This window comes from Sturnus vulgaris, chromosome 1, assembly GCF_052056855.1.
Source record: "Sturnus vulgaris isolate bStuVul1 chromosome 1, bStuVul1.hap1, whole genome shotgun sequence".
Lineage (NCBI taxonomy): Eukaryota > Metazoa > Chordata > Aves > Passeriformes > Sturnidae > Sturnus > Sturnus vulgaris.
The window spans coordinates 9777890-9849978 of NC_142243.1; the positions used below are offsets into that span (position 1 = coordinate 9777890).

The 72089-nt window shown below is 40.3% G+C and overlaps 3 long non-coding RNA genes across 5 annotated transcripts; 2 read left to right on the forward strand and 1 right to left on the reverse strand.

Annotated features, from left to right (window-relative positions):
- Nucleotides 1-8393: 8393 nt before the first annotated feature.
- LOC148225067 (uncharacterized) lies at nucleotides 8394-15079 on the reverse strand. Its single transcript, XR_015798820.1, has 3 exons — nucleotides 14843-15079; nucleotides 14460-14710; nucleotides 8394-9014 (listed from the first exon to the last, which is right to left on the reverse strand). It is a non-coding gene; the product is annotated as an uncharacterized LOC148225067 (long non-coding RNA).
- A 1290-nt stretch (nucleotides 15080-16369) lies between these two features.
- LOC148225068 (uncharacterized) lies at nucleotides 16370-29397 on the forward strand. Of its 3 annotated transcripts, none has more exons than XR_015801285.1 (4): nucleotides 16370-16567; nucleotides 18096-18223; nucleotides 21780-21825; nucleotides 28769-29397. It is a non-coding gene; the product is annotated as an uncharacterized LOC148225068 (long non-coding RNA). The 3 variants fall into 3 exon arrangements; XR_015801286.1 differs by lacking the exon at nucleotides 28769-29397 and adding an exon at nucleotides 22912-23064; XR_015801287.1 differs by lacking the exon at nucleotides 21780-21825.
- A 222-nt stretch (nucleotides 29398-29619) lies between these two features.
- Nucleotides 29620-40541, forward strand: LOC148225069 (uncharacterized). The gene is made up of 3 exons (XR_015801291.1): nucleotides 29620-30026; nucleotides 39633-39768; nucleotides 40284-40541. It is a non-coding gene; the product is annotated as an uncharacterized LOC148225069 (long non-coding RNA).
- The last annotated feature ends 31548 nt before the right edge of the window (nucleotides 40542-72089 follow it).

The window sequence follows — 72089 nt, forward strand, 5'->3', positions numbered from 1 at the left end:
AACATATAATTGAATTTTTTTTGTTATGTTAGAGAAGGAAAGATCATAAATTTTTGCCTTTTTTTCCCCACTGATTGCTTGATTTTATGAGATCTACCAAGAAATAATTATGTTCACTGTGAGTATTTATATCGTTGATATAAATGATATATCAATCCTCAACACACAACAGCAGGAGAGACAATTGTAGAGTGAACTGTTTTCAGGAACAAGCAATTGCCTTCCGTTCAAGAACTAAAAACAGTTACAAGGAACACTGAGATTGCAGCTTATATTATCTGGAGAAGTTGGAAGGAAAAAGTGATGTATTCTTAAACTTCAGGCTTGAGTCTCCAGTTGTCTAATCCATATACTACTCACCAGAGTGCATATTCCTTTGATAGTGAAATAGCTGCAAAAGGATTTTGTCAAGCAGATTATCAGCATTACAAATTAGCAGCATTTGTATTACATTTGTATTTTCATAGCTCCTGTCAGTGCAAGATCATCTTATCATGCTAACTGTACAAACAAGCATTTCTTATCTCTAGAGCTAACCAGCTGAATTCAGACACAGTGAACAAATAAAATAAATGGAGAGACTGGAGAAGAGGACAGAAGGGAAAAAACTATAAGAACACTTAGTTGAATAGACCATGTACATGCATAATTGAGGCTCTATTTATGAACTAGAACTAAGCATGAGATACTAATGAGGTTAGTAATCCCTGCTGGCCAACTGCAGAGCTGTTAAAGGAAGGACAATTTGTCTTTAAGGAAATAGTTCCTCACCCCACTGTGTGGCTGAGTGGTATTTTATAAATACCATAGGGTTTATGCAGTTTCTTAATTCTGCTGGCCTTACCTCCTTGAGTCAGCTACGCCAGGATAAAAGTCTACCTCTTATGGCTATATATACTCCTTTATCTTCTTTAACACTTAGAGCAAATAGGGAAGTCCATTCCTACCACACACTCTACATGGAGACCATTCACCATGTCAGGATAGAGCAAATAAATGAAAGGTTGGGGTTTTTTTTTTACTTACGGGACTTTTCACAATTTCTGCTTTAGCAGTAATTAAAAGCTGTTATAATAAGCAGATATATTACATAAAGTCATAGAACGTTCGGGTTGGAAGGAACCTTAAGGATCAATCACTTCCATCCACTCCTGCTATTGACAGGGACACTTTCCTCTAGACCAGATTGCTCAGAGTTCCATCCAACCTGGCCTTGAAAACCTCCAGGAATGGGGCATCCCCAACCTCTCCACTCTCACAGTAAATTTTTTTCAAAATGTCTAACCTAAACTTTCTTTGTTTTAGTTTGCATGCACTCACCCTTGTCCTGTCACCACATGACTTTTACAAAGTTCCTCTCCAGCTTTCTTGAAGGCTCCCCTCAGGTATTGGAAGGTCACAATGAGGTTACCCCAAAGCCTTGTCTTCTCCAGCCTGAGCAATCCCAATTCTCTCATCCTTTCCTTGTAGAAGAGGTGCTCCATCCCTCTTACCATCTTGGTGGCCTCCTTTGGACTCACTGCAAGAGGTCCATGCCTTTCTTCTTCTGGGCACCCCAGAGCTGGATGCAATATTCCAGTTGGGGTCTCACCAGAGTGGAGAAGAGGAACAGAATCCCCTCCCTTCCCTGCTGCCCACCGGGCTCTGGATGCAGCCCAGGCCATGGGCAGTGTCTGGGCTGGGAGTGCCATGGCTGGGTCATGTCCAGCCTCTCATCACCAGCACCCCCAAGTCCTTCTGGGCAGGGCTGCTCTCAATCTGCTCATCCCATAGCCTGGATTGAAACCAGGGCTGTCCTGACCCAGGTACAGCACCGTGCACTTGCTCTTATTAAACCCTATGAGATTCCTATTGACCACTTCTCCAGCTTGTTCAGTTCCCACTGGATGGATCCCATCCCTCAGGTGTGGTAACTGCATCACTCAGATTGGTGTCATCTGGAAATTTGGTGAGGGTGCAGCTGATCCCTTCATCTGTGTTGCTGTTGAAGACATCAAATAACATCAAATAATATTTCCCAAGTACAGGTCCCTGAGGGACACCTCTTGTGTCATCAGGATATGAGCCATGAACCACTACCCTCTGGTAGTTTATGACTACAGTAATAAACACATTTCAGTAATAAAACTTTGGATTAAGATCAACCAGTCTCCTCCCTTCTTCTTTCTTCATGAAGTTTAATCACTTCTCATGGCATGGGGAGTTGTTAAAACGTTGTTCCATGCAATTTTCCCTTCTCTCTGTGGCCTCTGTACAAGTCACAGGTGCTCAGCCATCCTTGGGCTGTCACTTGCACTGGCAGGGAAGAGTGAGAGGTGACTGTGGGGCTGGGGTGAGCTCTGCTGGCAGGCGTTTTGGGCCAGTGTGTTCACAGGAAACACCTTCATGTGTGCCTGACTGGATACTTTCCTGACAGAAATTCTGCCTTGGATTGCCATAGCTGATCCGTGCTGATCCTGGAAGACATCTCTCCCCTGTGTTAGTTCACACAAGCCAGGACCTGAATACAGTGAGAAAGGAGAGGCTCCAGTAGCAGTGAGTGGCTGGGAGGTTCATCTGTCATCTTTTCCTCTACCCTTCCCTCATTTGCCACAGTAGTTTTTGAATTGTTTTCTATGCTGGTATAAACAAAACAAACCTCTCCCCAATATTCTTTGCTGATAAGATGTTCACACCCTATGAGCTGTCTGCTGTACAGGGAAAGATCAGCTCAGAGCAAGAGTGTTTGTACCTTATGCAGAAAGCTGTTGGCTGGTGGGCAGTGAATTGACAGCTAGAAAGGAGATGTGCAGGAGCTTCAATCCCTCTGCATCCCATGGGAAGGGGCTGCAGAGCTCATCTCCTGAGTAAGTACTGCTCAGCACTGGGATGCCCTCAGAAAGCCCTAAAAGATGAGCCAGTGGAAGCAGAGATTAATGTGGGCCTGTCCCGTTCTCATGCTTTTAACTTGGCTTCTGCAGCTGGTCAGACACCAGGCCAGACAAACCTCTGCTCTGAGTAGGGCTGTCCTTGCATTTCTGTGGTCCTGTCAGCTATCATCTTATATTCTTATATTAGGAGAGTCATCTCAAGTCAAAAACCTTCTATCTTCTAAACATCATCTATGTCACTCTGCTCTCCTCCACTTTATTAAATGCACTTCTCTTTTAACTTCAAGCTTTTGGGAAATCTTAAATTTTTTTTCCTTCTTTGTTTTCACACTGGCCCAGGTCCCTTGGGACTAGAATGGGAATAGCCAAAATTCTATGAGAAAGCCTTTTCTCGGGCTATTTACAGCTTATCCAGAAGCAGAAAGAACTTTGTAAAAAATTGTAAAGATCAGTTCTCACGAGACTGTCTAACCAGTTTAGCAGATGAAACAGATTTGAATAGCTCCATAAACTATCCAGACTTTTGGCTGGTTCTCAGTCCTGAACTTTTTCAACAGTTTATGGTTTACTGACCACCATCTGTATTTAGTATTGATGTTATGACATCAAGATTTTTTTCTCTGTTTGGTTGCCTACATGGAAGTGGATTTTACCTTTGTTTTTGAACACTGTGAATTTTACAGTCAATGAAGAGAAGTAGGTATTTAACTTACATGCTTTTTATCTTCTTCTAGAGCCATAACAGAGATAACACTTGACCTTCTGATTTAGGCTGCATGCTTAAGGTTTAGAGTATTGAATATCTCCTTCAGCTTCAAAGGAAAAAAAATCTTGCCCCATAATAGGAGATTTCACAGTGGAAAGTCTTAATATTGCGGTTGCACTCAATAGTAAAACTTGCTTTTCAGGCCATAAACAAAGCTAATTGTGAAAAAAATATATAGTTTTCAAGCTTCCATGTAGTGGCTTTTCAGACAGATGGCTCAGAGGCTGTCCAGAAGGTGAAAAGAATGCTATTTTCATATTTCATGCCTTGCTTAGAAGCTAAAAGGGAATTAGTAATGGAGATAACCCAGTGCTTTTGTTTCTAGGTTTTCCCTAACAAGAAATATATCAGATGTAACAAGAACAGATCCAGCAGGGTTATAAGATATCTCCAGTCCCTGATGTGCAATGTTGGTCTCAGTAAATTCAGTGGAAAATCTCCCATTGACTTTAGCTGGAGTCAGGTTTTTCTCAGAAAAGTTTGTCAAGAAACATCTTTTTCCCTTAGGTTCTTAAGAATTAATTTTACAGGAATTTGAAGCAGTGATGTGATTCTAAGGAGCATCCAAACCTGTCCACTGACCAGACAGTCAACCCAAATTCCCTGAATCCCTTATAAAAATGAACTTTTGCTCCTAAGTTTTGAGCAGAGGAATTGTTGTCTGCTCAGTAATGTTGTGCTGCTCTTAACTGGAGTTACTCTGGTATGAAAACCTTAACAAAGGCTGACTTACCATATTGACAACTCTGCATTGTATTCATACCCACTATTGCAGATGTAGCCATCACCTTTTATTTTACATCTAGAGAGGATTAGGAAGGAGAAATGAATGTTAACCTTATGGGAGCAGACTGTAGTTGTACAACAAAATCACAGAATGAGAAACAGCAGTGAAACTGGTGAATTTGGGGGTTTTCAGGATGAATGACAAGATCCTTGGTGAAGTATTGTTTCCTACATACTAAACTCAGGCTGAAACATCATCTCCTTTAGGCTATAACTCAAATCTTATGTATCTGCAGCAGCATTATAGCTACCAACTATCTCAGCAAGACAAGCACAAGGAGGTTATCACTGGGTTTTTTAACAGCAGGTTTTGGGACCTATTTTCTTCACACAACACTTGTGTGGATAATGTTTATTTTGCGTCTATGGCATAATAAAATGGTTTGCAAAGTTAATTCAAAATCTTTAAACTGTCCCTTTGTATAGATGAACACTGTGAGCAAAATATAATTGGACTCTATGATGATCAAGGGAGCCTGGCAGTGAAAGAGGGAGTAAATAGGCTGGACAAGGTTAAGTCTGCATTTGCAAACATCTTGCATTGCATATAGAGCTAAAAGAGACTAAGCCAGAGACTCGAAGAGAGAGAGATGGGCAGATTCAATGGAAATCCATTGAGAAATAATGACAAATTCCAATTGGCTATTTCTTCCTCTCCTTCTGAGCAATTGGAAATGTCCTGGAGAAACAGCCAGCTATTTCAGGACACAGGCAGGAATTTCCAAAGGGGGAGTGGGGTTTGGGTGCAGTGGTGGGGAGGAGAGCAATGGCAAGGAGCCATTGGCCATTTGGTGGTGAGGAAGGAATGTAAGACCAGTATGGGTGATGTCAATGTGAAAAGCTGGCACAAAAACAAGGGGGTCATGGAAAGCTTTGGTTGCTTGTGCATATCCAATGCCTCATTCAGGAGGTGATTTAATTGTGTTTGCTCTTATGCTGACCCAAGAGAAATCCTTGTCTGAATGATACAAATATCTGCTCTGCTCTGTTTATAGTACTTTCAGTCAAAAATAGCCAGGCCAGGAGGGAGTCATTTAAGGAGAGCAGTTTGCTTATGAAAATGCATTTGCCTGTTTGTATGTCATTTGTATACATACCCACACACTCAACATGTGCAGAGCCACGTCTCACAGACGAGTTTTTGCCTAAAGCTGCTCAGTAGAGAAAATACTCATAATACTTTCTCCCAGCTTTGCTTACTAGCAGTGTTTGGAACAAAGATCCCAGTTCAAAGTCCATTGGAGTCTATGGAAAGATGCCCATTGACTTCACTTGGATCAGGTCCCAGGTCTTTCCCTATTTAGAAGCTGGAAAATAAGCTGCAATTTCTCGGCTGTATATGCTGGACTAACTGGGTCTGAAGCTGAGAGAATAGAAAAGCTTCACATACCCAAGACTGTACCTTGCAAATGAGTCTTTTGTTTCTGTCTGTTCACGGATCATTGAGCTCTTCAAAGTCAGACTAACAAATAATGCTCCCAGCCATTGGGTTTTCTGTCATTACAGGGTTTGGCAGCTCTCAGAGTTGTCATCTGCAAGAGGAACCATCCCTGTGGACACGCCAGAAGATACATATTTGGTCTTCTGCAACAATGAAAAGTAGTCGTGGTTTTTTAAATTTAGGAGTAAGAAATACGCTTTGAAGAAAACTTTTTTCAGATCCTCTCCTGCAGAATAGATATTCTTCACGTACCCAAGAGGCTTGAACAAAAAGAAGCATCCGTGGCTTAGTCTTGGCATTATCAGATAAATTTTTTCCTAATGCACAAATAATTTTATCAAAAATGCTTTTTTAAAAAAAGATTTTAAATTAATGATAAGTGAAAGCTTTTGGACAGTGAGTGATGCATTGGCTGTTTCTGATCCACTTCTTGAAAATTAACTGATTACCCTCACACTTTCTTTTTTTTTTTCCCAGGTTTAATTTCATGTTTTTTACTGCAATAGTAATCCAGAACATTATTTTTTTTTTTTTATTGAGACATTACAATTACTACTCCTGCTCCTGACAGGCGGGATGGAACTAGATGATCTTTAAGGCCCTTTCCAATCCTTCCAATCAAACTTGTTCTATGGACAGACATGAATAAGAATAATAGACTATCTCCTATATTTCATATTTGAAGAGATTTGCATTATTTTAGGGCTTTTTAGCATCACAGAGCGTTTTTCTGTTGATTCCAATGTGAATTTCATTGATCTGGGGCCCAGGAGAGGGGCTGATGGGGGTCAAAGGTAGCTTTAAGCTAAATGTCAGCACTCTCACTTCTGCACCAGAGGAATCCATTCCAAGACTACTGTTTGATGCAGTGATATATTACTAAAGGGACATAATTATGTGTGTGACATAAGAGTTTTGATATCTTTAATTATTCATTTATTTAAGTATTTAGGGATTGCTCTTAATGTGACAGATGTACACACTTGTCAAGGCACCAGCTGAAGTGCCTTTTTCTTTTTTTAATAAGGTTATTTACTTCTGGAAAAAACCCCAGACATAGACTGCTGTCAATTTTTTTCAGTTTAAATTTCATTCAGACTCATAAGAGAGTTTGTTTAATTTTTTCGTCTTCATTATAGTTTGATGACAACCTAATTATTTTAGAAAAATTAATGATTCCTCCACTTCCCTGTGTTAAACATGAGATGAGCATTATGCACTAATTATAAGGAATGAACTACAACTGACGTCAACAGAATTTGTGTGACTGCACATATTATAAATTAAATCAGAATATTATACAACAGCTGGAAGACAGTCTAAGAAATAACTTTTTGAATGCCATGTTAAAGGACATGCTGACTCACACATTCATTTAATTCAAGAATCTCTACACAAATAATGTTCTTGTCTACTAACTTTTGCATAGCCTGGAAAATGTAAATGAAATTATTTCCATGCTAGTTCTGGCCAAATGTAGTGATTCCCATTCAAATGCATCAGTTGTACTCTGATTAGGAATTGGCTTAAACTGCAGTGATGTCTGGCTTAGGCAGAGCCTGAAGAGCTCGGTGGCAGCCACACCTAAGGGCACTGTGTGGAAGGGAACTCATCACCAGCTCCAGGGTTTGGAGAAACAGGTGAAGCTCAGCATCCTTCTTGTGGTGCTCAAGAGCTCATTTTAGTGATCCATGATTGAAAAGGAACACCTCAGCTTTTGATCTTCAGCCACATTTACCCTGCTCCTTCCTGGGTATGGGGGATTTTCTATTTTTGCAGCACTACATGAGCAAAGCCAAGCTGTGCCTTACCAGAGATCGTGCAGACAAGAAGGGCAAGCCTGGAAATAGTGTTTTATGGAGTAAAAGTGCACTCATTTCTAGGACAGGGAATTTCTTAGAGGGGTTGAGAGTGTAACAAAATTTCTCCTTTCACATTCTGATCTCATAAGCAATCTCATAACCACAGACCAGTAGTGTTCATTGCACAGCTCAGTCCTAGAGCAGATATTAATATGTGCAGATATTTGAGACCAGAACTCTCCAAAGCCCCCACCTAAAGCTAAAACAAGAATCACCACCAGCATCTGTTCAAAGCATATATGGTAACCAGAAATATAACCAGTCTTCCTTGTGCAAAGTCTTTATTGTCACTAGCACACTGACATTCAGGATTCTGTGGAATAGTTTGTTGGGAAGAGAGTGGCAGAGCCAAGTGAATGTCAGTTCACTTGTGAGGATCAGTCCCTGCCAGGCTCATTCCAGAAAATAGAACAGAAATTGTCCATTAGCCAAACACCATTTGTACAAATCATTGGCATCATTGACAAGATTATATTGGAAGCTTATTTTAGCAGGTAGTTATTAATTATATTTAAGTAACATCAAGGACCCTTATTTTCTCAGGCTTTTTTAGGGGGAAAGCTTTTTTTTTTGTTTGTTGCTGTTGCTCTTCATCTTTCATTTGTGCCTGGAGAGAATTTACTTTGGTAGACTGTAAAGTTGCTTATGAATTTGATATGGCAATTCAGTCTATAAAAATTGATCCTTTATTCCAAAACAACTTGAGTTTTACATGTGGTATACTTTTTTAGATTAAATGATCAGTGAAGACTATCTTAATACTCTGCAAACCTATTGAATATTAGATACCAGAAATTGTGGTTCATTCCTGCTGCTGGTACAGTGATTTTTGGCTGCAGGTGTGCAGACTGGGTTGTGTAACTGAGAATCTAGAGCTGTGTGCTTGGCGTTGCATCTTCATGTCCTGGGTCAGAGTGAGGGTAAAAAGAAATCATCTCTAAACACAGAGCCTGCCTTCAGGGCTGAGAGGTGTCACTGCAGCCCCCCAGCATGGGCAACTCCTACGAAACAGAAAATGTGAATGGAAAAATTGTAATCCTTCTTGGAGAGTGGCAATCCTCTTGAACACACCTTGAGAGAGTAGAGTGTCAAAGCAGTAGGTTTTTTTCCTGAGTTTATAGGTAATTCCTGTTCTCTGCATTTACCTGCCAATAATACACAGCAAATGCTGGGACAATGGTCTTCTTTTAATATTTTCTCTGATCCTTTGATAAGCTTCAAGCCCACAACGGAAAGGGAGGGAAAATGGTATTTATCTTCACTTTTCACTGTGAAAATAAGGAAGTTTCCTGGTAAGGAAAGAGATAAAATCACTTGGCACAAGGACTTCTAATTCACACTGGACAAATTCAGGACAGTGTTATATATATCAACAAGTAATGACTGAGGAATTTCCTTATCATCTGACAATATTTTCCCAGACTTCTAATAAAAAAATATTGGTTAAAGATTCATTTAATGGGATGCAGAGTTTGCCAGGACTCCAGAACGGTAACCTAACAGAAGTTTAGGTGCTGATATATTTTACTTATATAGTTTGAAATTAAATATCTTACATATCTATAGCTTATCAACCTTTATCTTTTAATACATGCACACTCCTGACAGGCAGGGCAGGATCACACACATCACCCCTGTGGTTACAGAGCTGTTTCTATACAATTTGTAGCTCAAATTACTTTGCCTCAAAACACTTTTATGAGTGTATTCAAGATATCAAGGGCAAGGTTCCAGAGCAGAAGTAGGTGTCTTTCACGAGAAAATTTAATTTCGGAGGGAACACAGACAAATTTGGGGAAAAGGTTTCTTGTTAACAAAAAGGGCGAGACAATACAAAGTTACTAAACTGTGGCAAAACAAGTGAAATTTAAGTGTGCTTAATCTCACTGTAACTACTGGGCTATTTCCTCTCTTGGTAACTTTGGTGAAGCCAGCTGGAACACCAAAGTTTGTCATTTTCCCCAGGTATATAATTTGAGCAAATGGAAGTATATAATAGTTTCTAATTACCTACTCTTGGAGCAGATTCAGCTGGAGCAGCTTGCACCACTGCTCCAGGCAGCTCCCAGCTTTGCAAGGAGGACATTTCCCCAAAAGATGGGTGCAGAACTGCTGAGACGAAAACATGCTCAGATTTCTTTCTCTCTTTTAGGGCTGTGTGTCCTGTAGTACAAAGGTGTAAAAATAGGGACTGTTCCCATGTTTTGAGAAGCAAAAAAAGTTTTACTCGGGAAGTAAAAGGAAGAAAGAGTGACCTACACCTGCTTCTTCAAAGAATGGTTATAGACTACAGAACTTGAGTGTATAGAGTGCACAGCCCTGTGAAACGTGCTGAGGGTGGGCTGTGTTTCACAGGAAACCTCAGAGCTTAGTTCTGGTCTGCTCAAAGGGTGTCCATGGGGAGTGTGACAAGAGCTGGGGATTCCTCCTCTGGTGCAGCACGGTGAATGCAGTCAGCTCTGTTCTGGGGTCAGGCTTTAGCATCTCGGAATTAAAGTATCCAGCTACTGAGTTCCTAAATCTTTGGATGTATCTCTAAATCTTTCCAAATATTTTCTTATCCCAGAAGGTGTGAAATAAGGCCAGCCAAGAGTCTAGGTAGTCTAAGGGTTATTTGAGACTGAGGCAAGAATTAAATTGCCTTTTAAGGTTGCAATTATTGCTGTGTGGTGGAAATTAACTTTATCAAAGAACATTCAGAAATTCTCTGGGTCCGAGGGACTCTAGTTTCTATTCACTACTGAAACTTACCCATTGTGTTAACCATATCACTCCTATCCAATTTTTATTATATTTGACTCTTAACTATTTTCCTGTACAATGTTTGTTTCATGTGTTAATACCAACATACAAGTATTTTGTTGTGAGAAAGATTTCCCGTCTCACCAGCACTGACAGTCAGTCCCTATTTATCCTTCCAGCAACATGCAATCTTTGAAAATTCCCATAGCTACCTGATTTTTATAGGCACATTTATTATCCAAACCATAATTTTACTTGTGGGAAGGCACACAAATACACTACATTGCAGAATGCCTGGTTTGGTTTTTTTTTCCGCTTCAGTATTTCTCTGAATTTATTAATCTTAAATGGGATTCACTTCACCTGAGAGGAAAATATTTCAGTGCAACCTTTTGGGTCACCTTTTCCCAGCAATTTATAGAAAGAGACAGTAGGGAAAAAGCAGATCATCTCAACAGTCTGGGGTGTCTGTTTATTTTCAGGAGGTGTCTTTGACCCACCACTGTGATGGGGGGTTCTGAGATATCCTGCCCACCTTGTAAATGGTGTTTATTAAATTAATTGGACTTTGGCTGCTAATTTACAAAAATACTTCATATATTCCAGGTAATATTCTGACTAATCTCAAAATTACATTTCGGTTCTGATTAAAAGGGTTTAACTTTTTTTTTATAAAATATGAAATCTTGGCTCTCAATTTTTGTAAACAAGTATTTTAATATAAGGAAAAAAAGAGTTAATGGTGACTTTAATTTAATTGCACAAATTTACAGAAAGAATATCAAGTGTTTTCTCTTTTTCTCTGTGTTTTGGTTCTGACTTTAATTATGCTCAATTTCCATTCACAGTCCTATCAGAGTACTGTCCTCTATCCCTCTGTTTTTAAATGTGAAAATGCCTATGCCAGTATCGAAGTATTTTCGATAAAAAAGGAATTTTTGTCAATATGGGAGTATTACCCCAAATATGGGACACAGCAAGGACCAGACATGCAAATAAATGAGGCAGAATTTCATTCCAGACAATGGAAAAGAAAATGAAAAGAAAAGAAAATGAAAAATGAAAAGAAAAATAATTCCTCTCAAGGATATCTGGCCCTCTATTTGATCAAACCTTGCTAAGAAAAAGTAAGAGATTTCCTAGCAATGGCAAGAGGACTGGACTCTATCCAGACACAGACCTCAGCACTGACACTCTGGGACCTCAGTTGGTGTTGGAGGAGAGAGGATGTTTTAATTTTCCGTTCTGATGCATACAGGGGATCAAACTTAGTAAATTTAGTAAATCTATCCATGTTTAAATCCCTGAACACCACCAACCTTCTGTAGAAAACAGAGGAAGCAATATCTTATGTTTCTGAGGCTGCAGTAACTAAACTGACTATGATGGACCTTTCCGAAAAGCAGAAAAAATAAGCAAAATAAATACTCAAAACCTTGGCTGAATTTGGCTCTGAGTTACCCTGATGTAAACCAAAGAGCTTTCTTGTACTTAGAGTGGATAAACTTCATTTGGGTGCTATGTTTTGAGATACATAACCAACATTTTTTGGAAGGAAGTTTTTAAGCAGATCACAGATTTTGCCATATTGATGCAAAGGCAGAAAGTCAGAGTTCTGGGATACACAGCAGAAAGAAAAAGTTCCTAAGGCTCTTGATTTCTGCCAGCTGTCCACACTGTCAACAGAATCATGGACAATATAGGACGTAGGAATATATTTCTTTCTCTTAACTTTCCTCTTAACTCTCTTTGAGGGGAACTCAGACACACAGAACAGGAACAAAGTTTCTACTGCCTTTCATCTTTCCACTCCTCAGAAACTGGAAAAGTTTTCAGCCTGCTGCTGCCTATTACTAACTTTAACTTGTTTGGTTCCTTTCTTGTACCCATTTAAGCAATTCATCATGTCAAATGCTCCATGCTGATTCCAGAGCTGGCACATCTGAAAATATTTACTTCCCCTGTATTTTTAGTTATTTTTTTTTGTCTCATCTATTATTTTCAAAATCATAATACCCAGGAGATGGGCCAGTCTTCCCATCAAAATATGATTGATATGAGAATATTCTTAAAACATCTAGCAATTTAGGAAACAAATAACTGTTATGCTGATATTTTTCCTGAACATTTGTTATTTGCTTGGATATGAGAACTACCCTGGACTGCATCATCTGCTTATTAAGGCTGAGTTCCCTCAGAGAGCTGAACAAGGTCCTGCACCAGCTCATGAGACCCAACCAGCATGGTTTGCATTCTTGCCTAGGATCTGATTTCCTAGGCTAAGTTGATCAGAATTTCTTCAAGATTCTTTTGTCTTATGCATTAAATGATTCTTATCATTTAGACTTTTAAAATTTATTTCTTTAACAATAAAAAAGGGTTTTGCTTTCAGAAAGCCTAGAACATTTGTTGTATGACAAAAATATTTTTGCAGGTTTTTTGCTAAAAAAGGAAGCTCCATAAGATGTACAGTAGAAGCGGCCCAGAACTATGTGATGATATTGCAAAGCAACACAATTTGTTTTCTGGTTTCAGTGAACCTTCAGTTTTGGATCTTGTAGAAAAATTTTAGATGAGACATCATAGTACTGATTGATTGATTGATCCTTTTTTGGTTTTGTTTTTGTTCTTTTTTAAAGAGCTTATTTAAATTCCCTCATGAACATCCAGAATACCTACTCTAACATATTAAAAAAATACATGTCTTTTATTTCCTGGAACAATAATTTAGATCAGCCTAGTAGTAACTTATCTGAATCAAGTTCTCTCCTTCCTCCATCTTCTAATCTATAATATCTGAATTTATACATGAACAAGCAGAAGGAACAGGTTGCAGCTGAGGGAAAAAGATTGAATTGCTTATCTCTAAGAGCCATACCTGAGCCAGGGCATACCTGCCAAGGTCTCAATCTTCAGACAAGCTGATCAGGAAATTATGAACAGATTACAATAAAAATATGATAGATAGTCATGGTACTTCAACAACATTTTGAAAAAAATTTTTTCTGCCTAAACTGACATTTCTTCCTTTTAATTCCTTCTCCCTCACTTCACTTTAAAAAAAAAATCTTAATGGAAGAGACAATAGAAATTACAGAATTCACCAAACTAAAAGTAATTTTTTCACAGAGAAAAAAATCAGAAAAGCTATCAGGAAGAAAGAAAAATTTTTCAAAAGTGCTCTTTATGGTAACCTTAATCATAAAATAAACCATATATCAAGAATGAGAGAATGAATTTTCATTCACTCAGATAAATAAATGCATATCCAGAAATGTCTTTCCAGATTGGAAAAAGGCAGATTGAAAAAGTAATCCTTTCACGTTCAACTCATATAGCAGAAAGTCAGAAAAAGGATGCATCCTGACATATTTATGGTTTAAAAGCACTGAAAACTTCCACATATTTCAAAGCCAATCACGTTCAGAAGGGACTTAGCCTTGGAGCAGGGTATATATATTTATAGTTATTCCATAATTCTTCCAGTACTAAGAAGTGAAACAGTAGACTACTGGGTTTTTTGTTTTTTTTTAGCAAAGCAAGCACTGATGCACTTCACTTAGGGATTGCAGCAGTCATATAGAGACACAGTGCCCCAAAGACAGTGGGAACAAGATCTCTGGTTTTCTAGGCAGCACACTCAAGTGATTCCACCCCAGCTCTGGGCTCAGGGTGTGACACTGGAGTGGCTCCAGGAGAGGCTGTGGTGCCACCTCAGACTTACTCCAACACAGTTAAAAGCAGGATGGTGCTCTTCTACTGTGCTCTGGGAGAAATGTGTACATGGACAGATTGGCTTCATGGAATCACAGAAATCATAGAAACACTTGGATTGGAAGGGTCCTTCGAGATCACCCAAGTCCAAAACTTCCCCAGACAGGAGTGGCACCACTGCACCTGGCTGCTCAGGGCTCCATCCAAGCTGGCCTTGAACTCCTCCAGAGATGGGGCATCCACAGCTCCCCTGGGCACAGGGAGAACTTGTAACTCACCTCACAGCAGATTCCTGGTGTGGATGGAGGTGATTTTCCAAAGTGCTTCTGTTGCTGCTCTGGCCTGATAAAGCTTAGTCCAGGCTGGATCATCTGAGGTCGTGTACATGGTCAGGTCTTGTCTGCAGTGCATTCACAGAAAATTTCAGCTCACAGTTCCATCTCAGGGCCTCTCAGCAGGGCAGACGCTATTTCATTTTAATTTTCCTGCTCCAAGTCTGAGGAAAAAAGGACTCACCTGTTGATTCCTGCTGAAAAGTGAGGGAAGAAAGAATGATAAAGTCAAGGCCAGAGGTCAGGGGCAAACTAAAGAACAGCCCCAAAGAGTTGCCTGCCAGGAAGAGAAGGTGGGAGCATTGGCTCCTGGTGGAAGAAGGGCTTACCAGCACCCCTGCTCCTGACTTGTACCCAGCAGTGTCCTGTCAAGGCAGCAGTGGCTCCAGCTTCTCAGGGCTCAAAGGCAAATCAAACATATTCTCTGTGGTCCCCTCTGTGGTCTGGGGGCTGTAGGGGACTGTGGCTGCACCTGTGCCATTCTGAGCTGCTCTGAGTGTCCTGATGGATCCCATCCTCCAGCCGAGTGTCTCTGCAGGCTCAGCCTCTATCCCTTCACCAGCAAAAGCAACTCTTCTGGGCTCTGCGTGGGGAGAGGGGAGGGAAGGTGTTTTTTGCCATGTTCAAAAATAGTTCTCTATAAAGATGAGCTAACCCTAATGACTTTCAAAAATTAGTACTGCATATCTCCAATAGAAAAAAACTAAGAACTTTCTATAGGCATTCCAAAGTGGCACTTATGACTATAATTCAACTAGCAATTCAATTTTCCAAGGTCTAAATTCAGGATATGATGTGTGAAAACGGCCCAATTCAAAAGACATATGAATTAAATGGAAATGCAAGCCTGGGTGATTCATTCTGTCAGCATCATCAGCTTCACAAATGCAGGTTCACAATACCCAAGGTCAATATTTCTCAGTTATTAAAGTGAAAGGAAACGGCATTCATGAAATCAACAGTAACTTCAGAGCTGTAATGAGGGATCTTGTGAGAAGTAACAGCTTCTTTCTTTCTTTCCTCAAGGCATGAAAGGCAACTATGACTGCAAAGGCCTGGCTGTGAAAATAGTCAAGGGCTTGGCTTTTGTCTGAATCTGGATTCTCCCATACAATCACAAAAGAGATAGGAAAAAAGGAGAAAAAAATTTCTACTCCCCTTCCTTTATCCCATTTTTGTTCCCTAAGTTCCCCCAAATCTTCCTGCAGGTGAAGTTATTTTCTCTGACCCTTTTCCATATTTTCCTGTCAGGCAGTCATGTTCCCCTCTAACTTCATTCCAGGATATGCTGGAATTACAGAATTTTAGGATAACCTATAAATTGAATATAAATTAATCTCTGCTTAATATTTACTATTTTCCATAGCACTTGCTTTTAAACTTATGGAGACATCCAGACATGAATTTGGAAATTATATTTGAAACAAGGATTAGTTTGGTCTTGATTTACTAAATTTGCAGCAACCACATTTCTTTTGATTCAATGAATTATGCAACTCCAGTTCATAACAGCTTTTCCATCTGATCATTTCTCAGATCTACATGAAAGCAAATTGTCTTAATACTCATTGCCCTTAAATACAGTGCCAATATTAGAAAATATTTGGTGCTCTGCACTGTTTTTATGACTGCTTATTAAGCCACCTTTTCTTACAGTGCTATTCACTTTCCTGTTAGCTGATTGACATTAGTAAAACATGAGCGGTGTTCTGGTGTTGGATCACTCTGTTCTCATTTTGTCTGACTTCATCTTAAAAACTTGTATTTTCAGTGCCAAATGCCACACTGAGAGCACCTCTCTGAATCAGTGCTTCTGATGTCGACATAGAATACACTTCATCTCTGTAAGATTTGCCCTGATACAAAACCATCTTATATTCTTCCTGCTTATATAGTGTTCCAAGAAGGAGGCTATCAAGTATTTTCTTATAGTATTTGTTGCTGTTTGATATATCTCTGACATCGATTTTTATGGCTGAAAATGTGCTTGAAGACTGGTGAAGACCAGCCTTGCTCTTGCTGACCTTTTTTTTCATTCTTTTTAAGATGCTTTTGTAAGTAGCATATTTGTCTTACCATTTATGTTGTTGAACTTTTCCTAGGTTGAGCTCCATACATTATTTAGCTCTTATAACTTAATACTGTAGATGTATGTGAGCCTTGTGATTTACTATCACATCTTTTAAGATTTATATCAATTTTCTTACTATCCATGTAAATCCTCTTGGATTTTTCTGTACTGCTTTTATTGATGTGATTTTTATTGATTTTGCTTCACAGTGAGGAGTTGGGAGTTTGTTGGAGTTTTTAAGCTTTTTTTTGAGAAGTGTATTTTGGCTGATTTCCTTTGATTAGTACAGCTCTATATCTACCCATTCTGAAGGACTGCCTCTGTGGAAATTATATTTTATCCTGAATTTATGATACTGTCATAAAGAAAAAGGCTTCAGGATGTGTTGATGGCCTGTGACGAGTATAGATTTCTGCATGTGAAATCTTTAGTTCAGTTTGAAAATGTGCAGTAAAATAGCACTACCCTTAGTCCTCTGTGTTCAAATTATTCTTTTCCAGCATTGGTTTTTGCCTTGTGGTTCATCTGCTTTCTTATCACATATAGTTTGTTATATTTGGTTCTGAGGATTTGGATTGTAGCAAAGCCAGATATTCATGTAAGTTTTTTCCCATACATACATGGTACCTGGTAGCTCTGTTGGGAGAATTCCAAATGACTTCATGTATTTCTTCATGAGGAAATATAATTCATGAGCTTCTGTGCCAGAAACAACTCAGATGTCTGTGCAGCATTCTAGTTTGGAAACTCATGCTGTATTCGTACATTTATTCTGAGTTGTTTTCCCAGCCACTGGATCTGAAGTTCCTCATTAACCTTGCTGGAGATTTATTTAAGTAAACTGGGGTTGGAGTTTATGTGAAAACAGGAAAAGTTCTTGCCTAGATTCTTTGCTTAGTTCAGGTTTCTTTTCCTTTTCTTTTTATTTGTTTGTAAATTCTTTTTTTCCTAATCTAAAACCAAAAGCTCCCTACAGTTAGATTTAGATGCTAATATGGGAATGGAATGAGACACAGTCAGTCAGTAAATATTTCTTTAAATCATTTTCCTTCAATGTCTTTGACAATACATTTTTTTTAAATATAACTTGAAAAAACCACAATGTTTGTAATAAGGAGGTTCTCAAATCACCAGAGTGTGCTAGTCAGAGATGACATGTCCATGTGGGGTTTTTCCAAAAGAGCCTCACTCCATATTCTTGCTCTTCTGAGTCACGCTTAAACCTGGAAAATAAATTTTAACCTCCACTTAGCCAAAGCAACCAATGCTGCCAATTCTTCAACTAAAATGTAATTTTGATATTTTGATTAGACTTTAGAGGTAGATCTCACTCTCTTTGCAGCCTGTGAGCTCTAGGGGATGCAGCCAGTTATAATCAGCAGTAGGCAGGAGGGGTGCCTTTACCATAACCATGTTAGTTTCAAATATTTCATAATTTTTTTTTTTTAGTACAATATTGTTGATATGAACTAGGAGTTGGTAGCACATGTTTTTATTTCTCTTATCTCCAGTGACCAATTTGTATTTCATCTCCTGCCCTACACGACAAGAATATTTTGCCACGCATTCAGAAGAGAGTTAGAGCAGAGCAAGTCAGACTGGAAAGAGGCCTTTGGAATACTGTTACATTCACCATATGGTAAGAATTATTATTATGCAATTTTCATAGGTATTGGTATAAATTAAAACATTTAGAAGGGCCTTCTTAAAACCCTAGATGTTATTAAACAATTCATCCAAATCCCTAATCCCTGAAAGGCCTTTTGGACCATTAATCAAGCCATGCTGGCTTTTGCCCTGCACATTTTTCTTCAGACTAATCCACAGAAACAAGCAAATAAATTACACATTAAAATTTATGAGTACAAATTTTTCCTTCCCTCTAACTAACGTGTACATTTTTCCCTGGAGAAATTCCCTCCTGCATAAGAAATTAAAGCTTTTAAGCAAAGAATACTTCCATTGTCACAAAGAAAAACAGAATCATTGCCATAGACATGATATTTTAAAATACTTAATAATCCTGAATACTGTATTGTTGATGTGAATGAAGGCTTATTAGCATATATAACCATAGTAATATATATCCTGAATGTTCCAGCACTGTAATACAGTAGGAAAAAAAAATTCATTCAATAATTTTTTTTTCTCCTGCCAGGAAGGAGACATTGTAACAGTTTGTTCTTTAAAGAAGCCTCAAAAGGGGGGGAAAAAAACAAACCTCAAAGCAGGAAACCTTTTGGTTCTTTTGATCTCCTGGCAGCTGAAATCAACAACTGCAGAGCCTAGGGACCCTTTGGTTTCCAGCCTAGATGATGGACTGCATTTGCAAAGGTTATTATCTGTTTGTTGGGAACAGACAAACCAGATGTCTGAATTGAGAAGGCTGTCTCGGTTTAGATTAAAATTTTCCCCAGTTTCTGAAGACTCAGCAAAACTCCAGCATAGGTTGTTATTTTAGTCAAGAGTAACACTTTGAGGTCAAAATGGACATTTTAAAATCATAAAAATATGGATGTAGGCATTTTAAATTCCTACTTGATAAATTACCACGGTATTGCCTCTGGAGGTTATTTCAACATACTTATTAACATTATTTTTACATCTGAATGCTTTTGAAAACCAAATTATTTGTGCAGAAAAGTAAGGGCTTTATCTTGGCTTCCAAGAATATACTCAGTGCAGTTATCTGCTACACTATAAATACACATTGTGCAAGAGAGAAAGCATAATTATCTAATGCCATTGAAGCTGATGATAGAAGACAGTTATTTTCTTGGTTCACGTCAAGATGGAGCCTTGATTAGTTCTATATTAAGCAAAATTATTGCATCAAACACTTGAGTCAAGCAGGCCTTGTTTTTAGCATAATGTATGTAAGAATTTTATCAATATATTGCTAATGTGACTTTTCCAGTTGTAGAATGGAAGGACTCGCAAAGGAATAACCAGTCCATGGCTGTTGAATTTTCACCTGGTACTTGTCCAGCATTTGAAACATGTAAATTTGTATGTGGAATGTAAATTTGGTTGTGGGCTCCCAGCAGTACAAGGCCTTGCAAAGCAGAGAGCAGTGGGCTGACAGTCTCTTTGCAGTCAACCTGTTCAATGTAATTATACCTTCCTGTTCTTTGAGGTTTGTTCCTCTAAAAGGCAGAATGAGAGGGACTTAATTTTATTTGAATTACCTCAAAAACAGATTTACTGGGCTCAGCTGAGTATTATACATAAAAACAACAAAAGAAAATAATTATAGAATCCTAATTTTAGAGTCAGACCTGCAATAAACTGGCTAGTGGTCTTTTTCTATACAGCACAAAAGCAGAAAGATTAACTTTTTTTGAGTTCTACGAAGATTAAAATAAAATACTAGAAGTTATTAGAAAGTTTTCCGTTTCTCATTTTATCTTCAAGACAGTTTACTTAGGGGACTTGACTTTTTCAAGCTAGGGGGAATTCTAAGGCTGGATTATTAGATAAATCACGTAGATGTTTACTTAGTAGCCAGACACCAAAGTAGAATTTGGAAGGGAAACACAATCCATTTTTAAGATAACACTCCAGTAAGTCTTAAAACTACAGAATTCATCAAGCAACTCCCTGTTTGATCCTGACTGCTCTGCTCCAGCTTTTCAATTTCAATGTAAAATTGACTTTTCTGTGCAAGGCAGAGGTTTCCCATGTTCTACAGTGCTCAGAGGAGAGCTTGCTGTGCTCCAGAAATGAGTGCTGCCACTTTCCCTGGGACCACCAGGCAGTATTTGTTCTCTGGACATGTTGAAAGAATGAGAACATGAAAGTCTGTCCTGACTTATTCCCGAGTTTTCATCCAGAAAGAGATTTAGTGGACCCAAGAGATAACACAGCTTCATATTTTTTTGGGAGAAAATAGTTCTAAAGAAAGAGGAACATTTGTTTTTAAAATAACTCAGTGGCATTTTGGGGCAACTTGGGAATGGGAAGGTCTTTCACATAAAGATAAAAAAGATAATGAATTGCCAGAGTTAGATGAATGTTTTCGACATGGCCACATTCTCAATTTGATTAGAAAGAGACAGAATTACAGAAAAAAGAAAAGCATTAACACAATAATTTTATTTTAGTTCTTTCCAGATTTGCTTTAAAGATTTAAGAAGCTCAGTGAAGCCACTGAGACTCTGCATGCTTAGTCTAAGACAAAACCAACAGCTAAAATTTTGATACCTAACTCACTACAAGTACTGGAAGCAATCATTATCTTTGACCTAAACTGGTATACTTGTTCTCCTAATTTAGAGGAGGAATTGAGGGGATTGTATTGGGTTTGTTTGTTTGTTTGTTTGAAAACATATATGAAAATTACCAATGGCTGTGGGAATGGGCACTCATAATAGCAGCTTTTCATGCTTCTCTTGATAAGCTTAATCAAAGTATCTGATTATAACACTTCCCTTAGCACTTCATGTATTGTCTCCTTGGGAGCACAATAGATGTAATTTCACTCTTTCAGACTAAATGATTTTCATGGTAATTTCATTGCCATTATCCATCCCACATGTGATGGTTTTGTATATAAATGTGTCTGACCCATGGCTTCTCACAAGTAGTCTGGAAAAAGTAGCTTCCAAACACAAAAAAGGTACAAGTCATAGCAGAGCTAATAACAGTAAGTACAGACAAAAAGACATAACTTTTACACAACAAATTTGCTAAATAGAAGCTGAGTAAGAGGAGCATTATGAGACCATACCTGATTACTCTTTGGTGGAAATAATTATTGTAAATGTATCATAAAAGTTAGCTCTTGCTAGATTATTCTACACCTCAAACCTTTCATTTTCATAACAGGCATCTAAGGGCTCTCTGTGGAAGATAAGATATTTAATGGGATTCACCTTTGGTTTTACTATTCAAGTGTTATAGCTTAAAATTAAAGCTTAATCTTGTGAGGATCCTGATTACAGGGAAATTAAAAATTCAGGATTCCCTTTACAATGCACGAAGTGCTTCTGTTTGGCTGTGCTGTTCCCCAGAATTTTGAAGCATCAGAGCTATTCTGGGGTTCACAGCCAGCACCTTCTCCTGCAGTTAACCAAGTTACCCACCTGTACCTGCTCAGTCCTTTCTTGTAAGAAAAGGACTGAACCCGAGTCCCCCACCTGAGGATGAGGCTGGCACAGCAGCATGGGTAAATGGAGTTATCTGTCTCCCTTCAGGTGGCTGAAACCATGGAACCCTGAAACAATGTCTTCTGCCTCACAGGTGTGTCACATAAAAATTGATGTATTTGGTTTTGTCACACTGAAATGCAAAACACATAAATGATGGACAGAGAGGACTTGAGAATGTGCTGAATTTCCAGAGAGGACCTGAAAGCCCCACAGGGTGATGGCATGTGGGCTAGGAAACAAGGGACTTATGCTTCACGTTAGAAAAATGCATTAAAAAAAGAGTTACCTCACTACTTTTGCCCTCCTGGAATGTTTACCCCTCCAGTTTACAATGCACTGCTCCAAAATATTTAAGAGACTGTACTGGCCTCAAATTTTTTGCTGTTATAATTTGTCTTTCCACCAATCAGGGAAGCCTTCATGTCTACTACCCTGGTAGAGTTGGCTTTCCTGTGTACATGGTGACATATGATCATGAAATACTCAAATTAGGTCAACATTGCACCTAAAATTCCTCTGAAGACTTCAAAAACTTGAAAAAAAATCACTAATATGTAATGATCTATGGTCATATGACTAGAGGTAGGCATTAAGGACCTGTGCTCAAGAGAAAAGCTCATTTGTCTAATGCATGGTAAGAAATATCCCTTCATTCTTCCTTGGGTGAAGTAGCAGGAGATGTTCAAGCTCTTTTAAAGGCATCTTATACTTTATTTATTTATTTATTTATTTATTTATTGTTGTTATTCTTATTTTGAATTTCCCTTGACTATGTGTGTTTGACACTTAGAATGCTGTTGAGAGAGCAGGTAAAAGGAAAACGGAAATTGTTTCAATGAAGGAAAAAAGCAGTTGTTGAAGAACAGATAGTTCATTTTATTTAATCCATTAACACAGAAAGTTTTGACATGCTTCAATACACTCCACACTTTTTGAATGTGTTTTTTACAAATTTTGGTTCCTTTTTAAAAGGAAAGAGAACTTTCTTTGTCAGAAAGAGAGAGATGTGAAACTCAGAAAATATACTAGAATGCAGTTTAAAATTACTTTGCACTAATCTGATAAACACACTTTCCTTTACTATGGAGTGACAACCTGCCATATTTGAGCAATCACGATAGGAAATATACCACAAAAGTATTCATTATTTTTCCCAAATGCATCATATGTCATGAAGCCAAACCTGAATTCCTGGAAAGACCAAGCTGAAATCATCCAGCCTCATCATGCATCCTGGCTCTGGGGTAAGGTTTCAGTTCATCTTGAAGCAAGCACCACATGGGGAGAGCACCTGGGACGGCAGCAGGTCTAACACAGCCTCATTTCTAAGGGCTGTGTGCAGTTCCCAGTGGATCCCTTAGCTCCTGACTGCAGCAATGTGCCTCTGATATTCCCATCCTAACTCTCTCCCTGCTTTCCCCATGTCTGGAGAGAAAGTCTCTTTGTGCCTGCTCCAGTGGAACCATTTACCATCCATTGGGCTGTAGCCAACGATGTTTTTAATTTATTCTTGGTGCTTGTCTTCCAGAGGACTTTGAGAGCAGTCCTTGGGCCACTCTATGGCCTGAGTGGACATCCATGTGAAACTGGGCAATGTCAGTGTCATGAGATGTCCCAGAGCCCCCAATCCCTTGTGATAGATGATGGGCTGTCACCAAACCATATTGGGACTGTTGTCATGGAAACAAAACTCCATCGAAATACTAAAAATAAAGTGGGCCAGACAAACTTGATAGGTTTTAGGCAGAAAACTGAAGTCAGAGAGTGTCATGGATATACTTGGATTTTAGACAGGAATTTGCTAAGGAAGCATATGATAGTCTAGAGAGAAAATTAAATCAGTTTGGCTTAGACAACAAGACAATTACTTCAATCAAAAGCAGGCTTGTGTTCTACTGACAATGAAAAATTATAAATAATCTAAGAAGAGAGAAATTGGCTGGTGATATCCCACAAGAATCAGTACTGAGCTACCTATTTAAAGTTTGGATAAAGAGATCTACAGAATTATATCAAGAATAGTGAGTTATTCAAAATACATTTAGAAGAGAGAGCATTTGGAATGATTCACTAAAGTAGGGAATAACTAATTTGTATCCCAGCACTAACTGCTGTGAGGTAAGTAAGTGGGTGCTTATTAAAATATATGACTGGATTCTCCAGCCTTCCCAATCCAAACACTTTGGGCTTTTATCTGTAGTGGAAGCTTTCTGTAGATAAACCTGATTTTGCACGTCTCCCACCAGCAGAATAAGGATAAAGGCCCAAGAACAGGGCTTCTCCTCGGTGGGATAATCCAAAAATCCTTCAGTCCCAATTTTCTAGCATTTAGACCTACATTTTCTGGCATTTCCTTTAATAGCAACCACACCAAGTAGCAGCATAGCAGATAACCCAGAGCTGTGGATCCCTGGGCTGATATCCAGCAATGCATCGAGGAACACACAGGATCCTTCTCCATGGTCAGACAGCTCAATATATAGTGGGAACTTTATCCAGCTGTGTTAGCATGTGTGAGATCAAATTAGACTCCTGCTAGTAATGTCTATGATAGAAAAGGCTCTTCTACCTTCTTTATAACAAGAATATTGTTACTATCTGGTCTCAGATAGTGCTGACACCTCAGCTGTGGAAAGCAAGGTGCTAATAAGGTAAATGGACTATGCAGAAACATTTGGGATGGCTGCAGCTGTCTCATCCTTGACTTTACTATTAATCATTTAAGTCATCCAACTGTTGCAGACATTAACTTTAAATAACACCAGCAGCTAAACTTATAAATATATCAGTAGTCAAGCCTTGTTCTCATTTGAAAAAGTGGTGAAATAGCCAGAATAACTCTTCCATTATAAATCCTTAAATGGTCCCTGTTTACTGAGACAGCCATTTCACTTAATTTCTGAAGATAGAGAACCTCTGAGTCATCAAAACTATCTTCCTTGTCACTGAACAGGGATTTTCAGATAACTGGTTTTATTTTATATCTCTTCATCAGTCTTCTGACCTATCTATTATTCAAGTAACAGCATTTTCCTCTGCTCTTGAATTATTTAAACTGTTGTGCATGCAGACAAACACACTTCCCCAGCTCTGCAGCAATATTCTAGTATAAGCACATACTTGTGTCTAATCACATGCATTAGTGAACTTAAATACTGAACATATCCAACATTGTGATACTTCTTGGATGCAAACCCCCATCAATATTATTTTAAAAATTCTTAGGGCTTTCACTTTAGATTTTCTATACTAATAGTTTTTTTTGTAAAGGAGCCAGTCTGGCTGTGCTAAGTGCATATTCTCCCAAAAGTTAACACATGGAATCTCAGGCTGAATGCAATTTATATTAGTGATTTAAAACTACCATCTTAATCAGAGTATTATAGCTATTATCATAATACTCATTAATGTGTTTCTCATAGATAATTTAAGTATGAATCAATGCCCAAGAACAACTGATTCCTCTGAGATCAAATAAATTAAAGAACTGAAAGATGTAAATAAAACCTATTTATTTCAAATTAAAGCAGCAGCAGCATGTTTAAAGTTTAATCTGAGACTATTATGCAATGCTAATTCAGGGAGAACTAGCTTAGGAAAACTCACCATGAAGTTGAAGTATGTAATGCAGACTTGAGAGATTCAGTTTTGCCATGTAGAAGAGAGAGAATTTTGGCTGCAAAATGAATGAGAGTGGTTGAGACTATGTCATAAAACCTCTGTGGTGAGAGGAAGAGGGAGGCACCTGGGAGAGTCAAGGTGATTATATTCAAAATTATAATGCAGAATGCCCATTACAGACACTTTAAAAAACCACAGTGGGGTTGAACTCCAAAAGACAGGTTTCAGACACTGTGAAAGTCTCTAAACGACTGGAGAGCCTCCCCCTCTCTCTTTGCCACCAGGAGAGGAGGACAATAACATTCAAATGATGAGGATTTTTTTTTTGGGTACAGTATTTGCCAAACTATTTTTCCTGGAATAGATGTGTTCACTAATACAGAGTCTTCATCCTTTCCCCATTGATGGGACACAATTCACAGGCCCTTTCAAACCCCTCAAAATCTCACTTGTGCTGTTCTTAAATTAGTTTGATGAAGTTTCCATGTGGTTTCAGTGGACCATGGTATTGAGTATACTTGCTCATGTGGAGACCCCAATTTCAACCTCTTTTGTACATTCCATATATCTTCTGGTTAGAAGTATTTTGGCATATAAGTAATAGTTTAAGAAAGTATCAACAGTGATACGCATTTGGCTACTGAGAGTAAAAAGAAGTTTTAGAGGAAAGGATTTATGGGTTGCTCTTAGAAAGTAGTGTTTCATGAAAAGAAAAGTAAAATCTTAGAGACTTCTAGTAACACAGATAATTTCAGAAGTATTTGTTTGGCAAAGGTTTTCCAATTATAAACATTATAAATGTAGAGAGAAATGAGCAACTGTGACAGTGGCTGAACAAATTAACACAGAATGATTATGAATCCTGTGATACTATAAATGTGCAGCCACAGGATTGTACAAAACCTTGCACATTCTGCTATATATTTTATGCTCTTAAGTTATTTAGTTTGTGATAAAATATAGTTTTCTCCTAACCACTGGAAATAACAGGCTTTCTGAGCCAGAGATAAAACAGTGACGTTTCTTCCAACTCAAAAACCTTCAGTAAACATTGTCTGGAATTACAGTTGTGTAGTGGCCTCAACTGACATGTTAAAGATTCAAAACTTTGTATAAAATATCACTTGGAGACCTCAGATTTTATGGCATGATTTTTGAAAAACTGATCAAGATTAAGCCCCCTATGGCTTTTGCTATATTTATTGTACTGGAAAGTTGTTCCAGACCACACTGCTTTGATGGGTAAAGCTAACCCTGACTTCCAGCCCACCTGTAATCCTAGACAGTCTGCATTCATTATTTCCCTTGTTAGTTATATTAAGTTTTTGCATTTTGTTTTCACTCTGTTTTGATATATTTCCAAACCCATGATATTCCCTCTCAGCATTTTCTTCAGGTATTTAAAGAAGATTAATCTCTTGCACTCTATTTTATCCTCTTGGCTTCCTGCATTTTTTCATGGAGACTCAAACATAGGTGATTAAATTTGCATGTAATAATCCATCAGGGTCCAGCCATGCCTTCCACCAGGTCATTAAAACTACTCTTCCTCTAAAGAAAAGACTCGGCCCACAGCAATCCTGCGACTGCATTTCATATCTGATGGCTGCACACAAGAATGGATCAAGATCATTCTGTGACCTAAGTTAGACAGATTTTATTTCAATGCAAAGAGGAAACAAGCAGCTACAGCCAGTGAACCAGTTTGTGTTCTCCATATCATCTATATACAGTGGGTGTTGCATCAGATCCCAAATGTTCTACTTCAGCCTGGAAAAAAAAAACAAAACATTTAAAATCCTGAGGATCACAAGAGTGACTGCAGCCAAGTGATAGAACTCCAGAGCAGACTAATGGGGAAAACTGAGCTCAAGAGGGTAAAACAAGGAATGTTATTGTAGGCAAAGTCACAACATGCACCTTATCATGGTGTTTTATCCTCACACATTATTGTACATAAAATAATGTAATGCATTCATCATTGCACAAAGATATCGTAATGTAGATAAATCACCTGATTAAAAAAAATTACTGTCATAAATCTTAATATTGGAAATCCACAGATTCAAAGGTGTTCAAACATTTTCCTTAGAAACACAAATCACTGAGTGTTATATAATAGTGTGCAGAAAAAATTTGGAGAAAAGTGCTATTGTAATGCAGCAAAATAATCTGTTCCTTTATAATTAGAAAAGCATTTTGAAATTAGCTTCCTTTATAACATGAGCCATCATGAGTATAAAAATAGACGCATTTTGGCTTTTTAGGCAAATTATGCCTTCATTTTAGGACACAAAGTGACGTAAGTCAGTTAGTTCTCATGCACTTGTGTGATACTCTGAGGTATGTGTATCCAGCATGTCAGAAACAGGTTTAATTTAAAAAAATATTATTGTTTTCATTCAGATTTTCAAAAACCTTGGAAGTTTTCCTATCCTGAATAATCTATTTTAGGGGAAAATCTAAAGCTCTGGGTCTTACATTGCCTGAAAACTCTCTTATCATTGTCCATGCTACAGGCAATAATCTAACTAGAGAGGTCACTGGTGAACTAAAGAAGAAAAACGAGTATTTCTATTTTAAGAGACACATGAACCTTGTTGGAATTAAAATACTCTGGAAATGTAACTCCTGAAGTGGCAGAAGCCTTTTAAACAGTTTTCCAGATTTTCAATGGAGCTGTATATGTAAGTGAATTACTGGAATTCCATCAAGCCCCATTCTCCTTAATTCCAAGTTCCATGTATGTTTTTTTGCCAAAAAGTTAGCAGGTGACAATCAACACCTGAAGCAGAGTTTCAAAACTGAAAAATCCCTACAAGTGCCCTGCCAAGTAGGCTTACAGCCAGCTACAGAGTATTTTTAGAAGACAAGAATCAACACAACCCTTGAGTTTTCCCCAAGCTGAGAAGTAATAATTTTCCTCTGGATTCTTCATTCTTGCTATAGTACAAAAGACCATTTACCTGGTACAAACTGAAATAAAATAATTTCATCACTTTGCAATGATGAAGATGCCAGTGTTATGAAATACTAGTGATGTCTGTTAAAAATCAAAGCCCAGCCACCCCAGAAAACTCAGAGACTAATGGATATTGCTTTGAATCAGCAACTGCCATTTCCTCAAAACTTAATCTCAAATTATTAATTATTATACTGAAAATAGAGAATCCTGATTTTTAATCTGTGCTGCCTGCTTCAAGCTGAGCAGTTTAATTTTTCCCACTGGAAAATCTTTCCTCATTGCTTGTGATATCCATGTTGAAGAACCACAGTATACAGGCAACATTTGGCCTGAGCAGTTTTATTCCTGATGTATCTGTAATACCATCCAGCTCATCCTTTGCATGATTTTTTAACTGCATCCAATGAACAGTCCAGCAATAGCACATCTTGTAACTTTCCATTCCTAGGATGCTTTCCCTAAAGACAGAAATGGAAGACGTGGGGCAGGAAAGATGGAAAAGAAAGGAAGAGAGGAGAGTTTCACAGAAACACCATTGCTCATGTGTACCAGGTGTGAACTGTGGCATAAAGTGAATGAACCAGATTTTGTTTTGCCATATTTTGCTTAATGGAGGAGCAGGGCACTGTACAAAATGTGGCCATGGAGGAAAGAGAGTACCTTGATTCACTGCAAGAGAATACCTGGGGCAGTGCAATGAGAAGCAGAAAGAATTAGAAAGTTCTGCTAAGCCAGAGTGGCTCTGGCTCCTGCTGTCATTCACCTCCAGGAACAGCACCTGCATGCTCTGCTTGATGGTTCAGGATGCAGTATTTGCTATGGTCCCATTTCACAGGTGGGTTTTGGAAGAGTTGTGGAAAAAAATGAGTTTTTGGAAAAAAAAAAATAGGAAGAATTTATCAACCAATTGGCACATTCCTCAAAATGTTCCATATGCTCACCTCTGCTTCTCACTTCCCTAAAAAGCCTGATTTATTTATTCCAACATAAAACTGACAAATTCTGGTGTGTTTTTCCATGTGTGCTTACCTTATCATCCTTAGCCCTTTTTCCTGTGTTTCTCCACAGTCTCTAGTTGCTGACCTAAAGTAAATAAACACTCCTATCTCTCAAACCTTTCTCTTTGTATGTTCTTCAGTGTGTCCTTGTCTTTTTCCATCCCCTCTTTGGGGATCTCCTACGGCTCTGTCTTTTCTGTGTGTCTTTTTAAAGTAAATGTCATCTACAAACGTAAATTCTCCCTCGTGTCTACCCCGTACTCTGCCCACAATTGGGATTCAGGTATCTGAATGTAGCTATTTATTTCTGAGGAACCCATTGTAGATTCTCTGTGTAGTCTGAAAAACAAGCCAATAATACTTAAAGAACTGCATATTTCAATTAATTTAAGTGCTAAAGAACATCTCTGGCAGCTGAATGATAATCTAACTATGCATCTTTCACAATGAAGGGTATAATCTACACTGCAGCTATTGAAAGTTAGGTAGGATAAATCCTACACTTTTGTCTAAACTAAAATTCTAGACCAAGTTTTACACTTCTTTGTAGACATTTAAGCAAGCCTAGCCACTATAAAAGTCATATATTTCATAATAGTTTTTTCTCATTTCAGATCATGTGGCTTGCTTGTACCTGGCTAGATTTTCGAAAAGCAGCTTTATTCTTTCGTTCCAGCCACTGCTAATGTCTGAGAACAACCTCTTAAAGTATGTGCAAAACTTCCCAGTATGTCTTAGAATTCTTTCTTAAAAGCTCTTTTTCCATAATGTTTCAACAGCCCCTTGACTTTTTTTGATAATTTCCTGCAGCAACTGTCCCCTCTCCTGTTGACAAGCACTTGTGAGAGTTTTATTGATTTGCTGCTTCTTCTTTCACATTAACTCCAACATGTCAGGGTTTCGTCTGTGTTTTACTTCTGTTTTCTGTGCAGCTCCTGAAACACCAAGGTCCCAGGACATGTGTCCAAGAAGAATACATCTTCTCTAGCTCAGCAAATATGCCAGATTTCAGAAAATGGTCGCAGTGGAAAGATCCAACAGTTATGAGGGTTTTGCCAATATGTTCATGAAGTATCTACACTATTCCAGAATTGATTTTTCAGTAGTTATTTCTTTTCCCAGAAGTAAAGAAGTTTCACTTACTGAGCAGAAGAGAATGTCAATTTAGAGCACTTTTATAAAAGTATACATGACTTGTCCAAAGGCAAAAGGCATTAAAGGAAAGAAAGTTCAAGTGTTATTGTAACTGTCAGTCAGAGAGGAAGGAAAGAAAACCCCACAAGTTTATTTAATTATTTTTATTTGGATCTATTTTGCATTATTGATTAACTAAATCAAATAACAAGAAGAAGCTGTTGTGAATATTGTCCAGCTGGCTTGGAGGTATAGGGATAATACTGCATGTGGATTTTCTAATTTCCCTTGTGGAAATAATGCTTTTAGTGCATAGTGCACTGAAGCAAAACAAAGACAGCAACAGATGCTCTCAAATTGTTTCTTAAGTGGACAAATGGCCTTTATAACACAATAGAGACTCAGAGTGTTATTTATCAGAAGCTCTGTAAAAGCTGACATTCAACTTTATCTTGAGGAGCTGGAATACCACTTTCATCTTGTGTTTTAAGACAGCAATTATTTCTGAAACATGCAAAGTCCTTACACAAGATCATTAAGGTGCTGTGTAAAAGATTAACAATAATTCCTGAAAAGGCCAGTAGAATGTGCTAATTAAAGGTGAACCAAACAATGGAAAAACTTCAACTATCACTTACTTAGCTAGCTTCAATTAGTCAAAACACTGGTTCAAACAGTTTAAAAAAATAGTAGGAGAGTAAAAGGAAGACACATTAGCACAAAGGAAACACTGTGCTTCATTTCCTCCTCCCTCTACTTCAAAAGCACTACACCTTGTTAACTGGTGTATTTCTCCTCCTGTGCTGCTTGGATGGACCTAATGACCAAGTAGAGCAAGTATTTGTTAATTATTTCTCTTTCCTTTGGCTCTACAGAGGTATAGTGATGCTTTCAGCCTCATTATTTCCACTTTATTACAAGAGATTCAAAACAAGATAGATTCAAAAGAAAAAGGCATCCTGTTCTCCTCTACACAGGAAAAACAAGATAAACTGAAGTGATTATAAGATGAAGGCTGCTGTATAGTAGAAATTAAATAATGCTCCTTGTAAAAGGAGTAAGAGCATAATAAAGCAGCAAGCATAGGTAACAAAATGTAGAACAAAAAGAGTCATATGTATTTCTGTGAGGGAAATCACAAAGAGGAAATATCCACTCTTTTTAAAAGGTTTAAGCTAATGTAGAAGTAAGAATAATAACATGCTTTAGTCATGAGAATAGGGTCACTGCATGTTGTCACAGTGGTGTAGGTTTACATTTGCCCTAGTACAATAGATATTGTTTTCTGATTTCATGTTTTTAGATTTTTTTCTCACAGTAATTCCTAGTTTTCTTAGCTTTTTATGACTGGCTAAATAGTGATATATATTTTTGTCACACATAAATGGTCAATTGTTCTCAAATTCAATGCCACTGAAAGTGTAGCTTGAACATGAGAAATAATGTGAGCATCAGTGCTGTTAAGTTTCCTACAAGAGATTTTTTTGTGTGTAATTTGCAAGTTCAAAGAGAACTGAATGGGAAGATGAAATTTGTTCTGATATGAAGCAGTCCTGGTTAACTGGGGACAGCTGGAGGCCAGTCAGCGTGGCACCAATCTATCAGAAGGGCTGGAAGGAGAACCCAAGGCACTGCAGCCTGTCCTGTGACCTCAGCACTGGGGAAAGCCATGGGACAGATCACCTTGAGTGCCACTGTGGCCAGCTCTGGGCTACTCCCTTCAGGAAGGACACTGAAGTGCTGGAGTGTGTCTGAAAAGGGCAACAAGGCTTGTGAAAGGTCTAGAAAATCAATCTTAAGAGCTGGGCTGGTTCAGTCTGGAGAGAGAGCTCGGTGCAGACCTTGCTCTCCACCTGAAGGGAGGGTGCAGCCAGGTTGCAGCTGGGGAAGCTCATGTCATACACTCGGAAAAAATTCTTCACTGAAAGGATGATTAAGCATTGGAACAGGTTTCCCAGGCAGGTGGTGGAGTGACCATCCCTGGAAGTGTCCAAAAAATGAGTGGACAGAGTATGCTGGGATATGGTTGAGTGGGCATACTGGTATTCAAAGGGTGGGCTTAGTGATCTTGTCTTGGAGGCATTTTCCAACATTAATAAGTCTGTGAATAGAAAACAGTAATTTTGAAAGAGGGAAATCAGTTTAAACTGCTTGAAATGGAAGGTCATCTTCTGAATCTAGTAGCTCAGAAAGCCTGAGATTTAGTTAAATTTTTGTAAAATAATGCAATTACTACGTTACACATTTTCTTTGTACCCTATCTGTTGTTCATGTTGTTCTTATGCAAGTACTGAAATCTAACTAAATTCCCTGGATGCTGAGAACCACTTTGAGGATACCTGGAGGAACCAAAAGAACTAAGGAGTTAAATGGTTTCTTTGTGGACCAGCCAGTAATGCACAGACACATGAATTGCACCAAAGCTGCTTTTGGAGATGCAGCCTCACTGAAGCAAGGAACCCAAAGACGAAATGATGCCTAGATGAAATGCCAGCTATCAGATCTAAGTGGTGGAAATCTTCCCAGCATACAAAAGCAGAACCTGGAACTGTAAAAGTATACAAAAATATAACTGTAAGATATAGCAGGTGGCAAGTCTCAATTTGTTGTGCTCCATTCTTTCAGTTTTCTCATGAAATGACAATGTATATTTTTTATTGAAAAGTAGATAATCAGAGGCCACTCTGGCATCCCTGAAGTTTTAACAGGCTACATGTGAATTCAGTTCTTTTATATTACCATTATGAAGCAGGGTGGCAGAAGGCCAACTATTGCTAATTGGGGAACAATAAAGCTAATTACAGCTAACTGCATCTGAACAGTCACCAGACAGCAAAAATTCTCTTTCATTAATGGCTGACTCCCATCCTGAATTTAATTTCAATTCAATCTGTTCTGAACAGTGAAAAGTTGGAGTATAACAAAATCCTTTCCAAGAGAACTCCTGGAGCACCAGCTTACAGGCTTCTGCCAGCTGTGGTCTCCTGCTCTGGTACAGCAGCCAAGACCCACACAAACCAAACTGGTACCCTGGCTTCTATCCTGGTTTCTTACCCAGGACAACTCTCCTGAACTCTCATGGAGACTTCTCATGAAAATCTTCCAGGTTTTAAGGATTAACACATTGTGTCCAAATGAGCCTTTATCAGCTGGTCTTCAAACACTCTGGGTGCTACCTGACTTGGAAAAAAAACAGAGATGGGCTGCTAGACAGAGATCTGTAGGAATTTTCTGAGGGAAAGAAATGTCAGATAAACTTCATATCCCCTGAGGTCTCAACAGGAATTATGGGGCTAGCTAACAACTGAGCTTACTCTTGAGATACAATAGAGTTTTCTCAAAATTCTATCTATGCAGCTCTGACCCTGCTTCCCATTGTCTGCTGTAAAATGAGCTTGGCACATGACAACTATTCTTACATTTACACATCACAGACACAAAAAATTCTTTTATTATACATATGAAATATTTTTTGAGTGCAACAATGTTGAAATACAGCACATTAAATTAAACACTAGAAAGAGAACAAGTGGTCTCTCTATGCCACTAAGGTTACTCCAGAAGGATCCATCAGTTTTCATCAGACAATTGCAACCAGACACATCTTGCTGTCTTGAGTCCTCTCTCAAGGCCTCATGAGGGGCATTTGTACCACTTCACATTAACAGAGTAAAATGGAAAACAGCATGAATTCCAGAAGCAAGATTCAGTATGTTTTGGTGATCAGCCTCTTGTCATGTATAAAAGTATTTTACATCAGCTAATCCACTGAGTGCAGAGGACTGTTTGCTGAAATAAACCTATGAGAATAATTAATTGAGGCCATTTATATGTAAAAGAATAGGAATTAATTTACATTCACCACTTTTGCTATTGTTCAGGCCAGCAGTTGTTTGTAACTTACAACACTTGGCCAAACAATGTGCTTATGAACACTTAAATTTTGGAATGTGAATCAGTGGTTTGGGAGGAAACAGTATTCAGTACGATCTGATTCAGGATATGGATCTTTTCAAGCTTATGGCAACTTCTATGCATTTAGAAATCAAAAGGCAATCACAGGATTCAGTATGAGTTTCAAAACCAATTAAAAATCAAAATTTATCACCATCAAGACACCTTACTGCATAATGCATTGACATTTGGCACTGAAACTGTTGCAAAATTTTCTGATTAATAACCTTAAATTAGTCCTTTCTTGTATTGACATGAGTGTTATTAATCCCTGTGTTATTTTGAGCAGAGAGTATTTCATCATTCAGTGCTCTCCCAGCAGGAAAACCAATTTTTTTTTTTTAAGATAGGACAGCAATTCCACAGCACACAATTTAGTTTCAATAGTGGGCACAGGACGTTGCTAATGGGAGACAGCTTTCATTATTTCAAACACTATTCCAGGTGAATTGAATCATTCAATAGGAAATTTTGCATTTGTTTTCCTTCTTTTGCTGGGCTTCTCTGACAGGAAAATGGCCGTACTGCCAGAGTAGAAGATAGCATCTGGAAAACAGAGCAAAAAAGAGAAAAAAATGTTGCAGGTCAGGTTAAGAGTCCTATTCTTAGGAAAACAGAATCAAAACAGACCTCCACCATAGAGGATGTACCATGAAGTATCATTATTTACATTTTTGAAGTTACTGCTATATCTAGATAAAGAACTGGGAAATTACTGAGTTTATTTTCCTCTGTAGCAGACACTAGTTAAACACTTTCCCAACAGAACTGGATTTCAAATCTACCCACAAGGAAAAAGGATGGTCCTCACTGAGAAAAACAAGACCTTTTGGGGGAGGGGTTTGATGAGCTCCTATGAAGTATTCAAAGATAAAATGAGCTAAAATGTGGCCCTTTGCTCTTGGCAAAGGCTGTTAGTGCAGGGGCACAGGGCTGACCTTGGCACCTTCCCCTCTGGGTAAATGAAACCTTTTTCTCTTTTCCATTCTCCTTTGGGCCAGCACCCACATTACTTATAGAAAATAAAAAGCTATGAAGAAATTGATAGGAAAGAAGCTTAGTTACTTTTGAAAAATTCCTTGTGTTTCTAGTTAATCTTTAGGAATTTCAGTGTATATCTGCATACTCTAAGACTGAATCCTCTCTAAAATATTTAAATAGATGAATCACATTAATAAGCAGGAAATACAGAGATAAATACAGCTTAGAATCTATGACAAGAGATTTAAAGAATATTTTTTACTCTTTTCTACTTCCACAGGGCTGATGCTCAGGCTCAGCAATATGAAACAAGTGAACCTAATGATAATAATAACATTCATAGATTCTCCTTTAGCTTCCCACAGATCAGAAATGGAAAATAAAGTAACCCAAGACGGGTTTATAAACTACTTGCTTGTATTGAGAGATGTGTCATGGAACTTGGCAAATTTTCTCAGGTCACAGACTTTGCTACCACTGTGCAATGTGAGCAGTTTAACTAGTTGAAGCAAAAATAATAATTTCCTATACTTTAATCATAAAATGTTCCTAAACAGAGCACAGATAACTCCCCCAACATAGTACAGAGCAAGTCTCGTAAATGGGATTTGTTGAACACATGTGATAGGAAGACAGACAACTCAGTGGGTTTTAAGTTGAATTTGCATTTCCAAGGGCAGCCTCAGATTATGCCTTTCACTTCCATAAACTGCACAGGAAGACTGGGAGATGTTTTCCAGGCTAATAGAAGAATTTCCCTGGTAGCATCACCCTTAATTTAGGGCTCTGCTTATCTAGTTTCTAAACCGAGAGAGGAAAATTACCTGAAATCTTTTGTAGTTCCAGCTACTGTTCAAATTAACATCCTTGGGATGCTGAAAGTAAATTTTCCTATGCTCTTTGTCTCTGAGACTCCCACTCTGAGAAGTCAGTAATCATTAGTGTAATCTGCTCACTGTGATTTAAAGAAAGCTTGGCTTTGCAACTGATTGCAAGCCATGGACAATGGGAAGGCTGGAAAAGTTCATCTAGGTTTTAATTACAGCTGAGATAATGCTAGCATTCAGAAGACATTTAAGAGCAAGGTTAGCAGATGAGTATTCCTGCGGGGTTTTGTTCATTTTTTATTGCTATTTTTAACAATTACAGAGTGTTTCAAAAGCAGCAAGATAAGTTCGGCCTGCATGTAAGAATGCAGTGATAGCTCTGTTAATCATCCAGAAATCATCTGCTTGGGACAGTGTGATAAATAACAGGCAAACTACCCAGCCAGCTCTTGGAAGCAGAGCCCCTGCTTTGGAACAGTGTGAAACCACAAATACTATCCATGTGCAAACAAATGTGACTTACAGTTTATCATTTATATTCGTGCTGTCCTGAAAATGTCTTTCCTCTTCCTGGATCATTAGCTTGTCTGAAAAAAAAATAGAATCAGACACATATTAGAAGAGGTCGATAGAGGAGAAGCAAATGACAAAAATTAAACAAAACAATAGGCTGTGTTATGTTTCCATGGAAAGGCAGCAAAGGAAAAAAAGAAAGTCCAAGAAAAGAACGACAAAAGGATTAAAGAGAACATAACCAATATTTCAGTAAAGGGTGGCAGGTTTCTCTTCCCTTTGCAAATGTTTCTCATGTGTCAATAGTTACAGGTCTTACCATGTGCAAGCTGGGCAGAGCTCACCCACAGAGTCACAGAATCACAGAATCACAAAATCACAGAATCAGCTAGGTTGGAAAAGACCTTGGAGATCACCAACTCCAGCCTATGACCTAACATCACCTCATCAACTGAACCATGGCACTGAGTGCCACATCCAGTCTTTAAATACCTCCAGGGATGGTGATTCCACCGCCTCTCTGGGCAGCCCAACTACTCTTTCTGTGAAGAATGTTTTTACTAATGTCTGACCCAAACTTCCCCTGGTACATCTTAAGGCTGTGTACTCTTGTCCTGTTGTTGGTTGCCTGGGAGAAGAGGCTGACCCTCACCTGGCTGCACCTTCCTTTCAGGAGGTTGTAGAGAGTGATAAGGTCACCCCTGAGTCTCCTTTTCTCCAGGCTGAACAACCCCATCTCCCTCAGCCATTCCTCACAGGGTTTGTGTTCCAGACCCTTCAACAGCCTTGTTGCCCCCCTCTGGGTGCATCTGAGCATCTCAACATCCTTCCTAAACTGAGGGGACAGGACTGGACACAGCACTCAAGGTGTGACCTCACCAGTGCTGAGTACAGGGGAAGAATGACCTCCCTGCTCCTGCTGGCCACACCATTCCTGACACAGGCCAGTGACTATTGGCCTTCTTGGCCACCTGGACACACCTGGCTCATGTTCAATGGCTTTGATCAGCAGCCCCACGTTCCTTTCTGCCCGGCCACTGTCCACCCCACTCAGGGCATCTCCTCACTCCTCTTTACACACCACTGTATTTATTTTGCAAGTTAGCTTGAAGATCCTTCTTTCATTTCTCAAAGCCTACTCCATGTGTTTAGAATTACATTAAACCAAGAGAAAAAGATGGCTATGGCCCACTTACATGAGTACCAGACTATTACAGATGTAGTTACACCCTTAGACTGTATTTGCAACATATCCCCCATCACAGCTCCAAAGCTTCCCAAATCTGAGAGCTCTTCCAAGGAGATTGCCATTATCTTTAGAGACATAGTTGAGTGAGAAAAGTTAAGTGGGTGCTGGTGTTTATATGGAAGTCTTGGCAAACAGAATACAAGGCAGATTTTCACAAAATGTATTACCCTGGTAATTGCAGAAGTGGTAAATAGTGGGTAATTATACCAGTGGCAAACACAGCAGGCAACTGTTGAGCATGTTATGGTGCCAGGAGAAAGTGTAAATAGCACCTGAAATGACAACATTTACTTTATAGTAAAGGTTCAAGGAATAGCTGTGTGCAATCCACTCTGGTTACACATGGAAATCCATTTTTGCAGTGTGCTGCTCTAGTTTTGTATGTGCCACTAACACATTTGCATTTTGAAGACGCAGAGCAGAATTTGCTTTTTTTCCACATGCAATCAGTTTTGGGAGCTATTTTTACCAAGTATTAAAGCCATAAAATAAACATGATTCTAAATATTTGTGAATGATTTTCTTTTTTCCCATGCTGCATTTTTATACATTGTTTTATATTTTATTTTCATTCTGCTGGCTCCCATTCAGAAAAGGAGCTAAAGTGCAGGAAGGATGATAAAAAGCAGATAATCATACAAGCTGTGATTTTCTGCATTTTACTTTTTTTTGCAGAAATAACATTGGAAATAAGGATATACCTTCCTTTAGAAATTTAAAATAAAATAGAGAAAAAAACCAATGCAAATTTGTACAGAGGTGATGCCTATTTCTTATGGGCTGTTTTCAGAAGGTTAAAAGTGGTGGGTTTCATCTGCTGTTCTCATAACAACACAAAGATGTGTACTGAAAATTAGAAGATCAGGAAATAGCTCATAACCATGGGAGCTATGTCTAGCATTAGTCTAAAAGGCAGTTGCAAAATTTCTCTGATGCAGCATTTGCCAGGGTTGTAGCTCCAGCCTGGAGGCCAAGGACCAGCCCCTGGTAAATGGTCACAACCCCACTGAAGTCAGAAATGCTTCCTCCATTTACACAGGCTGGCCTTCTGTTTAGAAAATCTTGAAAAATATATCCTCTTTAATTAAAATTACCTAAATACATAGGCCTGGAAAGCCCTTTACAGAGAAGCTGAATATTAATCTCAGATCCATGGGAAGCTTTCCCCAAGACTAAATCAAACAGCTGCTCTTAAACATTCATTGTTGAGCATGCCTCTAGCAAATAGCAGTATAAATTAACTCATGATCTAGATGTTACATTCAAATTTTTAAAAGATGTAACTAATCCACAGATTCTTCACTGGTACCATGGTTCACATGGTACCATGCTTAGCAATTGCTGTATGAACTAATTACCAGAATAATTTCATCTAGCTGTTCAGCTCAGCAGAGCAGGCTTGGGGCTCCAGGATTTTGTCACTGCAGAGTGAGAAAGCGTTTTCTGGTGTAGCTGAGGACATGATTGCTTCTCAGTGCTGTGGGAAACCTCAGGAAAACATGTTTTTATTACATCTGGAGACTGATGCTGGCGTGTCTGGTTTCTGTTAAACGACGTCTTTTATCCTGTCAAAATGCAGCCACAGCCACATCCACTAGGCAAGGCACAGTTTTCCCTGTTTCCCTGTTTCCCTGTTTCCCTGTTTCCCTGTTGCAGTGCTGGAGCTGCTGGCCACCACTCCAGATTTGTGTGTGTCACTGTCCTGTCACACCGTGCCATGGGAAGAGACCCTGTCCTCTGTTCCTGCTCTGGGTTGCACTGAAGATTGCCTAAACCTTAGAAGAAAGTGGAGGTGAATAAACTTTCTGTGTTAAACGAACCTTGAGACCCTATCAAAAATCTGCATTTCAGGATTTATAACCTGTGTTAGGTGTGAACAGGTGCCAGACAGTACCAATACTGACCATTAATCACCTTTTGTCAATGCCTTTTCTTAGAGTATTGCACTCTTTTGTGAATTATGCCCAAAAAGGCTGCATTTTTACCAGTCTTGTAGCCGAGATTCTCCAATAAGTGCTTTGCTGAATATTTGTGAGTGTGTGTATGTATGGCTTACATACATACTGAGGATTTTATGTTGCTTACTGATTGTTGGGAAAAAATTGTTTTAAATTCACTGCTTTTTGATTAATAAATAGCCAGAGACCTGTGCACATGGCTGTACACAGCCATAGCAGGATGCCAGGGTTATTGGTTAAGAGCATTTACTTAGCAGTAGATTGGAAAGAGGAATAGAAGTTGTTTCTGAAAGATGCTGATAAGAAATCTGATTACACAACTGATAAATGGAATATGACTATTTTGCAGTTTTCCCCAGGATTCAAACCTATGTGAAACAAATGAAGAAGTAGCTGTCATGTTGGGAGCCCTGCTAGAAAAAAACAGAATTCAGAGGTAACACAGCTCTCTCAGCAGCATCACTGAGCACTCAGGACTTTGCTCTCCTTCAAATAATAAACTGGTCCTGGAGTGTTAAAACTGGTTGTTTCACAACATTTTAAAAGCACAGTTTCTGATTTTAATCTGGATGGATGGCACATTTCATTACTACAATTCTGATGGGAAGGACAAGGATTCATTTTTTAAAATGGTTTTCATCATCTCTGTTATCCTATTTTTTTGACTCTCTAATCCTAAAAGTCAAAAGGACATCTACAAAGATATATTAGCCTCTCTTTCCTCTCCACAGAGCACTCAAAAGCTTAGTTCCTCCCATCCCTGCACAGGGAACTGATGGATGGCCTTTGCACCAAGAAGAGAGGAGTGGAGCTGACTGAAGAAGCCCTGAGGCACAGGATGCCTGAGCATGTGCTTGGGGTGAATGACCTGCATTCAGAGCCTGATTTTACACTGCTGAGCTACACATCTCTTGAAATACCTTCAGGGATGGTGACTCCACCACTTCCCTGGGCAACCTGTTCCAATGCTTCACCACCTTTTAGGTGATGAAATTTTTCCTAATACTCAGTCTAGACCTCCCCAGGTGCAACTTGAGGCTATTTCTTCTTGTTCCATCACTTATTTCTTGGGAGGAGAGATGGACACCCACCTTGATGCATTGGAATGGCTACCTAGACCAGAGGCTAGACAGAGTTAGAAGCATAAAGGGGATGTTTATTAAAGGCCTTCAATAGATACTCCTTGGGCAGCCAAAAGCCTCACAGAGGCTACACCCAAGATGGATGGTGGTCACGAGTTTTTCAGACAGATACAAGTTTGGTCTATTTACATATCAGGCGTTAATCCTCCAATTACTTCAGCTAATGATGTCCTACTCCCCCAGTTTGCCCCTCCTCAATTCACTTTTTTTCATACTTTTCTGGGCCTGAGGCTGTGATGGTGACCTTGGTTCTCAAGCCTGGAAGGATTGTTTTGTCTGACCAAAATGTGAAGAGAGCTTACTAACACTCTATGGAGTTCAGAGTTATACACTAATACAGTACAGGATTTGAAAAATATAAAAGCTAAAAACTTAAGGCATCAACCTTGCTACAACCTCCATTCAGGGGGCCTCCTTGGCTTGGTTTAACCAAAAAAATGGTTGTGGAGGTGTGAGCAGAGCTGTAGGCTGAATCCATGCCAGGTAAAAAAGCAGGAGCAGAGAGGTATTTTTGCTAAGAGACTAGTGGCAGCTCAGTGAGCCAGGAGGATAAATACTGATATGACAAGGTAAATACTGGTATGACAAGGTATAAAACCCGAGGGGGAAAAGCAGGGTGTAGGAAGATGGCAGCTCATTAGCACAAGGATCAGTAGAGGACAGACCTTCTCCCAGGGCTGCCTGCACATCTGTGCTGCCAGCAAAGGTGTGCAGGTTTCTCACTAGGGACGGTGAGACACATCAATGCTCAGCCCAGTAAGTTACAAGTCCTTGGCTTCTGCTATGTGCATTAGCCAACAGATAATTTCCCTCTTCTCTTCGGGGAGTATGTCCCTCTTAGTGTCCCTGCTCACAGCAGTAGTGATGGACCAGAGAGAGGTTCTCACACTGCTGCCTGGGGCTGGGGCAGCCCCAGGGCTCTGGGGACTCCAGTGCTCCCAGCTGGAGGTGAGCCCAGGACACCAAGTGCCAGTCACAGCTTTCTTCCCTGCTCAGTGACAGGAGTTCTGGATCTGGGGTGCTTTCTGTAGCTGGCCCTGAAGCAACGCTGCCTTCTGCCACATGTTCTAATGCTGGTAGTTCAGCCCTTAGCATGATTCCAGCTCACTACACAGAGACAAGGCCATAAAGAGAGGCAGAAGAGCACAGACCTGGTTGTGATATTTCCTTCTGTTTTGTGCCCTGCTGTGTCTATAGTCCTCCTGAGCCAGGAATTGGGAGACAGAGCAGATATTTCCCAGAAGTTACAGCAGTGCCACCCTAGCCCTTCCTGAGCCTGCCCAACCAGACCAAGGTCAACATCCAAAAAATTCACTGCAAGGTGCCTTCTACACATTGTGCCTCTTGTAACCCAGATCCTGAGCCAGCTTAGGCACTTTCAAATTGTCACAACAGGAAATTATGCTCAAAGTATTTCAGAAATGAGAAATACTGAATCAGCCATGAAGACCTGTCTATTTCTGCTGTTTCTCTGCTTGGACAGCAAACCCTCACCTGCTCTCTCCTCTCATGTCCCAAACCAGGCAGACAATCTCTTGATTTCAGCATTTCAGACCCCAAACTCATCTCTCTTCCCCTGGGACACCTTACACCCACCATGATTCAAACAGCCAGCCTGAACTAACAGGGTTTTCTTCAGTTTGCTCACAGCCCTTTAAAGACAGAAAAGGTGGACAAAATGTTTAAGATGCAACCTTGAGAAAGAAGAGTTCTTAGTTATCTGCTTTCTACAGAAATGTTTTCATTGGATTTTCAAATAAATCTTAAGTTACTATAAATAATGATTTTCAAGTCTGTAAACTCCAGCACTATGCCCTTGGGCATAGCATTATGGGCCCCAGTAGTTGGTAGCTGCCAGAAGGCTCAGAGAAACACTTGTACTACCAGGACACCACCAGACAACTTTCTTTTGAGAAATCTTTGTTCTGTTTTCTCTTTTACAAGGAATGAAACACTTGCTGTTGACCCAGAACTCAGTAAAACTGAGACCAGCCTCTGGAGATGATCAACTGCATGAAGCTAAGTGGTGTATGTGGTGAAGTCAGCCTCTCTCAGCTGAGCTGGAGTGAGTGCACATGGTTTTCATCTTCTGATAATGTGAACTAAAGTACCCTCCTTAAACCATTGCAGAAGGTGACAGTACATGAGTGAAGACAGTCAGTACAATTGTTTTATTTCCATTGCAGTGGGATTCATTTCTACACAGGCAGCCATTGTGCCTGGGCTTCAGGGCAGCCACTTTCAGCTGACAGTGGCAACTCTGGATGCTGAAAATGCTGACAAAGAGCTCATACTCTCTTCTGAAACCTCCAGCCCTTTGCCTCAAATGAAAAATCTCATTTTAAAGTCCATTTTAGGGGAGTGTGTAAGACAGTCACACTCACAGAGAGGACATACTGGATGCCTTTCTTCTCAGCTTCAGTCAGTGCTGGGTTTGAAATGGCCATAGGAGTTTTACAGAGCTGGGCTGCTGATATCCATGTCCTCTTACCCCTGCCCAGCTGGGCAATCTGGCTTTGCTGTGGTTTCCACATGGCCTGCACAAGGAGTTGGATATTTCACTACAGCTTAAGCTTTAACTAATGCATTATGAGGTACACCTGTCAGGAACAGTCTAATTGAATTTTTTCTTTAGTCATCTAATCTAAAGTAGTAACTCAGGTATTATTCTCAAGATGGAAAATTGTCCTTACTTCTTGTTTCCTCAAATACCTGTGAAGTGTTCTAGTTTTTATGGCCAGGCAGCTCTATGGCATTGTTCTGTTGTGTATAGTATGTGTTTAATGGTCCTTTGCTCACTGCCACCTCTTGTTTTCCACACACTCATTCATTTCTTGCATGAAAACCAACAGAACTTTACATCAAATAAGGGACTTTCTAATTTTATATGTAGTATTACTGTTTATACATCAGCCTTTGCATACACATAACCATGCATGGTATATGTGCTATATGTGCAATGCAATATTATAATATAGCAATACTCTGTATGAAGTTATACATTTGTCCTTCTCGTCTGGAGAGGAACTTTCCTCTCTGTTGCCTGTAAGATTAGAGAAACTTGGGTTAAAAAGTCTTTTCCAACATAGTTTATTTAGACCAGCCTCCATCCCAGGAGCCATCTATGACTCTCATGAAAGACAAGTCAATTCCCAAAGAATAAATAGAAATGAGTTTATCTACTATAAAATTTTCAACCATATCCATTTAAAGATTTAAATTGTAACCTGGAATTTGACCAGTATTTCTATTAACTTACTCCTTCATCTTATACCAATAAAGCAATTATTTTAACCAATGAAGATAATGGATTATGAGAAAATAAAGAACAACTAGAAGAACAAAGTCATCTATATTAAAGTTGCACAGAGAACATCAATTTGCTCAGTTGTGAAAACATGGGGTATGAGTCACTGCAGAAAAAGTTAAATGCTACCCAGAGAGGAAAGAAGTGTAATAAGAGATGAGTTTAATGGGTTACATGCCCTTGACTCCTCCCTCTTGTTGTTTCTTTGTCTTTAAACAAACCTGATCGTATGTCTTCAGATCATCGGGTTAATGAAAGGCATGTACATTGTGAAGGTTAAATAAGATGTCTGGTAAAGAAGTCTCACCAGAAAAGCCTAAAGTAATCTGAATTTTTCTTATGCTTCTGATTCCTAATGCATCCACTGAAGAGGCAATTTGACAAACATAAAGCGCTCGGGGCTCTTTGTCCACGGTTGTCAACTGTTTTTTGTTCAGTAAAAGCCCAGTGGAAAGAAAGGGCTTAAAACAGTCATTTTGTTAACACAGAACTCGGAATTAATCACATGCATCTGTACCCAGTGGTGCTTTTAGCAGTGTTCTTTGGAACTGTAAATCCCCCATACCAGGAATGTGCAGCCTACATGTGGGAGCTCATCCGGCTGCCCCTACTGCTCCTGCTTTTAGAGTCACCAGGGGAACACAATGTGAAAAGGTTTTTAGAAACAAAAAAACAGATTATGTGAAGTATTCTTACTCCTACTTTTTGCAATGAACTTTGTGTTCTCAGTGCACACATTATTTTTTATGCTTCTATTTTGAAGTTCTATTTAAAAAGTTGAATAGAATTGTCTACCAACATGCAAGAAGAAAACCCTCAACCTATAGCTCTGTGAACATCATTTAAATCAGTGGATTTACAGAACAATCATTAGAAAGGAAATAACTCAGTGTTTTGTTTCCTGATTTTTTTCCTTAAAATCTTTGATCCCTCATTCCATTCATGCAGAAAATAAGGATACATAAGAGCTGGTCTACCAAGTAAGACCAGTGGTTCATTAAATGTACTTTCTCCTCTTCCAGTGGAAAATGCCAAATGCTGGCATGAAACTTTGTGACAGATAATTATGGATTTCATTATGTTGTTTTTATTGTTGTGAGTGTTTTGGGATTTGTTTGGTTGGTTTTTTGTGGCATAACCAACCCACAGGGAAATACCAACTTACTTGCATACTTTTACAGCATCTATGGAAATTTTTGGAGACTTCCCAGGAGCCTAAGGCAAATGGAAACTGTAGAGACTCCGTAGAAATTAAAGACAGCTGCCTTGGACAGACCTTGGAGACCCTCAGAGGAATTGCCTTTGGGACTTATATTACTAGCTTATTTCCACATTTAAAAGACGAAGAATTAAATTTAGGAACAATTATTTCCTCACTATGACGATAAAAATTCATTATATGTGTAGGACCTTACAAATTTTGATAGTTTAAAACGATTTAGTTTTGTTGTCCTTTAAGGCAAATACCTCTCAGTAACTAATAAACTAAACATGATTATCCACCTCTGCTGGCTCTCACAGATCCAGGCTCTGGTTGTGGCACCTGGATCCCCATTTAGATTGGCTTTTAAAAGCTTTTCATGAGAGAATTGGATGCATTTTTAACCCATCAAACCTTACCTCAGCAGTGACATGTGAGATCCTGGGGAATTTACTCACTTGGGAAGAGTCTGTAATGCTTCCCAGGGGTTCTGGACACAGAGCTTTCCTTTGGAAAGAAATGATCCAAAAAAACATCTAGTCCTTGGAGAGTAAAGCCCAGTATTATATATGAATAGGTGTTCAACTTGCACTAGTTAAACTTATTTTTTTCCAAAACCAAGCAGCAGGATTTAAAGAGATGTTAGTCATTAAAAATCTCTGCTAGGAAAGAGAGGCAGTTGTCTTCTGATCATTACACTTATTGATCTTTTTCACAGAATTTAACACGCAAAAATAGACTGGAGTTTTAAGAAAAAATACACTAGTGAGTCCAATTGTCAATGTAATTTACAAAAACCCCTTCAACTGTTGAATGCATATTCTTAAGAACAAAGTTTGACCTTGCATCTTCTTGGATTACTAATAATTCATTTTCTTGTTCTCTAAAGGAAATGGATTTTGCAAGAGCAAATAGCTGGAACTTGCTTTCAGACCTTCTAGCTCTAGTGTGGTAAGGGAAAGACGAGCTGATATCAGGTTGCATCAACAGATGGTAAAACCGTTATATTTTTAAAATGCTGGTAAAATCAATGAGTGGAATTATAAGGCAGTCTGTTTTGCATAAGGGAAGGAGGGGAAAAATGGTTTGATTTCTAGATTTTCTCTTTGCAGAAACTTATTGAAGATACTTTGCTAGGAAGAATTATTCAGAAGACATTGATTACCTCTCAACATCAGATCTTTCCTTTAGGCTCTTTATATCTACCTAAGAAGCATGCACCAGGATTTATTCTCATTAAAATGTATCCTAATTCTAGGGTTTTCTTCCTATGCTGTCTTTTTCTCTCCTTTTTTTTGATTCCATGATTCTGATTGTATTATACATTCTCCTGGTAGCTCCTCACAGTTGCATGTCCTCTGTCTGTTTAATGAGCATTCTCATTCTCTGTCCTTCTATAGTTAATGATAACAGGCTCCACAGCATCCCCCTTCATTATCACTACAGAGTGCACATTTCCAGCCTGTTTTATGCCTCAGCCCTTTGTAGTTCCATTTAGAAATATATTTGCAAGTCCTGCTTGTGAGAACGCTCTATAAAGCAGCATCAAAAGCTTTTTTACAGACACCACCCTGGTATCTTCTGCTTGTCTTCCATTCACAGAGCTGCAGGAGGAAGTTTGAAAAGTCTGACATTATTTGTTCTTGCCAAGTCTGAGCTGGCTGTTGCTCAGCTCTGCCTTCAGCTGCCATCATTCTCCCTCCTGCTCTGATCCTGTGCTGTTGCTCTCCCCTCTGCAGCTTTGCTTCCAGCACACTGAGGTCCTTTCCACTGACAACACTTTCTGCTGTCTGTAGAATGCAGTTTGTCATCCGCACACTTGGACTTGAATTTCCTTTTCCCTCCTTTTTTCTAAATATTTTAATGTTTTTCTATCACTTGAGAAAACTTACACATTCATTCTTTGCCTCTATATTCCATCTAACTGCTCCTTCAATTTCTCTGTCATTGTCTATGTTTTCTCCTCTGCTTCTAATCCTTTAGACCACCCCCTGGCTTCTTTCTCCTCTTCCAAGCACCCCCACAGCTATTTCTATAATCCTTAAAATCTGTCCATTAAATGCCATTCTTGCTAATTCAACACAACAAATGATAAATCTCTTTCACCTCATCTGCATCACATTACCCTCCACCACTGAAAATGAATAAACTTTTAAATATCTTTGTCACTTTTGAAAATTAAGAGGGAGGAATAATCACTTCTACAGATTTAATTGGGGAGCCATGAGCACTATGGTAATCCAGGATTAGCTTCTTGGGGTTATTTCTTAAAGCATGCAGACCCATATTCCTATTTGCTAGTTTGACAGATCACAGCAACATAGTCATAACTTTTTACAAATTGCCAATAATCCCAAGGCTTCTGTCTTCTAAATAAGGCCATTCTGAGTTTCCAACTCTTATAAAGTAATTATGTTTTGTACCTCATTTACAATGAAAATGGATGAATTCAGTCTAAAGAAATAGGCTTTTTCAAAGGAAATCAGACAGAGCGAAAGTAGCTTTGCAATCTGAGAATTCACACAAAGCAAGCAGCTGATCTTGCCTACACACACTGGGAATTTCTGTTAAAATAAAAGGTCTAATTACACTTTGCACTTTGAAACCAAATAATTTAGCTCTGTTGTAAAGTGACATAATTTTTCTCAAACTGCTGACATGGGACACAATGTGCATCACTTGCCATCCTCTCACTTCCAATCCAAAATTATTAAAATATAATAGGATTTTTGTTTAATTTTTAATATCAGAATTTTGGCATTTTCTTTTGCAGCATTGTGTCAGCGAAAAGGGTTAGAGAAACATCAGGCCAGGCAAACTAATGAAAATTGAAGGACTTATTTAAGCCCCTAAACTGTTGCGATAAACTCAGAGCAACAGTATTTATGCTTCAAAAGTATCATTTGAAGAATTTCCAAATGGTATTTTTAAAATCTGACAGATGACCTAAAGAGGTAAAGCCAAAAAGCTCCTAAGTTAATTCTGATTGCATCAGTGATGCAACTCATGGCTGGGGATGCAGGAGAGAGCTGTGTGCTCCCAAAGGAAGATTTCTCACAGGTAAGACATGCAACTGAACTCTGGATTTTCAGGATGGGAAACAGGTGAGACCTACCTGTTCCTGGTCTGTGAACAGGGAAGACCTGTGAATGTCATTAGAGAAATGTGGGTAGCAAAACATACCAGTTGTTGGGGGTTGAATGCTTTGCTTTTCTTTCTGTGGAATTTCTCCCATTGTTATGCTAAGTAATTGTGGCTACACCTTAAAACGACAGATAATGTTCTCTCGTAGGGGGGTGGCTGGAGGGAGAGGGGGGGGGGGAACCGGAAAAGGAAAGGTGGGATAGGGGGGTCTGGAGCGGGGGACTGGCTCTCGCTTGGCTCCTGGAGTGGGAAGAGAACCTGGGCTCTGCTCTGGCATCTTCCCCTGCCATCCCAGCACTGAGATCCACGCTCCCTGCCTTTGGACATCACTCCGCTGCTCTCCCAGCTCACCCTACTACCTCCGGACACTCTGCTGAGCACCACGACCGACACCGTGAGGGGGGAGTAACTTTCCCCATCCTCTCTCTCCCCTGGGCCGCGGCCGCCATCACCCAGCCCTCTTCAACTGCGCGGGACCTGCCCTGCCCCCACAGCACCGGTAACAGCACAGGGAGACGGCCTGCGGCCAGAAGGGACTGGAGCGGAGCTAGACTGTTTCTGTTGCCAATTTTTATAGCTGTTGTTGTTTTTTTCTGCTTTGTTAAATACCAGTAAAGAACTGTTATTCTCATCCCCATATCTCCTGCCTGAAGGTGTCTGAATTGGACCTAAAATAATTAAAAGGGAGGGGGATTGCACTCTGCATCGCAGAAAAGGGGCTCCTGCCTTTCCTTAGACCATACCTGTCTTTCAAACCGAGACAGATTTTGGCGCCCAACGTGGGGCATTGCCTGAGGGCATTGAGAGAGGGGTAGAAAAGGGGATAACAGTTCTTAAATTACCCAAGCTTGTGGTAGGTGACACCATGCTGTCCAGCTTACCCTGGATTGGCCTCCATGTGGTCACTGCTATATCTCTCCCATTTGCAAGCCCTTTTTTAAACATGAGTTTCATACCCAAGGTTACTGTGGCTATTATCCAGTTTATTATGTGGGTTGATCAGTTGAGGAATTCATGGATTTTTAATTTTCTCTGGAAGATGGCCACATGGATTCAGAGCTATCACACTCTAAGTGTGTGTTTCTGGGGCTACTTCAATAATGGTACTTACTGTGAGGAAGTGGCAGCAGGTGAAATTTTTTCTCAACCCATCACAGGGTTTTTGAAGTTCACCCCACCAGTCTTCAAGGGGTTCCAATCCACTTTAAATGCTAATGACATTATATTGTGGCTAGTGTTGCTTATATCCCTGTTAAACCTGTTCTATCTAACATTCAGAGATAAGGGGAGACTGACTTGGATAACAACCCTGATACCTACCCGAGGAAATAGTGATGTTACCCCAGAGCCTGATCCTGTCCCAGAGACTAGGGAGGTTACCCCAGAGCCTGATCTTGTCCCAGAGACTAGGGAGGTTACCCCAGAGCCTGATCCTATCCCAGAGACTAGGGATATTACCCCAGAGTTTGACCCTGCTCCACAGCCCACCTCGGAAAGGAACCACCCAGAATGGGTGGGGGTGCTAGCAAAGGAGATACGTGAGATGGGCCAGATGCTGAAGGAGTACCTCTCCCCAGCTGGTGAGAAACCCTCCCCCTGCCTTAAAGAGGGAGACTCTGGTGGTGCAGCAGTGGGACCCACAGATGTTACATCTGTCCAGGTTCCAGCTGAACTGCAAGGGCACTCACAGCCAGCAGCAGTTGCCCCTGTGGAAACTAGGAAGTCTAAGATGAAAACAAGGCACCTAGATAATAAGGGTCAGGAAGGGGGCCCCTCACAACCAGCAGGGGAGCCAGAAGTTGAGATCATCACCGAGTCCCTGTCATACGAGAGTCTCCGTAACCTGCGAAAAGACATTGTACGGCGGGGCCGTGAGGCTTTTACAACCTGGTTACTGCGGGTCTGGGACCTTATGGGTACAGGTGTGCAACTGGATGGTACTGAGGCAAGGAATTTGGGAGCCTTGACCCAGGACTCAGGTGTGGACCAGGTATTTGTAAGGGAGACAGGTCTCCTTTCCCTCTGGGAGCGACTTTTAATGAGTGTGAGAGAGAGATTTGTCCACAGGGAAAGAATGCAGGAGTACCACCAGAGAACACGTTGGAATACCCTTGAGGAAGGGATCCAAAAGCTGAGAGAAGTGGCAGTACTGGAGGTGCTCTTTGGGAGGGATGGACAGCATGACAATGACCCTGACAAGGTCAGGTGCACAGGGCAGATGTTGTGGAATCTGGCAAACCTGGGCCCATCTCAATATACCCCCTTTATTGCAATGATTGATGCTGATACCAACCAAGTGACAGTGGGTTCTGTTGCCAACAGGCTCAGGAATTATCAGAGTATGATGGCTGGCCCAGTGCAGGCTCATGTCTCTGCTGTGGCTAAGGACCTCAGAGAGGAGTTTAAGGAGGAGATGAAGGAGATAAGGGAAGAGGTGAGGAAGATCAGTGCAGCACCAGTGAGAGTCATGGACCCCAAAAGTAGAGCCCAACGCCCCCCAGCTAGGGAGAGAGGGTACACCCCACGTGCTGACCTGTGGTTTTTTCTACGTGACCACGGGGAAGACATGAGAAGGTGGGATGGGAAACCCACTTCCGTCCTGGCAGCACGGGTGCGCCAAATCAGGGAGGGGAACACCAACAGAGGGAACTCCACTAAAGTGAGGGTAGCCTCAGCCTCCCATGGAGGTGCAGGGTATTACAGAAGGGAGGATGATCTGTCAGATCCCCTTGAAGGAACCTCCAGTATGTATGCCCAGGAGAGAAATAATAACCAGGGCTAGAGGGGCCCTGCCTCTAGCCAGGGAGAGGCACGGGAAAACCGGATCTTTTGGACGGTGTGGATCCGATGGCCTGGCACATCAGAGCCACAGGAACACAGAGCATTGGTTGACACTGGTTCACAATGTACATTAATACCATCAGGACATGTCGGAAAGGAACCTGTTTCAATTGCTGGGGTTACAGGGGGATCTCAGGAATTGACTCTGCTGGAGGCTGAGGTGAGCCTGACTGGGAAAGAGTGGCAGAAACATCCAATTGTGACTGGCCCAGAAGCACCATGTATCCTAGGCATAGACTTCCTCAGGAATGGCTATTACAAAGACCCAAAGGGACTCAGGTGGGCTTTTGGAATAGCTGCTGTGGCAGCAGAGGGCATTAAGCAGTTGAACACCCTGCCTGGGCTATCAGAAAACCCATCTGCAGTGGGACTCCTCAGGGTGAAAGAGCAACAGGTGCCAATTGCTACCTCGACAGTGCACCTCCGGCAGTACCGGACGAATCGAGATGCCGTGATCCCCATCCACAAGATGATCCGTGAGCTGGAGAGCCAAGGGGTGGTCAGCAAAACCCACTCACCCTTCAACAGCCCCATCTGGCCTGTGCGTAAATCGGAAGGAGAATGGAGATTGACAGTGGACTATCGTGCACTGAATGAGGTGACTCCACCGCTGAGCGCTGCCGTGCCGGACATGCTGGAACTGCAGTACGAGCTGGAGTCCAAGGCAGCAAAGTGGTACGCCACCATTGACATCGCCAATGCATTCTTCTCCATTCCTCTGGCAGCAGAGTGCAGGCCTCAGTTCGCTTTCACCTGGAGGGGTGTGCAATACATGTGGAACCGACTGCCCCAGGGGTGGAAACACAGCCCCACCATCTGTCATGGGCTGATCCAGGCTACACTGGAGAAGGGTGGAGCTCCAGAACATCTGCAGTACATTGATGACATCATTGTGTGGGGGGATACGGCAATGGAAGTATTTCAGAAAGGAGAAAAGATCATTGAGATTCTGCTGGGAGCCGGCTTCGCCATTAAAAAGAGCAAAGTCAAAGGGCCTGCCCAAGAGATCCAGTTCCTGGGAGTAAAGTGGCAAGATGGACGGCGCCAGATCCCCAGTGAGGTCATCAATAAGATCACTGCAATGTCTACACCAACCAGCAAGAAGGAAACACAAGCCTTCCTAGGTGCCATAGGCTTTTGGAGAATGCACATTCCTGAGTACAGCCAGATTGTGAGCCCTCTTTACCTGGTCACCTGCAAGAAGAACGATTTCCACTGGGGCCCTGAGCAGCAGCAAGCCTTTGCCCAGATCAAGCAGGAGATTGCTCATGCAGTAGCCCTTGGCCCAGTCAGGACGGGACCAGATGTGAAGAACGTGCTCTACTCTGCAGCCGGGAACCATGGTCTGTCCTGGAGCCTTTGGCAGAAGGTGCCTGGTGAGACGCGAGGCCGACCACTGGGGTTCTGGAGCCGAAGCTACAGAGGGTCCGAGGCCAACTACACTCCGACGGAGAGGGAGATCTTGGCCGCCTATGAAGGGGTCCAAGCAGCCTCAGAGGTGGTTGGCACAGAAACACAACTCCTCCTGGCACCCCGACTGCCAGTGCTGGGCTGGATGTTTAAAGGAAAGGTTCCCTCAACCCACCATGCCACTGACGCCACATGGAGTAAATGGATTGCCCTCATCACACAACGTGCCCGTATTGGAAACCCGAATCGCCCTGGGATTTTGGAGATAATTACCAACTGGCCGGAAGGGGAAGACTTTGGCCTTGCTGACGAAGAGGAACAGGAACAGGTGACCCGGGCCGAAGAAGCCCCACCATATAACCAACTGCCAGCAGATGAAACATGCTATGCTCTTTTCACTGATGGTTCCTGCCGCATCATGGGGATGAACCGGAAGTGGAAAGCAGCCGTATGGAGCCCCACACGACAGGTTGCACAAGCTACCGAAGGAGAAGGTGGATCGAGTCAACTTGCTGAACTCAAAGCTGTTCAGCTGGCCCTGGACATTGCTGAAAGAGAGAAGTGGCCAAAACTCTACCTTTACACTGATTCATGGATGGTAGCCAATGCTCTGTGGGGATGGCTGGAAAGGTGGAAAAAGGCTAACTGGCAACGTAGGGGAAAACCAATCTGGGCTGCCAATGAATGGAAAGACATTGCCACCCGGGTAGAGAAGTTGCCTGTGAAAGTCCGTCACGTAGATGCCCATGTCCCCAAGAGTCGGGCTAATGAGGAACACCGACACAATGAGCAGGTAGATCAGGCTGCACAGATAGAGGTGTCGCAAATAGATTTAGACTGGCAGCACAAGGGAGAGGTGTTCCTGGCTCGATGGGCCCATGATGCCTCAGGTCATCAGGGCAGAGATGCCACATATAAGTGGGCACGAGACCGAGGGGTGGATCTAACCATGGACAGTATTTCTCAAGTTATCCATGACTGTGAGACATGCGCTGCCATCAAGCAAGCCAAGCGGGTGAAGCCCCTCTGGTATGGGGGGCGATGGTCCAAATATAAGTATGGAGAGGCCTGGCAGATTGACTACATCACACTGCCTCAAACCCGCCAGGGCAAGCGCTGTGTACTGACCATGGTGGAAGCCACCACTGGATGGTTGGAGACCTACCCTGTGCCTCATGCCACTGCTCGGAATACCATCCTGGGCCTGGAAAAACAAGTTCTTTGGAGGCATGGTACCCCTGAGAGAATTGAGTCAGACAATGGGACTCATTTCAAGAACAGCCTTATAAACACCTGGGCTAGAGAACACGGCATTGAGTGGGTGTACCATATCCCCTACCATGCACCAGCTGCAGGGAAAGTTGAACGGTGCAATGGCCTGCTTAAAACCACCTTGAAGGCACTGGGTGGGGGAACTTTCAAGAACTGGGAGATTAATCTACCAAAGGCCACCTGGTTAGTGAACACCCGAGGTTCCACTAACCGAGCAGGCCCTGCCCAATCTGAGCCCTTGGGAATATCGAATGGAGATAAGGTTCCAGTGGTACACATGAGAGGTATGCTAGGAAAAACTGTTTGGGTGAATCCTGCCTCCAGCAAAGACAATCCCATCCATGGAGTTGTATTCGCTCAAGGACCAGGTTGCACCTGGTGGGTGATGCAAAAGAATGGAGAGACCAGATGCATACCCCAAGGAGACCTTGTTTTAGGGTGAAATACCTATAGTACTGTGCCTATGTCTCTAACTGCATGTATGTATATATAATGTAACAGTTTAATTTGATATAGCATATTAGTATGGGAGAAATTCAGGGGTGGATAATGTTGGGGGTTGAATGCTTTGCTTTTCTTTCTGTGGAATTTCTCCCATTGTTATGCTAAGTAATTGTGGCTACACCTTAAAACGACAGATAATGTTCTCTCGTAGGGGGGTGGCTGGAGGGAGAGGGGGGGGGGGGAACCGGAAAAGGAAAGGTGGGATAGGGGGGTCTGGAGCGGGGGACGATCTCTCGCTTGGCTCCTGGAGTGGGAAGAGAACCTGGGCTCTGCTCTGGCATCTTCCCCTGTCATCCCAGCACTGAGATCCACGCTCCCTGCCTTTGGACATCACTCCGCTGCTCTCCCAGCTCACCCTACTACCTCCGGACACTCTGCTGAGCACCACGACCGACACCGTGAGGGGGGAGTAACTTTCCCCATCCTCTCTCTCCCCTGGGCCGCGGCCGCCATCACCCAGCCCTCTTCAACTGCGCGGGACCTGCCCTGCCCCCACAGCACCGGTAACAGCACAGGGAGACGGCCTGCGGCCAGAAGGGACTGGAGCGGAGCTAGACTGTTTCTGTTGCCAATTTTTATAGCTGTTGTTGTTTTTTTCTGCTTTGTTAAATACCAGTAAAGAACTGTTATTCTCATCCCCATATCTCCTGCCTGAAGGTGTCTGAATTGGACCTAAAATAATTAAAAGGGAGGGGGATTGCACTCTGCATCGCAGAAAAGGGGCTCCTGCCTTTCCTTAGACCATACCTGTCTTTCAAACCGAGACACCAGTGTATTCATGGAGGATGAAAAAGGGTCATTTTAGCCAGGATAATTTTCTAAATCTTATCTAACTCTACATTAATAACTGATAACTATTTAAAATGCTTTCTTTTTTATCCCATTGAGGTGTGACGTTTCTATCACTTGGTAGTCCAGACTGATTCTTTCTGCATTCAACTCTTCTCAGTCTCATCATCTTTTATTTAAAACAGACTTCATCAACAACTTTTATGCTGTAATTATGAATGTAGAAGTTTCTGATTCTGTACAAGGACTTTAAGTGGCTCCTTTAAGTGGCTTCATACTTGGCAAGCAGTGCTTTATTCCTGACAATATTTTTAATGTTCATTTAGATTTACTAAGGTTGGACAAGATCTCCAAGAACATCAAATCCAGCTATTGACCCAGCACTGCCTCTCTTCACTAAATCATATCTACAAGTACCACACCCCCACACCTTTTGAAGACTTCCAAGGATGATGATTCCACCCCTTCCCTGGGCAGCCTTGATCGTGTTTGTGGTTTTACTGTTTGTCCCTTTTTCCTTTGCCTTACTGCCATGGACTCTGAGAAATGTTACCCCATGACTCTACCCCCTTTCTACTAATGGGAAGCATGAAATTAAACCTCCTGATGATTGGGTCCTCTCCTCACTCTTGGGTTCCTCTCCCTACACTTGGGCTCTTCACCAAACACACACTTCCACTCTGTGTTGATTCTTGTGTCAATTTAAAGCATCCTGAATGGCAGAGTCAGCCTATTCCTGCAACCAGGCTGCTTCTGAGCTGACTGAAAAGCAATCAGGAGTACATTGTCTGAAAAAGTCCAAGTTTTAAATGTCTTCTTGGTCCTTTACAGTCAGATCATCAAACAGCTGCACAGCATTAACACAAGTGCATTGCGAAAGTTTATATTCTGATGAAAAGAAAAATTCAGTTTTGTCCCCGTCTGCCAGAATTGTCAGTGATGAATGACAAAGTGTAGGGAAAAATAGAGAAAGAAAAGGACAAAGAGAGGATCTGCTTCTCTTTGTGTTTACAACTGGACCAATCAATTATCCCATGGCAAGGCTCACTCCACCTGCACAGGAGGAACTCATTCTGGCAGTGCACCCACTACCTGGGGACAGGGCACTTCTAGGAGGAGCCTGCTCTACTTTCATCCCTGTGCACAATTTAAATTCCAGTATCACATATAAGCCCCTCAGGCAGATCTCCAAAAAAGAGCAGTGCACTTGCTGAAATTAAAAGCATTTATGTATCTGTTCAGATGCTACATTCCCAAAGAGGCAATATGTTCCTTAAGTTTCCCAGTTCCAAATGAAGAAAATTTTGGAATGAAATCTAGTTTCCAAAAGCTCTGTAGCCTCAAAGTCCACATGTGCTTTGGCCATGCTCAGAACAATATGTCTCAATAGTTCTGAGCAATTAGGCATTTAGGTAATTCCAAAGTTTTGAAAATATCCAGAAGCCCTTCTGAGGCTGGGTTTAGAAGTCCTGCTCTGAAAACCCTGACCTGGGCTGGACTTGTGCAGTGCTTTGCTCTCGAGATGGGATGGCCACACTGCAGGATGGGAAGTGAAAGAGAAATTATCTGCCAGGGCATCTCAACCCAGCTTTTCTAATTGATAGTCCTAATTCACCAGGTTAAAAGATAGACTGGTTTTGTGACCTGGCTTGTGGGAGGAGTGCTTGGATGGATGGGGAAAACAAATATGCATCATGCATATGATTAGGAAAAGGGTAAAGTGAGAAGAGGACAATTATTTTTCATCCTCATGGTTCATCAGGGACCAAGGGCATCTGCTCTTCAGTCCCTGCTCCTAAGAATATATGCACCATCTGTTTCAAGATCTTATGTTCTGGCTTGTAAAAAATGTGTTTTTAAACCTAAGAAGTGTTGGACTACACAGTGAATGTGCACTTAAAATTGCTGCATTTGGGATGTGATCATTTTTAAAGAAGATAACATCTGTTTGAAAGCTGAACAAAAATTGAGCTCATGCATTTTCGGGAACTTATTAAATAACATAAGACAGATTGTCTTTCTTTCATATTAAAGTGTTGGTTTTTTTTTTTCTTTACAAGGAAAACTACAAGCACTACACAAAATGAAGCCAAAGGCTGTTAACACTTCCACTCTACAAATATATTTTGCTAGTAATTGCTGGATCAAGCCGGTAATAGTGTTGGTGTGTGCCCACTGAAGAAAGAACAATAATAATAATAATAATAATAATAATAATAATAATAATAATAATAATAATAATAATAATGATGAATTTTTTAAAAATAATATATATCACTTTCCCTGTCTGCAGGTTTCTTCTGCTTTAGCAGTAATAGACTGCACACACAGCTGGATTCAACAGGATATCAGCCTTTTCTCTACAGTATGTTTTAAAACTGGAAGATGTTTTCACATCTGTGCATCAATTGAGTTCTACAGGTCTGATCCTAAGAAGGGGAAACTGAGAGTTTCTGCATGGTTCTTGCAGCTGGTACGTAAGAATTAAAAGATCTTTTTTTTTTACCTTAGATACTTTAGGCTTACAAGGGTTCTGTTGTAAATAATGTGCAATAAGTAGCTTATGATCCATAATAAACTTAGAAATTTGTATCTGTAAATCAGACACAGTGTGTGTGCACAGTTTCCTTCCCTAGAGGAGAAAGAGACACCTTTGAAGCCTCCTCTGCAAAGGGACATCCCACTCACTTCATTCAAGTGCTTATATTTTTTTGTCTAATTGCATACACAGAAAGACATATATATCTACTTACATATAACATTATAAAAGAGCCTTTCAGTCAGAGTGACAAATTAGTTTATCCTGACAAGCATGTGATGATATGTTTGGTATATTATTTAGGTTATATATCAGTATAAATTATTTAGTGTAACATAAAGATCTGAGAACAAAAGTGATTGAGACTCCTATTTACATGGTACTCTTGATTCCTTTAGTACTCTGAACTGAAAAATCTCAAAAAGCCCAAACCAGTCCTAGAGGAAGGGTGTCTCAGGTGTGAGCCAGAGGAGTCTCAGGCTAAGGGCACAGAGATGGGTACAGCACTGTTTTGTCAAGGGAGGCTGCACTGCCTGCCAGGACTCTCTTCTTGCTGCCCTCCACAGACAACATAAGCAAGTTAGGTACATTGAGTCTCCTGGAGGACTCAGAGCCTCTTCCTCTCCCCATTGACAAGATAGAGGATTTACACATTTTCCACCAGAAAACTAAGAGTAGGAGAAAATTAGTTACTCGAGTTTGTGGGTGGGTCTCACTAAATGGAGGCAGTGGCAGCAGAGATGCATTTTCCTGCAAAATGAGGACGTAGAATAGGTGTGGCTTTATGCTAGCAAGGTCTTCCTTCAGGGACTCCAAGACTATTTATCTGACTTATTAATTCCTTCCTTCTTTTTTATCTTTCTTTTTGAAACATAGATCTGTAGTATTTGTACCCAGAATATTTTCATAAATTCATCTGTCTGGCTGCAGATGCTTTTCTTTTCTCCTAGGTCAGTTTGCACCAAGATATCAACATTTCACTATTTTTGAAGTTTCTTTCTTATTAGTCACAGGGGCCTCTAACATTGATGTGCCCAGCAGTCAGGAGGTAGAATGGGGATTGCAAGCTAAAAACCTGCTGAGGACTTCTCAGCTCTGCTGGGACCCACAGCTTCAGTGCTGGTGAGAAATGTGGGGAGCAGGAGCTAAGGAGGTGTCTGAGTTTTGTGATAAATGGCATTATTGGGATGAAAAGCCTTTGAGGGTCCAGGTGAAGCAGTAAAGCAAGGGATAGGTAAAGGAGACAAGTGAAGGAGAGCAAAAAAAAGGAAAAAAACTGATACAACCAGGCCCAAATAAAGCTTCTGGTAATCTCCACCCTTGAACATGCTTCAAAGCTGGAGAAATTAATCACACTCATGCAGTAGCACAACTATTCTTCATATTGTATAATAAATGCTGTCAGCTGCATAAAGTGACCACATTTGCAACCCTCAGGGAGAACTGGACTATTTTCTCATCACAAAACACAGATATTTATTGGACAAAAACAAATTATGGGACTTGAATGTATTTATTTTAATTTGTTAAGTGTTATTTTGTGGACTTGAAGGGATTTCCTATATAAAAATATTAATCAGTGGGAAAACCTTTTTTTTCTGAGAAGTACTTTGCACTGCTAAAACCATTTGCTAACAACATGTGCAAGCAAAAGCAACAGCGACTTTTCTGTAAAACTCAAGTTTCTGATGCCCTTGTCCTTTACCAATATGATTTGTAAGAGCTACCCAAAAGACTGAGTTTTTTTCAGCTTCTTTAGTTTAATAAATTTCTACAGGTATGTTCTCATTGTGGACTACAGGTACTGCAGTTTGTATTTGACAAGTGTTAGGTTATGTTTTAATTTTGGAGCAAAACCTTAGGAACACCCAAGTGCTTGGGAATGGCAGTAGAGGCAGGCATGCAAGAGCAATGTCCAGCATTGTTCAGGCTGAGCAGAGCAACAAAAGTTTGGTTTGCTGTGAGCCTGCCAATACTGTGAATATCTGAAATGCTCAAACCTTCAACTCAGGTGCAGAAGAAAGCCAATAAAACCCCCTCCTCGTGTTCTCTCCCTCTGCTATTTAGGCCCTTTCTAGCCAAAGGAGCTAAGCTGTCCACTGCATAAAATTTTAGGCTTTGCCTTGTTTGCTTTGCCATAACTCTGTTTAATGGCAATTTGCCATTATCCAAGTTCTGAAGGATCCTGAAGGACTCCACAAATCATAATACAAATTATTAACTGGGGTTACTCTTTTAAGCACCCAGGGGCAGCTGTCCCTAAGGCCCTTCATGTTTCCTTTTTACCCATTAAATCTGTTTTGACCTCACAATTGAGTTTTTTAAATTATTATCTTATGAGTCAGTATAAAAAGAGTCTAGACAGTAAAATTCAGACTGACAAAAATTCAGTTTTTAACCATGACATTAATATGTAGCACTGTAATACCTTGTCTTGAAACACTCAATTGGAATTAAAAGTATTTACCTGCTAATGTAAAATAGTTCTCCCAAAATATCTGTAGATACATTTCTCAGGAGAGATAAAAAGGAGGAGAAATGTCAAAACATCTATTCCCACATGTTTTTAAAAGTGTGTTTGTCTTGTTCCATTCACTGCAGACATTTTCTTGTTTTTCTCTCACCTGTCTCTGCAATAATCCAATACTCAAAAGACAAAGGGATAATTGAGCCCATTTTTTAATTTCAGCAATAAAAATGCAACTCACCTGCTACACCTACATTACAGAGCAGGTATGAAACCTTCACAAGTTTCACCCCTGTAATTTTCCTGTAGTGACTTTTAAGTTCAAATTAACTCAAGACATCTGTAGTTCGTGCTCATATGAAGTTTCTACTACTTTTCACTGTGTATTACTCACTCATAATTCACCACTTTTAATCAGAACTCTTTACTTCTCATTGCCCTTTTCAAAACAATTAAAAATTCCTGAATGTCTACTGTACTGCTCCTACTCTTTCATACTAGTTACTTATTCCATTATCAAATATTGCCACCTTTCCCAAGTAACCACTCCATTTGGATGCATGATACAATTATTTTCTGAATGGCTGACAATCACAAATCTCAGCAGGGTGAACCCATAAACTTATGTCTTAAAAGAGAGAAATTACCAAATTACATAGTGTGGTAGAGATACAAATGGAGATAATTTATTAACCTTCCTAGGCTGTGAGCACAAAGAAAGGTAGCCTGGCACTGGTTTGGTGTTATAGACCACCCTTTAACAAGGCATGAAAACTCAGATCATCTTAGGCATTAAAACAAAAAACAAAACCAAACAAACACAACAATAACAACAAACTAAAAACCCCAAGCAAACAAAAAGCATTTTATCCTTAGATAACTACATTTATAGCAAAAGCATATATATATATATATAAATAAAAGATATCAAGGGCTATCCTTTATTGAAATCTGAGCCATTAGAGATCCATTATTCAGAATTTTTAAAATAATATTAAAAAAACCTTGTGGCTGAACTGATTCTGGACCCAGGGTGTGGGAAGCCCAGAATTCAATAACCAGAGGCTAAATATGCACTGTGCAATAGAAAAGTACTCAGAGGAAATTGAAAAAAGTTTTGAATTAGGGACCGTGAGAGAGAAGAGAGAGAGAGAAATATTTTCATCTGCAAGCCTCAGCTTAGTTTTTTCTACCAGCTGATTTAGCTTATGGTTTTATGGTTGCTTTAAATCCCTTTTTTTTTTTTTTTTGCCTCACTTAATACTTACTTTCAGCATAGCAATTTAGGTGTCCATCAAAGCATTGTGAATTCTTGGTGCCAGACAGCTAACATTTGGGAGCTGCAGCACTGAATATTTCATTGGATTTTTGATTCTTTTCCCAAGAGAAATCATAGTTACAGGATGCTGCGACCAGGAGCCCCATAATTAATCCTCCTGCAGTCATCAACTTCTCTTATACAGAAATGTGACCTGACCAGACTGTGCTCCTGAGCCTTTATCATCCACTTTGATTCCATGACCCTGCTGTTATCTCTGTGATGCATCCTGGACTCCACAACTTGCCTTGGCTGTGTGCCAGACCAAGAAAAATGGTGGTTACCACATTTTACACAGCTCCATGACCTCTTGGAGGGCAACAGCAAATTGCCAGTGCAGCTGTCAGCTGGGAGGTTTGTGTCTGGTTGAAAGCAAATGTCAATAATAATCAGCATCTGTTGTGGGTCCCACACTGCTGGGCACATCTTCAAGTGTGCAGCATAGCTCCAAGTGCAGCCACTTATTTAGCTGCCTAAATATGGATCAGGAACGCACATTTATTTGTTGTTGCTGATCATATGCATGAGAAGTGGTGCATCTCCATGCCCATTCCAACCACCTTGGACTGGGGATGACTAAAACATGGATAAGAGGAAAATTTCCATTGAAATGATTGAGTGTTAATGCACAGTAAATTCCCATGCTACATGATACTGAGTTATGTTTGAACCTCGTCCTGTTTCACAGAGTAAAAGGAGTCTCCAGCAAGACTTTAAGGTACTAAATCTGATTCTTATATTTTAATTTACATTAGAAATTTCATAACGTTTCATGTAGTTTCAGACTAGAAGAAACTGTGAATTAAGTTAGTCTGACTTCTTGTATAGTGCCTTTTGCTAAAGACTTGACCTTTAGTGCATAAAGACCTAGAGTGTTCTTTGCTAAAGACTTGAGGACACTCCGAAATGACACAGTCATGGAGAATCAACTAGGTCAGATCACCTTAAATGATCTTGCAGACATTCTATATCCCACAGGGAGGCCAGGGGAAAAAGCCAAAGCTACCTCCAGATTGAGAACTTGCACTTCACATCATTCTGGAAGCAACCAACTTGTGTCTCCCAGGGAGTCTGCCACCATGCAGGTGCAGCCCAGGTGACACCCCTTGCCCTCCAGCAATAACTCACAGTCCCAGAAAATATTTTATATCAATCTCTAGGTCATGACATTTTTAAAAATATACCAAGAATATAACCCATCTTAGGTTATGGTGATATACCATTAAGTAAGGAAAGATTCCTGGAGAAATTCCCTCAGTCCTTGTGAGCTGCCCTTTGCCCACAGAAGTCCAGGTAAGTGCAGTACTGATCTCTTCAATCTCAGTATCTGGAGTCAAGGATGACAGCATTACACCTGGACATAAATAAAAGTAGGTTACTCTTTATATTCACACTGATTCACTTTAACGGGACATAGTACTTGCTCACTGTTCATTCCCAGGATTTATGGTTATGTAATAGGTTTCTTAGACAAGGATTCCTGTGATATTTATAGTTAGTTTTTCTTTTTTTTTTAGGCAAGAGTTTCAGAACTCCTCTAGTATTTAACCTCAGGATAGCCTTTCTCCCTTCTCTTTCTCCTTTAGACGAGCACTTTTCTCTGCTCCTTTTCTCCTGCCAGTTGAACAGTGGCTGGTGATAAGGTATGTCCACAGCAAAACAGAGGCTCTGAAGACGTGCTCAGGGCAGATACACTCGACAGGTATCACTGAAATTCATGGAAAACTGAGCATCTCATTCCTCCAGTCTCCTTTGAAAAACTGGTCTTCAACTCTTTTAACATCAAACTCTCCTGAGTTTCCTCTTTCTGGTACCTTAGACTTATGATAAGTCTCAGATTCAGACTCCAGACTCATTGTCAGCCTGCATGAGGACTATGGAGGGTAAAGAAAATGTACTTGTATGTGGCCTATATTTTTCAAGATAGCTTAAGTGTCCTGCCAATATTTTATTTATCCTTAGATCTCAAACTTCCTCCCATTTCAGATTTTAAAATAACCTCATTACCATGCAGTTTTTAAATGACACATTTGACTGTTCAGCAAAAGATAAACATCTTCAGATTCATTTGCTGTCTGAGTCTTCAAAACGAGTGTTATAGATTCTGAAAGAAAGGAAAAAACCACTGATTACATCTATGTGCACATACCACCCTCTTTAATACCCAAAGAATTTGTTATGATTTCTGTTATTCCTAAGAACACATAAATTAAAACAATAAGACAGCTAGAATAAAGTGTTACCAAATCTTAATCTCTAAAAGTGATGTGAAGTATTTGCCAGCAAATAAAAGCAGAAAGAACTAATGATCCAGAGCTTTTAGCCTATTTATGTGAAAGATTAAAATAAACCTAGATTCTAAGTCGTGATCAATAATAAAAATGTGTGGTCTAGAAAATAGCCTAAAACTTGTATACATTGCTCTCCAGCTGAAAAGTGTGGACATTTTTTAGTTAAATATTTTGGTGGGGGGAATTCACTCTGCAGTTTAAGGGGTTCTGTGTTAACTTCAAAAGAAATGTAGCTATTTCTGGTTGTTATTACAACAAGCCATTCATAGACCTCTTTGGAAAGAATGCTAACAATTTCAAATGTCATAGGCCAGTATTGACATGAGCTTTGAAAAGGGATCACATTCAGTGCACTCAGTCAAGAGATTTCTTTCCAGGTAATGATTAATTCTCTTTATACAATGTAATTGTGCAAGGATAAGCAAAGTCACCTTTTCATCTAAAAGAGGAGGAGGATTTGGTTCATGATGAAGGTTTTTCGCCTTCTTTGAGAATCCTTTTTTGTCCATGCAGAATAGATGGTGCTTAAACCTTGGTTGCTTATGACAGAGAACAAAAGCATAGATTTCTCATCTTTTCACTTTGTATTGCAAGTAAAAGAGTCACTCTCACAGTGTTTCCCAGAATAGGGGCTTATCCTCTCTAATGTCCTCGTTATTTAGTTTATAAGTGATAAGGAAGAGAGGGACGTTGAGGCCACCACATTCAGTGGGGAAGTGTTGGTGACCCCCGAGCAGCTCCTGCAGAAGGGATTGTGCTGCTTTGTGCAGAGGAGGATGGTGACACTTCCAGGCTTTGCAGCCCTTGGGTCACCTTTGGCTGAATACTATGGGTGACTGACAATCTCTGGGCCAAACTCCTCCTGAGAGGCACAGTGTCACACTCTCTCCTAATGTCAGGAAAAAAATCCCCAATCCTGTAATTGATTACATTTTTATAGTCTAAATTTAGGACCTAGGTGAAATTTAGGTGGGCATACCCCATGCCCTTTTGGAGCCAAGAGACCCAAAACCATCGAGCATCTCAGGTGTCTCTACACATTTATATGTGGGCAAATTAATTGAATACTGACCACTACAGTTTTAGATACAATAGAGATTTAGATTCTTTTTTTTTTTTTTAATGTGGATACAAGATATTTTTATTCTAAGCGGTGCACTGACAGTCTTGGAGGCTTTTCCTGGTGTCAGCTGAAAATCTCACTGAAACTAGTCCCTTTTCTTGTCCCCTCCACTCACTTGTCAATCTCTACTGCCTCACCAGATTTTGTACTTTTTTTCATTTGTTCCTGGCTTAGCAGATGAAGATTAGAAACCAATATAAGAGGACTAAAGTACAGTTGCCAAATAAAGTAATGCGTGTTAATGGGCATCCTACAATTTCTCCCACTTTAGCCAAAATGGTCTCTAATGGTGAATGAAAAGAAGAGGATGGGAAGCAGATGTTTTCTACTGTCTTGGTTGTAAACTGGCCTGACACTTCCCCCCAAAGAGTTTACCAAGAGAGTTTGATTCAGTGAATCTGACCCAGAGCTGAAGCACCAACATAGCCAAAGTGATCAATTTCTTGGACCTCATCAGGGAAGAAACCAACAAACTGATCAGAGAAAATATTTTGCCCTTACAAAGATACATTTCTTTTGTGACAGGAAAATACTTAAAATAGTAAAGAAATCCTGAAGAATAGTTACACCTCACATTGATATCCCTGGGAATTAGCTATAGACCTCTGCAAGTCAACTTTAAGTTTCAAGCTTTTCTTTAAACAAAAATTTAAAATTTGATTTATTCTGGAACATGTTCCCCTGTAAGAGAAAACAGTACCATATAGAAGCAGTTGTCACCTGAGTTCAGATACAGCAGAAGAGAGGAATAACTGATGCCACAAGTCAACTGTGGGACGTGTGCTGGGCTAAATGAAAGGAGAAAATGAGGACACAAAAACCTGAAGTAACCAATCTCAGTTAAATTTTAACTGAATTTTAGATTTTAAACTGTATTCTAGTCATTAGAATTGAATTTATTAAAGATTCAGAAGTTTTATAATGAGATAAAAGTAGGCTCTAGTGTTAGATTTGAAATACAAATCAAAGCATAAAATAGAAGAAAATTATTTTAATGCAGTTATTTTAATGCATAGCAGTGAAGACATACAGAAACACTACTTTAGCTTGTCAGAAAAACAAATTGAAATAACAGTCATACTTCTCATACAGAGAACATAAATAAACAAAAGAAAACTGAGAACCATATGTCCTCTTTTTGGAGGCTGAGGAAAAGTAAAACAGCCAAAGAAAAGATAATAGTGAAAACAGCATGGAGATAAAAATATTAAAGAAATGGGATGTAAATGCTACTTCCAGAATGTTGCATATTTACTGGTTTTATGAACAAACAGAACTAGAAATGTTGTTTTCTTGCTTTCTAAGAAACCTCCAGCAAGTCCAGAATGTGACATGATTAAGCAGGAGGATAGCTTTTTCCTCTGGGGTGGTGAGGATGGGGCACTTCATGTTCTCTTGCAGAAGTACACATGCTCTTCTGGTAGCTCTCCAGCATGCCTCACGTTCTGTCCATTTTCTGTCTGCTCTGGGGAATTGAGCAACATGCTTTAAGGAGGATGGAGCTTGAGAGTTCATCAACTTCAGATTTGTAGCGTGATAAATAATATATTAATCAGAGTCTGGAATTATATTTACTTTTCCCAGCAAATCTGCAAAATTTCAGTCACAATTATTTTTCTGATGTCCTCTTCTTTCTGAGATAAGAGGGAAAACACAGACTCCATGCGGGAAAGAGGGATTGTTCTAATCAGTACTCAGTGGTGCAGATGAGTGTTTTCCATGCCTTGAGGTACAACCACTGAGGGAGTCATGATAAAATCTAAAGAAGATTAAAGCCTGCTAAAAGAAGCTTTTGACAAAGGGAGAAGAGAGAAGAGATTATCACTGCTGGAGCAGGGGCAAGCATATGATGCCATGGGTTTTAGCTTTTATATTTTTCAGAATCTCTGCTGCCTGGTATGTAACTCTGAAACTTCATATTAGGTGTTAATAAGTTCTCTTCACAGGGTAGTGAGACAAAACATTCCCTTCCCAGCTGGAGAATCAAGGACAGCTGATACCCAAAAAGAATAAACAGCTGTGAGGGAAAGGGGACAAGGCAGGGGGCTGAGGCTTCATAGCCTGGGGCTGTGGTTGGACAATTAATTCCAATATGTAGATGAACCAAAACTTATAAAAGTGTCAAAACTCATGACCAGGATGCATCTTGGATCCATCCTGGGTGTAGCCCTGGCCAGGCTCTTGTACTGCCCGAGGTACATCCTTTTCAGGGCTTTTGATAAATACCTGTTTTGTCCATTTAACTGCCTAGCCTCTGTTCCAGATCAGCCTCTCTAGGCATCAATATGTCCTTCCTTGTCCTGCCCCAATTGCCCTCGTGATGGAACTTTAGGCTGGAAAACCCAGCTCCCTGGGAAGTGTGAACATTGCAGCCAGTAATTATGGGCAGAGATTTCATGTGGCACCTTATAGTAGCCCTGCAAGTCCAAGGAGTGTTCTGCTGTATTCATATCCCCAGTAGCCCAGCTGTGTGATCCCCCACTCACATCCATCTTCATGTCTGGACCATGGCTGTCCCATCCATTAGTCTGTGCTGTGGCCAATATACCTAAAAATAGTGACAATGATGGAAAAACATTCCTATGATGGGTTTAAATCTGAAGGAGGGAAAAGAATCCTCTGATGGGGAAGAGGTGGTTAAAGGAGGAGAGATAAACCAGAAGAGAAAATATGTATATAACACACCTGAGGATGGTTTTCCCCTCTCTCTGGGAAGAAGAAAGCTTTCTTATTTTTAAGAACTTCCATTTGTGTGGCCTACTATCCCATAGTAGTCTTCCAGTAAGTTACCAGAACAAGTCACTGAGGTTATGTCTATGTTAGTAAACTAACCAGTAAATAGCAGTGATAAATAACACAGACCAGTGCTGGCTCAGAAACTGTATGGGACCTGTAGAAGTGTCCCCTCCCACCCAGAGTGAGCAGCTGCATCCAGCCCCCCTAGCAGCAAGATGCCTCCATCTGCTTCACATCCTGCATCTCATGGCAGAAAACCACTGGGAGCAAGAGGCAGTCATGCCAGACCAATCTTTACAGTTAATAATAGAATATCTTCATAGAATCATGAAGTTTGGAAAAGACCTCTACCCCCAGCCTGTAGTACTGCAGGACCCAGCACTTTGCCTCACTGAATCTCATACCTTTGGCCCCAGACCAAGCCCCTCTGCAGAGCCTTCCCACCCTCCAGCAGATCAACATTCCCACCCAGCTTTGTGTCCTCTGTGAACTGACTTAGGCTGCCCTTGTTCCCCTCACCCAGATCATCAATAAAGAAATTAAGCAGGACTGGTCCCAGCAGTGAGCCCTGGGGCACACACTTGTGACTGGCCACCAGCTGGATGTGACTCCTCTCCCCATCACCCTTCCAGCCAGTTTCTCACCCAGTGAGGAGCACACCTGTCCAAGCTGCCAGCTCCTCCAGGAGAATGCTGTGGGGAGCAGCGCCAAAGGCTTTACTGAAGTCCAGGCAGACATACCCACAGCCTTCCCTCATCCCCTAGGTTGGTCACCCAATTGTCCTCCCCATTGTTTGTGACTGTCGTGGTGCTGGGATCTTGTTCCCTGGTCTTTGTAAACAAGTTCTTTGTCTACTTGTAGAGACAGAGTTAACAAGGCTAGCGAGTGGCAATGAAATCCTCACCACAGTTTTGGCTCTCCTAGGCAAGGTGTCACACATTTCAGGGGACAGGAAAGGCCAAGCAATGGTACCTGTTACCACTGTGGACTACTATGGGCCAATATGGGCCAGTATCTGCCAACAGCAGTCAAGGCCTAATAATGTCATAATACAGATTGCAGAAATGCAAGGTTTTATTTACCTAGGCTTGGAAGACTGATGACCCAGGGATTACTGCTGACAGGACTTATTGTACTCTACAAACTTTGAAGAGGACTCATGAATATTTCTCATAGCTCAAAGGAAACATTTCAGATAGCATTCCTACTGCTCAGGGAAAGTAAATATTTAAAGCTTATTCTGAGGGATGAGAAGGAACAAAACGTGCAAATTTTTCATCTTCTACAAAACAGTAATTTAAATTCACAAAGGCAAAAGTTTCTTGTCAAGACACTAAATAACAAGATACTATTTGATAGAAAATAGGCCAAACTGCACCAAGAATAATCTATGATGATTTATTTTACAAGAAGCTCCAGTGAATTGCAGCAACTTAATCTAAGATCGTGTCTACTATTAGGGTTTTAGGAGGATGCTTTGTTCGAATTTCCCATGATTTGATTCACATCATAGAAAGTCTCAGAGTGCATAAAGAATTTTCTTTGGGTAAAATCAGAAGGCAACTGCAAGCACATTCCTTGTGGGCTCCAAAGGCACAGGGTAGCTCAGTCCAGGTGCCCTGGCCACAGTTAACCCAAAGCAAATCCTACAGAAGTGTGTGTGTTTGATAAAACCAAAGGTTTTACCTGTCTGCTCCCACTATCTGTCCTATTTGCTGCTGTAAACATAACCTAGAGTGCTTTCTGTCTACAGCTCAGATATCAACATCTTTTTAACATTAAAAAAAATAGTAGATCAAAGTGGCAAAGCAGAATTTGATGTGCTATTTTGGAAAGAAGCAAGGTACAAGCATTGTACTATAACACATCTAAAGAAAATTCGAACCTTTGACTCTTCCTAGTCTGAAGCAAAATATTTGGCATTACTTCCAACCATCAGGGACTTAGCCTTCCATTCCAATTGACTGAGCCAGTTTTGACTTAGCCAGATACCCTGGTTGCATGCATACACCATTACCTATGTCCAGTGCTGCCATATATGTGGTGTATATATGGATTAGCCTTAGAGTGCAATATTTGATTTCTGCAGAAATACATGTCCTGGAGTCTGTGAAGCTGTGCAAAAACCGTGCAGCTCCAGGTATTCACCATTCTAATTTCTTCATTAGCATTTCCATTAAATAATAGTCAAAAATGCTTAAAACCTACAAAATGGGCTGTAAGAGAATCATTAGTGGTCATCAGTATAATTTATGAGTATCTGAAATGAAAAATCTTGGGGTTTACATTTTTAGGGCATTTGGAATCCCAAGAGGAGATCAGAGAAGGCACCACATAAGCAACCTTCATTTCAGTGCCTGCAGATGTTGGTAGCAAATTATTTGGGTCAGTAAAGAAATATTTTCTTTAAATAACAATTTTCAGGTGCAGCAGTAAGGCCAGTCACAGCAGTTAAATATTCTCTTGTGACTTTCTAAATATAGGCACATGCATCACTGAGTTTTATTTCTGTACAAACAGGATGCTCTCTGTGCATGGTACAAGTGAATCTGCTAGTCTAACACTTAAATGCTCATGGAATGCACTCGTCTGAGAAGGGAGGTGTTATGAACTCTCCACAGGCTTTGTAAAATAAGATCTGAATATGGGGTCTACTATGCTGCCTTATGTGTAGGAGCATCGACTCTTTTATAAGAGGACAACAACACTTGAGATAATGATGACATAAAGTTACTTACACTATATTAATGTACAGGATTATTCTTCCATTTTTATTGCCAAGCATAAAAAAAGGTAAAAGTTAATAACTGAGCTAGGGTCTAAAATTCTTCACTCCCCTTGCAGATCAGCTACTTCTCTGAGTATTTCCCCATACATACACATCCAGTATTCATAGTGTGGACCCACACTACAGGAGCTTATGTCTGAGAAGTTGGAACAGCCATGAGATAAAATCTGATGCAACTGAAAGGCTGTATCTGAAAGGGCAGCTGAAAATACAGGAGGTGCAGACACATGAAACAAAGCAGAACAGTTTGGTTGGAAGTGAACTGGGGATGAGCAAAGTGCACAATGATCAAGGTGTTGAAACAAGATAGCAGCATCTACAAGAAACAGGTCACCAGACACCAGCTGAGCAAACTGAGACTTGGGGTCTATTTTCCAACTGATCTCTGTGCTTATTTCCTAGTAACAAATGACCCTTTTAAGAAAGAAAGAATATAGCCTGAGTAACATTTTTTCCAAACAAAGGAGACAGCTAATGGAAAAGTGGAGGACAGAGAGAATCACTTATGGCAGGGGAAAGAAAAACAAAACTGGAGGAGGCAATGTGATAAATGCATGCAAAGGGAGACTGACTAGAAAAGTCCACATGATGCCAAACAACTTCCTGAACTACCATAAATGTGAATAAAAACCAAAGTCACTCTTCAAAATGTAAATAAAAGAGAGATGCATGATCAATGTTCCCCAGCTGTTGAGCTATAAATAGCATAGAAAAGGTAGTGGGAGGTCAGAAATAATGGGAGCCATCCAAGGGCTGGTTGAGGCTGAGAAAAGACCAGACTCTGCAAACCACAGAAAGCTGAGTTTGAGTAAACACAGGAGCACAACATTCCTGGAATCAGGAATGAGCTGTTCATGGGAGGGTTCCCTTGCAACCCTCTGGTCACCCTTACCACCAGCACAGCAGGTACAGCTCTGTGCTCTACCACTACATTTCTGACTTGGCAATGTCTTCTCAGACAGATGTTTTATCCATAATTCCAGCTGTCAAATTCTCAAAGCAGGGTAAACAAGATCTTGCTGGCTGCTTCCCTCCATCCTGGATCTTTTCATGAGATCTCATGGCTAGATCATTTCACAGCTGCTTTAGGGGTCTGCAGTTTATTATACAAATATTTACTTTTTCAGAAGGGGAAACCAAGTACATTAGATCCAAGTCTGAAAATCTTTGTTTTTTCCAGCCCCTTGTTGTGGAGGTTTGACAGGCTGAAACAAATAAGTGTGAAGACAACACGGTGTACAGCACAGCGAGTCATTAAAAGGTCAGAGTAACACCTAAGTGCT